Source organism: Sinocyclocheilus grahami, unplaced genomic scaffold (assembly GCF_001515645.1).
Source record: "Sinocyclocheilus grahami isolate Dianchi unplaced genomic scaffold, SAMN03320097.WGS_v1.1 scaffold1455.1, whole genome shotgun sequence".
Lineage (NCBI taxonomy): Eukaryota > Metazoa > Chordata > Actinopteri > Cypriniformes > Cyprinidae > Sinocyclocheilus > Sinocyclocheilus grahami.
In genome coordinates, this window is record NW_015506634.1 from 103,943 (window position 1) to 176,031 (window position 72,089).

The 72,089-nt window shown below is 41.0% G+C and overlaps 1 protein-coding gene and 1 pseudogene across 1 annotated transcript; both read right to left on the minus strand.

Moving 5' to 3' along the window:
- Nucleotides 1-1,231: 1,231 nt before the first annotated feature.
- LOC107570418 (protein NLRC3-like) lies at nt 1,232-45,045 on the minus strand. The gene is made up of 6 exons (XM_016256648.1): nt 44,999-45,045; nt 43,520-44,404; nt 11,426-11,517; nt 11,281-11,368; nt 1,840-1,886; nt 1,232-1,755 (listed from the first exon to the last, which is right to left on the minus strand). The coding sequence occupies exons 1-6, from the start codon at nt 45,043-45,045 to the stop codon at nt 1,232-1,234; spliced, it is 1,683 nt and encodes a 560-aa protein (XP_016112134.1).
- A 26,743-nt stretch (nt 45,046-71,788) lies between these two features.
- Nucleotides 71,789-72,089, minus strand: part of LOC107570419 (dual specificity phosphatase DUPD1-like) — a 656-nt pseudogene continuing 355 nt past the window's right edge.

Below are 72,089 nucleotides of genomic sequence, written 5' to 3' on the forward strand. Positions count from 1 at the left end.
CCATTTCTGAAAATGTTTAGGGCCACAAACTATACAAGTGTACCAAGTTTCATGCTTTTATGAAAAAGTGAACATTATTTTCACATATCACCTGAACTATAAGTAAAATGTATTGTTGAGAAAGGGACAAAATATCTTTCTGAAAATCTACGTTTTATAATTACTATGTAATGAAAATGTATATACTCTACTTTGAATTTGTCCATGACAGGGTGGACATATTTTGTGGTTTACTCAAATTGTCTGCTTGCAGTTATTTTATATAAAAAAAGTGCTGGAGCGTGACCAATATGCATTTCTAACAGCCTACAGTCTCCTTAATACAACAAATAAGAAGTTTATAGAAAATCTCATATTTTTATTTGGGAAATGGTGAAGTCTCAAAGGCACTTTATAGTGATATTGACCCATTACACCTTCTAATAAGTCGTGCATGATGTCAAGTGGCAGTCCTTTAGTTCATCAAAGTAACTTGGTTCATCAAATGGACAGATTCTCTCAACACCACATACTGCCAAAAGAGGTTGCCATGCAGTGCAGATTCATTCAGAGTTAAAGGACATGCTAAATCCACCAATCTTGTGTGTGCAGACAAACTGTCCCTAGAGACAGAAGCCAGAGCAGCACACACATTGAAGATCTTATTTCTGAACATCAGAGGAAAGCCATCAGTTGACAGTCATTTTAAATCATCCAACAAATGTTTTAGAATAATGTCCATGTGCTGCTTAAACAAAAAAAGGCTTTAGCTGAGACCTATACTTTAGATCTAGCATTATGTCTATATAGAATCCCATACATCCTCATGGCTACAGTACATTTTGAGTACATCATCAATGGGAACGTAGTTAATATTTCCAATCTTATGACCTACGATCTTATGCGGCACACACTCTAAGAAGAAAAGGTTAAAAAATAAACCTTCTGAGGTTCCTGGAGATTGCAACTGGTTCATTTTTTAACCTTCTAATTGGAACCTTCCCTTAAAGGCGCATTAATGACCCACATGGGTTCCTATAACTATTTTTTATGTTTATTTCACACACACACTGCTCTTACTGTCTATATGAGGATTTATGACACATTTATTCTGACATTATTTCACAGAACAGAAGTTCAGCTGCAGTATTAATGTCATGAAGAGAAGAGACTATAACATCTTATTGTTACTGATTTATCATGCAGCTCAAAGCATAATGGGAAGAATCTCTCATCAGTGTGTTCTGATTCATCAACACAGTTTCACTGATGATTTATTATCAATAGTAAATCCAGGATAGAGCGGCTGAGTGAATGTGGTCTGGACTGTGTGGATGAGGCTCATTGTGTCAGAAACGCTGTAGAAGGACAGAGTTCCTGCATTGTGATCCACATACACTCCTATTCTCCTGCTGATGGGCTTCACAGGGAGACGAGTCTCTATGTCGTTGTGATAGAATGAATAACTGTCAGGAGAGCAGTACAAACTCCAGGACTGATCATTAAATCCAAACCAACACTCTTTACCCCATCCCTTCCTGCTGATGCTCTTATATGACACTGATATATACACACCATCACTTCCACTCCACTTAGTTTCCCAGTAACAGCGTCCACACACACTCTCTCTACACAACACCTGAAGATGCACATCGAATCTGTCTCGATGTTCAAGATACGGCTGATATTGTTCCACATTTGTCACTTTTCTGTTCTGCTCAGACAGAATGAGACGAGTGTTTGCTGTGTTTGGATCCAGTGAGAGAAAACACAACCCTGAACACAGAAACAGAGATATTTATAACACAACAACAATCATTACAGGAGAGAGAGAGAGAGAGTGTGTGTTTGTAGACGTACATTTCTTTAGTCCTGTTTTAATCCTGCACTCTTCTCCATAATCCACACTAGAAAACACACAGTCACATTTAATCAGTAAACGAACACAAAATCAAATTACATTTTCAATTATGATTTTGACTTTCAATGATTTTGAAAACAAGATAATCAAGATAAAACAACATGTTACACATGCTTTAAACATACCAGCAATCATGGGTGACATTTAACTGTTGAATCGGTGGGGAAGAAAATTTTTTTAAAAAATTCTCAAATTGTAAAAAAAAAAAAATGCACAAAAAAGACTCGTTTCCACCAAATGCAACACATGTGCAAAAAAATAAAAAAATTAAATAAATCAGTTGTGGGATTATATTCAAGCCATTCATAAATCGCGTACCATTCTTTCCTGATATTTCTACCCTTCATAACTGGAAATTAAATTACTGGATGATATGCCCAATCTCAATAAAGATTGCACATTTTTTGATCTGTTAACTGGATCTTGCTCAGGACACGTGCCATTTGCAGAGTTGCCAACTTTTAAGTTCAGTTTGAAGTGAGATTTTTTTTGGGGGGGGGGGGTTCAATATCGATTCATATGTATTTACTGTACATAAAAGGGGATAAAAATCTTTTGTTGAATGGAGTTGGATGTCTTTTTTGAGCACCATTTTAAACTTGGGGTTAAATTCAGTATTTGCTTGCTTTCATTATGTATACTTATATAAGTATCATTAAAAAAAAGAATGTAAGTATTAACTTTTCAAATTTCACATTTAAAAATCCAGTGTTTAATCATGTCTAAATATTTCTTAAAATGAAAAACGTAAAAATAAGTACGCAGGTATAACCTGCAATATTCTAGATACAATTTAGTAAAGAGCCATACAGGTACCTATAGTGGGTTAACCATGGCATTACAAATGAAAAAAAAATATTCTGACCACAAAATGACTTTAAAACCCTTTCTCTATTTTTACCTTAAATACTACACTAATTGTAATATAAGTAATAGCAATACTAGAAAAAAAATATTTAAGTCATTAATGGACTATAATTATTGCACAAATAGTATTTAGTACCAAAAGATCTCCATAAATTTTAAATAAATATAATTGAACTAAAATATAGAACATTTATTTAACTGAAAAAGAGTTAAGCTGTATGGTCACATTATAAGTAAGCAATACCTGAGGGTTAAATGTATTAATGCTGTCTCTCCATCACTCTCCAGAATAAAATGATACTGTAAATGTCATCGACATAATAATCAATGTATAATATGCTGTAATGTTTACCAAACAATTCTGCAAATACCTGTTTAGTGAATCTGTCGTCTATTCTACTTAAACCCATTCAAATGAATTGTCAACGCTGGTTTGTTTGGAGAGCTCCGTGAACCACGTGACTGCGTGGCGACGCTGGCAAGATCAAAGCTTGTCGCAACTCTGTTTTTCAATGGCTCTGGCTTTAACTGAAGCACTACATTTTACGATTTACACCACATTAAGTGCGGCAAAACTGTATTTATTGTTTAAATTTCGTATTAAAATGTACAAAATATGAAAGCTGACACTGTTTCATATGGCAAGCAGGGTTGACTATTTGGCGTGAGATTTACATGGGCAGCGTGAGAGCGTGAGACAGATCCTGGAAGCGTGTGTCTCTCGCCAAATGCGTGAGAGTTGGCAACCCTGCATTTTGTGAAGGCTTGGCCAAGCCTGGTTCCAGATGTACCATCTATTGCTATGGTTATCACTATGTCAATCACTGCTATTTAGAGGGTGAATCCAGCATAAAGCTGAAATATAAATATTATATTATCCAGCATAAAGCTGAAATATAAATATAATTTTAAACTTATGTGTGAAAGGGTTAATTTTTTGGGCATGGTAGCCAAGGCTCACATAGTCATAGGCCACTAGCATTAAGCCGGTCGGCGTGGTAGCCCAGGCACACATAGATAGTAATACATGTGGTTCACATGGCTTTTTGGAGAAGCAGCAGTAGATCTGCAGCAGCAGCATAGCAGATCTATTCCACCTGGACCACTCGGGCTGAAACGCAGGGCTCTAAAGCGCAGCTTGTTGCATTTAAGCAGCAAAAATACACACAAAATGACACCAAAAGGGCCATCCTGGCCACACAGTTAAATAAATGATAATATTCAGTGATGTGATATGTGAAATGTGGAGTAACGTCTGGCGCAGTTGCAGCTTGTACTTATTACTAAAACAAGAAAGCAAACGAGTAGCATTAATAGTCATTCATTTTAGTTAACATATGCTATGATAATTTGAAAATATTTTTATTCTTATTGTAAAATAATGGAACATTTAGGTCATGAATATTGTCTCATAAGTCATGGAAAAGTCATGGAAATATATTGGTAAAAATGTGTACGAACCCTGATTAGAAATTCACAGGTAGGTGAGATTGATCAGGGTTGGAGCTAAACTCTGCAGCGCATTGGCCCTCCAGGGAAAGATTTGAGGAACCCTGCCATAGATGGTTCCTCGCCGGTCTATGGTCACACCCCCCCCAACTTTTTTTAATATATTTAAATTATAAGACATATATAAAATATAAATAAATACATAAAACATATATAAACTTCATAGAATATTTATTTATTTCTTCTTTTTCATGTGTCAAAGTCACTTAAGCAACTAATTCTTTGACGGACTAGGGTAATTTGTTTTCCAAACGGTGGTAAATTAACTTAATAGAATATTAATTTAGGACATTTTTTCTTTTATTTAGAATTTTTTTTTTCTTGTTCACGTGTCACAATTTCAGTCCAGTCACTTAGGCAACTTCTTCATGGTACTTGATAAAGCAGTTGCATTCAGCATTGAGGCACAGGTGGACCTTACAGACCCTGCAGAACACCTTTGACCTCAAAATGTTCCCCTTTCCTGCTGCATTACTTAAAGGTCTGGCGGTTGGTGTAGACAGGGGCATGGAACAGGGACATGTTAAACCGCTCAGAAGCATCTGGGTGTGGCTACGTTGTCCCCGGACACTTCTCAGCCATTATGTCGACGGCCATAACCCCCGCCAAAGGGAATGAGTCGAAAGATCAGGGAGGCTGCATCCCGCCCGTGTCCATCCTCATGTGGAGTATAGACATATGTAACTGCATATGTAACTCTGATATCTTCGATTTAGACCAGTGCTTCTCAAACTTTTTACACCAAGTACCACCTCAGAAAATATTTGGCTCTCCAAGTACCACCATAATGACCAACATTAAAATACAGCAGCGTAGTAGGCCTAATTATTCAGCTACAGCTATGCACAGTTCAAAAATGAGGCAGTTTTATTCCTAATAAGAATAGTTATTATTGTCTGCCACTTTAAACATTGTAAATACAATTTGAACATTAACACTGCACTGTGCTTACATACAGGTAAATAAAAAAACTTAAATTATTAAATTAAAATGTACTGTACCTATAAGTTAAATAAAAACTGCACTGTACTTAAAAAGTAAAAAAAACTGTACTGTACTCAAATGTAAAGTAAAAAATGTACAGTACTTCATAAAAACAAATTAACACAGGCATCATTTAGCTACCTTGCAAACCTTTTAAGTGTTTAACAGTGTTTCCCAACCTTTTTTCTGCCACGGCATAGTTTTGATATGTAAAAAATCCCACGGCACACCAATAGCTTACCAAAAAACAAAAAAGATAGAGAGAGGAAACGTATATTTCTATATATACTGTATATGATCAGGCACTTGCACTTACTTTCTGGAAATCATACTCAAATGGAGTTAATGAGGTTTTTGATGAGCGAGTGACAGAGATCTGTGTTTAGTCCATCATTAGAATGGCCGCATCTGAGGTAGTAATTTAATAGCATTACGTTTTCACTAGTTTGCAAGTTATAAAGTTTATTGTAGCTATGGGCGCTCAGTTTCTCTTGTTGTTAATACATTTGGCCAAAATCTCACGATATAAAAGACGAACTGCTATGATATTTAAAATGTACAAAAGTGTATTGGCTACAACTAGACAGCAAATGCTAAGACTCTTCTCTGCTCTTTATACACACAAAAACATTAGCCTTTTTTAGACAGCATTTCTTGAGTAAAGAAAACACTGTACTTATTCAAACATCAGTTCTTTATTTACCCTTGCATTGCGAAGAAGTAGACGTCTGTCTTCAAACTGCGCGTTGTAGCGCTTCATTCTGAATGGAGGTGGGGTGGAGTTATGAGGTTTGACTGAAAATTTGAGGATCCAATGGCGTGTTTAGTCACAAGCTCTTTAGAATGCTTTTCATTGGTTAAATATTTGTAAAACCCACAAACCGAAAACAATGACCAATAACACTGATTTAAAATAATAACGAAATAAGAGATAAGGAAGTTTTTGATAACTGTCCACGGCACGCCCGACAGCAGTGGTTGGGAAACACTGTTTTAACATTAATTAATATTAAGTCTGTGATTCCTCTGCGTACCTCTAGAGGGAGCCCACATACCACACTTTGAGAATCAGTGATTTAGACATTGACGACGAAGAGGAGGAAGACAACTCCCTCTTCCCCGCCCAACAGTCTAGGCCTCCTAGCACCATCGACTCGGCTTCGCAACTTGACAGTAACTTGCACGAGGCATGCAAGCGAGCCGCGGCGAAATTGGGCCTAGCTTGGCCCGTGGCCAAAGATGCCAAAGGAGCGGAGAGGGACCTTTATGATGGGAAAAGGTTGCCTCCCACTCAGCCTGCAGCGAGACAACTCCTGCCTGCCATGCCTGCTTGCATGAAGGAAATGTCCCGTTACTGGTCTAGCCCTTTTAAGAGCAAGCTCCCTATTAAGGGCCATTCCATGTTGGAGATTCAGGAAATGGGAGAACTGGGGTTGGCCGGACCCCCAGCGGTAGAGTCTTTAGTGGCTTATCATCTCCATCCGAATCAGCACTCTATTTCTGCCTCCTCTCAGATTTCGCTGCCAAGTAAACCACGTCGATATATCAGAAGATGTATAAATACGCGGGGCAATCCATGTGCTCGCTGAACGCAGTGACTTTACTGTCTGTGTATCAAGCGGAGATTTTGGAGGAGATGGGTTGGCAGCTGGACTCAGGAGTGCCAAACCCAGCACTCAGGGACGAAATTTAATTGTTATGGAGGTTAGCAGTGGTATGGGTGCAATCCGGGAGTGGTCTATATCTCCCATAGTGAAACACTGAGCGAAGTTAGAAAAAGAACGATGGTTACTAAACGTAAACCCGGGTTCTTTGATAACAGAGTGAGGTGTTTCACCAGCACTTCCCTCCTTGCACGGGTACAGGAAGAAATCTCTCTATAATGATTTTGGCAGGGGTCGACCTGACTGATATAGGTGGGGCGGAACCTGGTCACAGGTTGACCTGTTTGTCAGACGTGGTGTCATAGGAGCTTCCTCAGTTGGTCACGCCCAAAGCGATTCCCAAAGTGAAACACCTCACTCTGTTATCAAAGAACCCGGGTTTACGTTAAGTAACTCATCGTTTTTAACCAGGTGATAGTGTTCTTGTTCTCTTACCTGATCCAGGTGCTGTGTTTCGAGCTAAATTTTCAGGTCCATATGAAGTTAAAGAACAGCTCAGTGTCATATGTCATTCACAATCCTGATCGACGTCGTAAGACTCGTATATGTCACATGAACATGTTGAAACAATTTATTGTGCGTGCTGAGAAGCCTACTTCCTCCTCTGTTTCACCTGTTCCTGTGGCTACTGTTAGTGAAATGCCAGAATATGAGCCAGTTGAAAAAGTTGCACAAGTTGCAGCTAAACAGCTTCAGAACTCTGCCATATTGAGTGACCTACAGAATGTAACACTTGTTCTAATGTTAGTACAGTATTTTACTGTAGCACAAGGTTAATCATTTGCATAAAACATGCCCAGACCATCTACATATTAGGGCTTTCCGCACAACCTTTCCTTTACTGCCTTTCCGTTATACTCCACGCAACCCCATATGACGCTGTCTACAGACGCGCTCTCGCCAGATCTTTGAGCAATGATAAGTGCTCAGTCCTCAAAACCAGTTCATACACAATAAAACACCTTTTATACAGACCCAGTTTACAGAGCTCTTGTTAGCTGGCTGTAGAAGTGCTGGTATTCAGAGAAATCTTGCAGCTTGAGCTATAGTCTGATATAGCTTTTCTTACTCATTCACTGTATAAATAATATAACTATTATACTAAGATGAAACATACATTTTGTCTTAACTATAAAGAGAGAGAGAGAGACATTGTATAGATTATTATAGACCGGCCAGAGTGTGGTTTTTGCGTACGTGTGCTTTCATGTGTATTTTTTCTTAAATTTAGAATACATTTTAGTATGAAAGTTTTAGTGAATCATGATTTGTTTGTGAAAACGTTTGTACGCTGGTTTCACACACAAATTTGTGCGTACACATGCTTAGTGAATGAGATCCATTGTCATTGTTCCTCTAGTTGATGGAATTAGATTTGTGCAAAATGTTTTGAATTTATCTTTTGAATAAACTAATTTTAAAAAATGCAAAATAAATTGACTTAATTTTCAAGTACACTGCATCTTTTGCTAACTATTGTCTCTTATTCCTTCTGCTGATTTCATTTTCATTTTCTTCGAACGGCAGTTTATCTGGCTGTTTATTTCTTTTTGTGCTCCGGATTCATCATGTTTGGCAACCCATGTCAAGGGAATTATTTCCCTTCTCAATGAACGCGACTGAAGAGCCAGTTGCATGACTACTTTTCATCTCCAGATGTTCAGGTTACCTGGATTGAAAATCCTTTTGCAAACTTGTGTGAGGGAGCCGTCACAAGTTTAAGTGCAAAAGAGCATGACAGCCTCATTGATCTTGTGACAGTGATTAAAATTAAAGTTTTCTCAAAAATCTTAGACAGATTTTTGGATTCATACTCTCTCCGAGTATCCCAATCTTTCTGACAAAGCTCTGAGGTTTTTGATGCCATTTCTGACAACATACTTATGCAAAGCTGGATTTTCTGCATTGGTGGCACTCAAGACAAAATACCAGAATAAGCATAACATCAAGGCTGATCTCCGCTTGCAACTTTCTTTACTTCAGCCTGACATACAGAGCTTAGTAAATGCTAAAAAAACACCAACCTTCGCATTAAGTGAGTGACAAAGATTGTTGTTTATGATGTCTAATTGTCATGTGAATAAGTCGATAATTTTTTTTATTATTGTTTTATTTTTGCACGTTAGCCGTTTAGCTAAATTTGTTTCGTGGTTGTTGTTTTAAAATTATCAACATATTGGAATTAAAAATGGTCAGGAAGCGAGTTTGATCGCCGTCTTCTCATTTCTGTGTTTCCCTCGTGTCTTTGTTTTTCCCTTCAACGTGCCAGCTGCACACAGTGCAGAGGTTTATTGGCTTCTCGCCTGTTTTCTTTCTTTATTTTTCACTTTATATCTGCTCTCGATTTGCGCTTGTCACTCGAGCCTGACTTATAATCTTGCTTTGTCCAATGCTCCAGTTCTCTGCCGGTTTTCACTGCTCGTCTCAACCCTGCTCTGCCTGTTCTAAATTTAAAACGCATTTTTGCCCCGTTTGCATTTGTGTTGTTTTACTACTTACACAATTATTTAAAGTATAAAACATTATTATTTACAATAAACAACGTGGTTTTTAATCATATTCTGTTCCCCCTGACCCCACTGGGATCTCCGCCTATGACTACTAGTAAAAGCGCTGCTACTAATAACAATATGAAACATGCTAAGGTCTGATGAACTGCTGGATTAATGACATAACACAGGGACTGTAATAGGTGAGCACTATCCAGTGTTCCACCCACTACCGATGAAACCGGCTCATGTTTGTTCTTAAAGACTAAATAATTCCAAAGTATGTAATTCCTATATGTAAATTGATCCAAATGTAATTCTGACAGGAAAATACAACAAAAAAATTGTATTTACATGTAGCATGTCGATTCTGTGTGGTGTGTAAGACTCTCTTGCTCTCTCTCTTTGTGTGTGTGAGAAACACAGTGCGCTCTCAGCTAAGTGATAGTGAGTCAGGTGCCTTAAAGGCACAGTGTGTAATTTTCACTGCTATAGGGCGCATATTCAAAACAAACAAGAAACAAAGACGTAGTGTGATGACGCTGTGATTACCATGAATAGTGTGGAATTATGGGAGTTGTTGTCTTAATCTCCACAGTTAACGCAATCTGACGGGACTTGCTCAGAAATTATGTTCATGGATGCGCTAACATATTAAAGATTTATTAACATCACTGTAGTATAAAGCAGGGTGGGGCTGAAAGCCGTGGAAGCGGAATGAGGCCGCTGGTGCGATTGATAATGAGAGACGAGCGCGACAATAAAAGCAGCGGAGCTTTTATTATGCCACTGTCGACTGCTTCCACTCCTTCCAGTTATGCGTGTAACGAAGTCCCACTGAAGGGGAGCATGATGGAGAACACTGAAGCAGAAAAGTGAGCAGAAACATACTGAACAAGACTTGGCTTGGCAAAACATGAACAAACTCACCAAACAGTGGATTACACGAAAAAGCTAGACAATGGACAATGAAACAGGAGGACAATATCAAACGAATGGGTCACATGACACAATCCAACCAATGAGAACAAGACATATGAACTAGAAAGCCAATAGCAGGATCACATGAGGGCAAGGGAAACACATGACAGGGACCATGACTATGAATAAAACAAAATAAAAAACATGAAAACAGTGAACATGAAACAAAACCCGAAACCCAGGTTACAGTATGTGGGGTAAAGCAGTACTATTTTATCATACTAGATATATTTAAGTGTGTTGGAAGTTCTATTACGATGCTACTCTGTGTGTTCATCACCTGTCTAATAAAAAGCATAACATATTAAAGAGTCTTTGTTTCCATGTTTTCTAAAAAAATAAAACTGGAAATCAATGGTGTTTGATGTCATTGGCAAGCGACGTAATGACACGGTTCGTTACACTAGTTAAAATTGCTTATTTCTCTTGTTGGAAACATTTGGGATAATGTAAGTACACAAGTCAACTAACTATATAACACTGTTCTAGTGGTTTTTGGATATTTTAATTTAAAAAACGTATATATTGTGCCTTTAACACTAGAGTTTATGGTAACTTTGTAACTTCAGGATACTGATGTCAATATTTGGTATTCTTCATGCTGCTCTGCTGCACTTCATTACGCACATATTGGGTATTTGTTTGGATAACAAAAACATTTAAAACATTCCTTTTTTAAGCTGGTCTGCCTGAGCTTTCTAACAGTGATTGTCAAGGTCAAAATGATTGAGATGGCCAGTCCAATAAAAGCGCAAATGTTTGATGCATGTTGCATATTCAAATGCAGAGATACACTGAAAACACTGGATCATGAACTGCTCACATGTAAATTGATATAGTGCTGTGCTGAATTATTATATGAAATTACATTGCAAGCTTTACAAACCTCAGAATCTCCAGCTGACAGTTTGTACTCTTAAGTCCATCAGAAAGAAGCTTCACTCCTGAATCCTTCAGGTCATTGTTACTCAGGTCTAGCTCTCTCAGGACAGAGTTAGAGGATTGTAGAGCTGAAGACAGGTCATTGTTACTCAGGTCTAGCTCTCTCAGGACAGAGTTAGAGGATTGTAGAGCTGAAGACAAACTTTCACAAGACTGAGCAGTGAGATCACATCCACATAACCTGTGTAAAGAACAAAACAAACAGCTACATTAAAAACAAAAGGAAATGGTCTTCCTTTAGATTTTAAATGTGTTTCAGTAATTCAAATCTTCACATAACACCTGCTACAGCAAGGCAGGGAAGGAAGAGTGGATCCAGTTGAACAAGTTTGTATTTATTTAAATTAACAAAGACAAATGTCCGAAAGGTTCCTAAAACGAAGGAAAATAAAAACACATCAAATCAGCTGGCAAACATTCACCATAACCTGAAGAAACCAAAGAATATAAATAAATAAAACTAGACACAGGTGACAAACTAATCAGTAGCTATGGAAAAAAAAAGGGAACCTTCTTTAGGAACCAAGGAAATAAAGGAGACAGGAAATAAACACAGGAAACTAGAACTCAGATACAAAAGAATGAAAAGAACATCAAAATAAGAGTCGCAGAACAGAAACAGAACGTCAACCTGACAACACCACACCTGGATAGTTTTCCCAATATTTAGGGGTCCAAGCACTGAAGGTGCCAGAACCCTATTGTTTTTGTACTGATTTTCTTCTTATTATTATTATCCTTTTTCTGCCCTAAAAGTGTCTGGCCAGCCAAAACTGTAAGTCGTAGTAGAAACACCAAGATGAGAGATGAAAGACGTAATACTAATGTTGTCACAAGACAACAAATTCTTTTAGATCACGTAGTTTAAAATATGTGTAAATATCCTAAATTCAGAAAACATTTGTCAAGTTGTCAGACATGACTGCATTGTGGTCCAGTTAGAATGAAGAGACAATATTATTTGTCTGTTGTGATATGGTACATAAAATAAAACTTCCATAGAAAGACACTTAAAATAGACCTACTCGTATTATGCTTGAAAAGAGACATGGCCATTGTAACATAATTGTATCCTCTACACGAGGCGTTTCCCAGCGGGCACCTTGATATCCATTTGACGTCAAATAATAGTCATTGATGACGATGCTGTAACATCATTTTAAAATCAGTTTGGACAGCAGTTTCTTCCAGTGGTAATTGGGTGAAAATAGGAAGTTAATCCCACACTGAAATTGGTTTATTGTAGCATAAATGTAGGGCCATTATGTTTGGCGTTCAATTTACATCAAATCAATGTCATTTCAAGTTTTTGATATCAGTTGGATTTACATGTTTGACCTGTTTTTTTATGTCAATTCTGGTGTCAAATTGATGTCTTTTCAACATCAATTGCCCAATCGGTCATGCTTGGACCCAGATGATTGCCGCTTGCATATATATTTTATGTACTGATCATGTACTTTTCTTAACCTATGATACAATTTAGAAAAATGAAATGGGTAAAATTTGAGTACAACAAAGTAAAGGTCCTGGTGTTAAATTACCACTGCTCAGAGTACATATTGTCTCAATCTGCAGATCCCGGTTGTTCAAAAAGTTTAATGTGGATCAGAATGATTCAGTGATTTATAACTCCAATGCAATTAATGAATCAGATTATTAAGATACATAAAGAACAAATGGTGTTTTCCCATGACTTAAGTGTTTTCATTTGAAGAGACAGAAAACGTAACCTTGGTACCCGAGACACTGCATCTTGGATTGATGCAATGGGGAACGTCATCAGCATGACTGGTGTCTGAAGCATGTGTGCAAACACAACAATTCTATTGGCTGATGAAAGGGGTGGGCACTTCCAATCCCGGAGGGCCACTGTCCTGCAGAGTTTAGCTTCATCATAATCAAACACAGCTGATAAATCTAACCACAGTCTTCAGGATTGCTTGAAAATTGTGGGCAGCTGTGTTTGATTAGAGATGGAGTTAAACTGTGCAGGACAGTGGCCCTCCAGGACGGGAAGTGCCCATCCCTGGTCTATGACGCCATTATCGGAGCTGTGTATAAGAGGGCACCTTCAATGTACGTCATCAGCTTTTTTGTCTTCAGGAGCTGCTTGTTTGTACATGTGTGTAAAAAACCCTGAATGAGCTCATTGCATTGCATTTGTGGTAAGCTCTGTTCTTGCTTTATTCTCTCCAGAGGGATGACATAATTACAATAATAATAATAATAATAACAACAACAACATTAAGGTGTCGAAGTAATTAAGAAATGTATAATAGCAATATGCAAGGATGCCCCAGTTGAAGAGCTGGCTAAGAGCTCTCTCTCTCTCCTGGTGTTGCATCCTCTGTGAAGGCTCCCACCTTGCCAGTAGAGTGAGTGATTTTGGCTGAATGCTAGGGCTGCCCCTGACTAAAGATTTTCCTAGACGACCAGTTCATTAAAGCCATTAGTTGACTAATCGCCCATTTATTATATTAATTTAATCACTTAAGCAAATATGGGGTAAAATGGTTTGATTTTAAGGGCTGAGAAAGAATGTTATTTGTAACATTGTTCTACATTTTAGAGAAATACTAAACCATAATAATAATAATAATAATAAGCATTAAAAATAGGAATTAAGAACTTAAGCACACGCATAAAACGACACTGGCAAAAGTTATGATTATTAATGTGTCGGGGGGAAAAAAGGGCAAGGAGGTTTACTGAATATTCATAATTGATTAATAAAAGTATAACATACACACACACACACACATCACAAATTATGAACTTGCTAATAATAATTAAATACACCATTTGGTAAAGTAACAAACTCAAATGAATAAATATATCGCAAAGTGCAACACTTATATTAATAGTAGGCCTATATCATGAATACAAAAATTAAACAGGCCTATAGGCAAGTCACATGAAAATGTCCCTAAGTTACGTATGTAACTATGGTTCCTCGAAGGGAACGAGATGCTGCAACGAAAACACTTTGGGAACACCTCTGTGTGACCGCGTCCTAAAGCACATGTGAAATCGGTCCAATAGAATGGCGAGACGTCACGGATGGGGTGACGTGGAGACCAGGATGCTTTGGAGTAAACAGCGGCAGCTTCCGATAAGTCGAAGCAAGCGCTTACAGGGTTGCAGGAAGTATGGCAGGCGATGCAGCGTCTCGTTCCCTTCGGAGAACCATGGTTACATACGTAACCTAGGGAAGTTCCCCTTCAGGAACTCAAGCTGCATCAAAAATGCTTTGGGAACGAGAATACCAACTCCACCATACTGAAGAATGCCCGTCCAGTGTGAAGACTACGCGCACATCTAAGACAGAAGCACTCGGAGTAGTTCCCAAATCTAGGTTATAAAACTTGACAAAGGTGAGCAGGGTAGACCAATCCGCAGCCTCACAAACATTGTGTAGAGACACGCCAGATGAGAAGGCCTTCGAGGCCGCCATGCTCCTATTAGAGTAGGCCCTGACCCCCAAATATAGCGGGAGGTCAGATGACTCATAAGCCAGGGAGATAGCCTCAACTATCCACCTGCTTAATGTCTGTTTGGCCGCAGGGATAACCCTCTTTGGCAGACCAAAGCAAACAAAAAGTTGCTCAGATTTTCTCCACAGTGTGGACGTAGGTGTCCAGTGCTCGCACTGGACACACTAAATTAAGCTTCTCCTGTGAGGGAGGAGAACAGAATGCCTGAAGCACTTCCAGCCGTGGAATCTGAGTGGGCACATTAGGCACATAACCAGGCCTTGGGTGCAAGAATGCTTTGACTCTCCCAGGTGCAAACTCTAGACATGATGGGGCCACTGAAAGGGCCTGAAGATCACCAACCCTCTTGAGAGAGGGACTGGCAAGAAGAAACACTGTCTCAAGTGTTAAAAACTTCTCAGAAACCTCCTGTAGAGGTTAAATGGGAGCCTTACTAAGCCCTTCCAGAACCACGGTCAGATCCCATGCCAGGACTTTAGTGCGTAGAGCAGGACTCAGCCTCAAAGCACCACTGAGGAAAGTTGTCAGCAACAGATTTCTTCCTAATGATAGACCATCCAAAAGGGTGTGGTAAGCAGCTATGGCTGCCACGTACACCTTTAGAGTGGAAAGAGTCAACCCTGCAGAGACTCGTTCTTGCAGCAATTCCAGCACTGAACCAACCGGGCAATTAACTGGGTCCAGTTTCCACTTCAAGGAGTACAGTTTCCAAAAAAATAAGATTTATGAAGCAACGGTTCTACAAAGCAGGTCCAAAAACAACCAAATTGCTGGCCTGGAGGTTACGTAGGCAGCAGGCAGAAAGGGCAATATATAAAATTAGAGACCCTACGTCATACACGGTAACCACGAACATGGAGGGAATTCAGAAGTCATTTGAAACATACTATAAATTATTATATACCCAACCTGAGAGAGCAAGTGGACAACAAATTGAACAGTTCTTAAATTCATTTAGTGATCTCAAATGAGGAAATAGATGAGGCAATTACTTTTCTCAAAACTGGTAAATCGCCAGGTACAGATGGATTCCCTCCAGAATGGTATAAGTCATTGAGGGAGCAATTACTTCCGTTGCTTGTATCTAGTTTTAATCATATTATGGAAGGAGGGTCCCTCCCTCCATCCTGGGGGGAAGCCTATATCTCTGTAATATTAAAGGAGGGTAAGTACAAGCTTGACTGCAAATCATATAGCCTAATAAGTGTACTGAATACAGATTATAAATTGTTCACATCAATCTTGGCGAAAAGGATGGAAAAGTTGATGACTTTCCTGATAGACCCAGACCAAACAGAGTTTTTCAGGGATAGGCAAACGCATGATAATATCCGGAGATCCCTGCACATTATTGACTATATCAACAAAAGAAAAAGTAATGCGATCCTTCTCAGCTTAGACATTGAGTAGGCTTTTGATTCTGTTGGTTGGGAATTTCTTTTTCAAGTTATGCATAGATTTGGGTTCAGTAAAAGAATTATACAATGTATAAAGACACTATACTTACCACCACCAGCTAGAATAAAAATTAATGGCAGCCAGTCTAATTCAATAGTTTTACAAAGAGGATGTAGACAGGGTTGCCCCATTAGCCCTTCTCTTTTTAACCTCTTTATTGAACCTTTGGCTCAAATGATAAGACGGGATGGTGGTTTAGATGGGATAGTAATAGGAGTAGTAGAATACAAAATGAGATGATGAACGCAGATGATGTACTGGTGACACTACAAAACCCAGGTTTAGGAGTGCCTTTGTTGATGGACGTCTTAAAAGTTATATGGGAGCTATTCTGGATATACACTCAACATTCATAAGACTAAATTTTGCTCCCACACAAGAATTAATAAATAAGTATAATTTTAACTGGAATTTACCACATATTCAGTATCTGGGCATATATTTACCAAAGGACTTGTCCTCTTTGTGCATCCTAAATTATAACATATTAAACCAGAAAATGTATAGAGATTTGGACAGATGGGCTTTGCTTCCTCTAGACATGGGCAGCAGGGTAAGAGCTATCAAGATGAATATATTACCCAAATTATTATATCTATTAACTGCACTGCCAGTTGCGATCTCTCGTAAACAGCTTAGAGAATGGGACAAACATATCTCTAGATTTATATGGAACAAGAGGAGACCCTGAGTAAGATACGCAACCCGGCAATTACCAAGGGAGAGGGGTGGCATGGCATTACTGTGCCTGGGGGATTATCAGCTGGCGGCACAGTTAAGACTACTAGTATTGTGGTGTTGTCCTAACTATACAGCAAAATGGAAGGATATAGAATTGTCTTTGATGGACACTCCTATACAATCTGTTCTAGGATGCATAGAGTAATAAATGATATACATCTAATACAGAATCAATGTGTGGGCCACTCTGTCAAGCTGTGGATGGAGGTGGTTAAACGTTTTAAGCTTCAAAGGGAGGTAAAAGTATTGGGCTGGCCGGCCAATGATCCACACTTTACTCCAGCTTTACATGACCACAGATATAAGACTTGGGCATCTCATGGTATTACTGCCCTTTGTAAAATTATATAATACGGGTATTTGGATAACTTTCAGAAGCTATGTCAGACTTTTGATCTCAACAGACAGGATTTTTGTCGGTATCTACAGATACGGCACTTTTTCTGGACAGATCTCAGAAGCCCCAATGAGGATATTTTTTCTAAATTGATCCAGACTTTTATAGATGCATATAAGGGTTAAAATATCAAAGGGATTATAGGCAAACTGTATAGTGCTGTCTCTTCAATGAATAAAACGTCACCCGAATCCGCAGCTTCAAATAAATTATCCACCCGCCAACCGCCCGCAACTTTATTTTTGTCTGATTTAGATAACCGCACCCGATCATCACATTAGGGTTTGTATGGTCATGAAAAACCTGGAAAAGTCATTGAACAGCGATTTCCAGGCCTAGAAAGTTTTGTAAAAATAAATAAACTCAAAGTTTTTGAAAAGTCATGAAAATCTATTTCACAATTCTCTGTATAATAGAATTATGTTTAATCAGATCCTGAATTTCGTTACGGGATTGCGCATACATCGCATTACTCATTCCCGCAGCTTTCGACTTTAAAATGAGGGAAATTACTGCAAAACCTTTATTCAATATAGCGTGTAGGTTAGATGAGTAAATAAATCCACACAAACCATCAGATGAAAACAGCGTGAGTGATTCAGCTGTACCGTGTCTTCTCTCTTTGACTTTCGCTTCACATCGACGCATCTAGAGCTGCTGCACGCTGCGATAGAAGACTTTAGCTCGCGTTTCAGGACAATTGACAGAATTGTCAATTGCCTGATCGGTCATTGTTGCATCGCCACAAAAATTTATTATTTTCACGTCTTTTTAAGCCATTCGGTACTAAATAATGTTTTGTTGAATAACTTTTAATGTTAATTTACAGTTGATTCAATTTCTGTAGCCTATTTAAAACACGTTCATAATTTAGAAAATTTAGTTAATACTTGCATCATTAATGATTTATTTTATCCACCCGCGACCCACCCGCAAATAATCAGAATGCATTTTTTTTATTACCCGACCCACCCGATCCGCGGATTATCCGCAGCACCCGCGGATAAAACCGCCATCCGCGCATCACTACTGCACAGACCTAGAATCAGATGCAACTCCCCCATCCTTACATGGAATTATGAAGTACCGGATATAGAACCCGGACACCCTCTTGAGAGGAGGAACGTGTACTGTGGCCTCCTTGCTCACAAGAGTAACTACTTCCTGTTCCACTACCAGAGACTCCTTGGTACACACCATCTGGTCGACCCATTGAGACACATTTGGCAGAAGTTTCTACGCTGTCAAGAGGTCTACTAAGGGAACCAGTCGCTCTCCGTTTTTATTATTTTTCATAAATCATGTTTTTTTTAATTGTGCATTCCAAGTAATATCAATCAAACTGCAGTTGGGTTGTTTTGATTTAGTAATAATAGCTAAAAAAAATACAGGTAACAAAATGAGATAAATGCCATTCCTCTTACGATATAACGAGTACATCGGATGTCATGGGAAGTGTTCCCGGGTTCCGGTTGACCTAATTAATGCAGCCTAACAATCCTTTAACGGATCTGAATTATAGAACTGCCGCACGCAGTTGATTTTGATATTCTAGGTATTTTCAAATATGACCGACCTGACGGCTCTATTGCCCTCATCTGAGGGGACAAGCATTCCCGTGCCGTACCCTAGCCGGGCAGCATCTTGGAACTTCGCTCGATGGAGCCCACTGAGCCCTGAAGCATCTGTGGTGGCAGGAGTATCAGCAGGGCTGAGGACACCAGCCCCTCGGGACTGGCATCCATTGTAGCTAGAGTTTAATTCGGTGTCCTGAAGCGGATGACCGGCAGGGAGCAACAAATTTACCCACTCTAACGACCTCACTTGAGGGGACGAGCATTGAGCAGACTGAAGATGGTTACCCTATGATCTTCACACATCGGTGTGGAGATCAGAGAAACCCGATAGGTCCCGACGTGGAGGTTGTAATTTAGCACACAGGAAGTGTTATCCAATTTACTCTTAGGACAAAACATCCTGCTTCTCGGCTGGCCAGTCAATGTTTAACCTGGCTACAGCACAAGTTACAATCTCCACCAACTCCTCATAAGCAAGAATGCTAAATATTATAAACATCAAAACTTCTCAAAGCCAGATGACTAATTCACCATTTAATTCCTTAGAATTAAATGTAGCCATAAATTCACCAGACAAGTGAACACAGTCTGGATGACATGCTGAATATACTATATTAATATAGTAAAGTATGCAATTAAATGAATCATGAGTAATAGCCTGCAAACACATTAAATAGTTTGCACGTGCTGAAGGAAGAGAAACAAAGGGGATCTCCCGTCTGCTCAAAATCCCCCCCCCCCGCAGACTGGTATTGCACGCATTGCCTCGGCAACACGAGATCCAAGCCACTCAATTCTATATTGCATAAGGTTTTCTTTCCTCAAAAAGAAACGACAACGAGAGCGGAGTTAAACATTAAAGATAGTGCACACTTGTACTCATCGAGCCATGTAGTGTACTAAAACTATAGGAAAAAATAAATAAAATAATATATTACACACACACACACAAATTCAGCAGCTTTTAGATCTTGTTGGTCTGATTTTGTCGAGACAGAATCAGCTGCTGGCGGCTCTCCTCTTTCTCTCTTTTTCTCCTCAATAATAGCTAATAGTGATTATGTTTCTCCTGTTGAGTTTTTATTGAGTAGGCCATCCAATAACAGAAATTAGTGATTTACACCAATACGTGATGCTGCTGCTGGGCAATCAACCCTGGTTGTGGAGTAAATATATAAAACAAAAAAATAAATATATTATGATAATATAAATGACCCATTCAAAGGTCAGTGAATAGGGATGGGAAGATTCCCCGATTCGCTCGGTGCATCGGCATAAAAAGTTAACGATGCGATGCATCAGTTTAAAAAGTGTGCATCGGCTACAAGTTGTCATTTATATCGCGCTGCATTGTTTCTAACATATTTGTATCGGTAAAAAACGATTTATTTATACGTATATAATTACTAGTGGATGCGCTATACTTTTATTATTTAGAAAGTGACCAATAATCTGTGACCAATATTTTATATGTAGATTGATTTCTCTTCTCTAAACTGTTTGTCAAGCGTGCTCTCTCTCATCACCGCTGCTGCTGCGTGAATATGACGCCTCACAACACCACGGAGACCCGAGGAAAAACTGGGATTAAAGTCCAAAACCTGACTTGAAATAACCCAACAAATCAATCGGGGGTAAAGCGGTTCCATTAACGACAAATTAAATTCACACAATCTAACTAATTAGTGCACGCTTATTCTTAAGCAGACCTTAATGTCGATCATGGATCAGATCGATCCACCATGGCAAACAGTGAATATATCTGTGCTGTTTAATGCATTTGAGACGTTGTGTTTCCCTCAGTGCATAACTGACATTTCACAGGTATATTTTTCATTTTACTGTCAGGAGTGGGCGAAGCATGCGAGAGCAACGAGCGCGCTAAACAGACAGAGCGCAATCGAATAGGAGCGCAATAATTAGTAAAATATACATTTAGCTAAAACATTTGTTTTTGAACATTAAATGTGTCATTTGTAGAATTTTAAACCTACATATAAAGTGTATTTTTATGATAGCAGTAACTGTGGAGTGGACTATTGTAATAGGTAAATCAAATGTAAGCTAGTACAGTACTAATTACTAAGCTCAAATGAGTTAATGTATGTTTCTTATAGCAGTTAAAATTTTGTCATTTTCTTTATTATTTATTTTCATTTTTAATTCAGTGATTTTAACTTTTAATTTAGTTATTTTAATGCTTTAAAGAGCAATTTTAGATTGTAATGTCCTGCTATCTGTTCTACAAACTATAAAAGGTACAGCTGTAATAAAAAGAGAGACAGGCTGCATGGCTAGAAACTGTAAAAAAAAAAGAAAAGTCAAATATTAATAATAATAATAATGTGCGAGAGCGGTAATATCATTATGTTCCTATTGGTCAGTAGGCTAGAGCAGTGTTTCCCAACCGGGGTGCCGTCTGTCGAGAGCAGGGGTGCCGTGTAAAAAAAATATTTTTAATATTTTTAAATTGCTAAAATGTTCAAAAAAGCATATATTATATAATATCCATTTCTGATGTCGCCAATAATTAGAGATGCACCAAAATTTCGGCTGCCGAAAATTTGTTCACTGCTCAGGTTTCACTGTCACGTGGTGTGACGCTCTGTGTATTATCTGCTCTATGCGTGTGCGCTCCGCTCAGTCGCTCCACTCATATACCGTTCATGCTCATCGGAACAGCAAATTCCACTCAAACATTGAGCCGACAGGAAACATTTATGTAGTACAGTATTGTTTCTGTCTGCAATAGCCCTACTGTGTTGTAACATGGTGTGGTATATGAGCAACTCTGGTAATGCTGCCCTCTCATTCATTGATCTGCTAACCGCTATGTTATGCTTGCGTGTTCTGATAATAATAGCTTTCTAGAACTAAACATTATTTGGATAATTGGTCAAAAAAAAGTGAAATATCTTAACCCTACTGTTAGACTGTCACAGTACAGAAGGAGACCAAGGACGGAGAGGTAAAGTAAACAGGGATCTTTCTCCCAGCACCTGTTAAATAGAGAGAGATGGAGAGCAAATGGGTTAGAGCAACAGTCTATGGAATGGAAGGGATCTAGCTCACGTGATGATGGGTTCCTTCTAGGATCGGGCTGAAGAGGATGGCACAGAGACAGGTAGGTTTCAGGATGGAGTCCGGGTAAGTGAGTAAGGTAAGGAGTAGCGTAGTGAACTCACGACCAGACAAAGTGTGACTGCAGTGACTGAGTATCTGAGCAAGTGTTGATGAGGTGGTGACAAGTGCGGCTGATTGGACTATCCCTGACAGTACAACAAACCCCCCCCCCCACCACGGGCGGCACCCAATGCTCGCTGCCGATGTCAAGGACGGCCGCGGGACGATCATGGAAGTCTCTGAGGAGTAAGGGATCTAGCACATCATCTCTATGCACCCATGATCTCTCCTCGGGGCCAAATCCCTCCCAGTCCACGAGATACTCTAGGCGGCGGTGAACATTGGCCTGAGCTTGGTGTCTCCGAACTGCCTGCTCGAGATGGACATGCGCTGAGTCCCAGACCCTCTCGCTCTCTCTGAACCAGTGATCCACCGCTGGAACGTCTGAGGGTTCTCCTGTCCACGGGAATAGGGGAGGTTGGTAACCGAGTATGCACTGAAACGGGGTGAGGCCGGTGGTTTGCTGTCGAAGGGAGTTTTGTGCGTACTCGACCCAGGGAAGGTAGAGGCTCCAGCGGTTCTGGTTGTGGTGGCAATAGCTACGGAGATATCTCCCGATCTCTTGGATCTTGCTCTCAGTCTGGCCGTTGGACTGTGGGTGACATCCGGAGGTGAGGCTTACTGATACGCCGAGGAGATGGAAGAAGGCCCTCCAGACCAGGGAGATGAACTGGGGCCCACGATCGGAGACGATATCCTCCGGGATGACGAAATTGTGAAAGACTTCGTGGAATAACTGTGTTGCGGTTTCCATGGCCGTGGGTAATTTTCTGAGGGGGAGACGTTTACATCCTTTTGAGAATCGGTCGACAACTATGAGGATACAGGTGTGTGATTCGGACTCGGGGAGATCGGTGACGAAGTCGACTCCGATGTGGGACTAGGGTCGGTGAGGTATGGGAAGTGGTACCAGCTTGCCTTGTGGCAGGTGACTGGGGGACTTGGTGATGGCACAGACTGAGCATCCTTGGACAAAGCGCCTGACTTCTTGCGCCATAGCGGGCCACCAGTAGCGAGTTTCGAGGAGCGAGAGGATTTGCTGGCTGCCTGGATGTCCAGAGCCCGGAGAAGAGTGTAGCGAGTTCAGAAGGGTAGTGCGGAGAGTGGATGGAACATAGACCTTCCTTTCTGGACCTCCGCCAGAACTCAGCTGGTTCGGAGTGGGTGGCTTGACGGATCTCTTCGTTGAGCGTCCATTGGATGAGACCCACAATGAGGGCTGGAGGGAGAATGGTCTCAGGGGTTGTCAATCGTTCCGTGGCCTGAGGAAGGCGCGACCGAGCATCTGCTCTGGTTTTCTTGGGTCCGGCCTGGTAGGTAACTGAGAACTGAAAACGGGTGAAGAACAGCGCCCACCGTGCCTGACGTGGGTTTAGGCGTTTGGCCTCCCGAAGATATTCCAAGTTCTGATGGTCAGTGATGACCTGGAAGGGATGAAGAGCTCCCTCCAGCCAATGTCTCCACTCCTCCAGAGCGAGTTTGATGGCGAGAAGCTCGCGGTTCCCGATGTCATAATTTTGCTCCGCCGGGGAAAGCTTGCGGGAGAAGTATGCACAGGGATGGAGGATAGGAGGCTCTCCAGAATGCTGGGAGAGCACCGCTCCCACCCCTACTGTGGACACATCTACTTCCACGACAAACGGTCTCTGAGGATGGGGAAGCGCAAGGGTAGGAGCGGTGCAGAAGGCTTCCTACAGTCCTTCAAAACTTTGGATGGCTGTGGGCGTCCAGGACAGAGACTTGGGCTTATTACGGAGCGTAGACGTGAGGGCGGATGTGTGCTGACTGAAGTGGTGGATGAAACGACGGTAGAAATTTGAGAATCCTAGAAAGCGTTGGAGTTCCTTAACGGTCTTGGGTTGTGGCCAGTTGTGAATGGCTTGGACCTTCTTGTCATCCATCTGGATACCCTGAGGACTGATGACATATCTGAGGAACTTGATGGTGGTAAGGTGGAACTCGCACTTCTCCAGCTTGAGATAGAGGTGGTACTTTCTCAGCTGTTGTAGGACCTGCTCCACGTGGTGGCGATGTTCGGCCAGGTTCCAGGAGTAAATCAGAATGTCGTCGATGTAAACGATCACAGAATGATGGAGGAACTCCCGGAACACCTCGTTCATGAATCCTTGGAATACGGAAGGTGAGTTGGATAGGCCATACGGCATAACGCAGTATTCATAGTGTCCGGTGGGCATGATGAAGGCGGTCTTCCACTCGTCACCATGGCGGATATGAATAAGGTTATAGGCGCTTCGCAGATCCAGCTTGGAGAAGATACGAGCTCCACGAAGTTACTCTAGGGCGGCCGGCACCAGTGGAAGGGAATACGGATATTTCACGGTTTGTGAGTTGAGAGTTCGGTAATCAATACAAGGCCCACAAAGAAGAAACTGGATGCGGCCGGTGAGGTGGAGGGCCGGATGAAGCCTTGCTGTAGAGCCTCCTTAATGTACTCCTCAATCGCTCCTTGCTCCGGGATGGACAACGGGTACACCCTACCCTTAGGTAGTTGAGCTCCAGGCAGCAAATCTATTGCACAGTCCCATGGCCGATGAGGTGGTAGTTTCGTTGCGGCCCGCTTACTGAACACATCCTGAAACGCCCGGTATTCGGGGCTCTCGATGGAGGTGGCACAGACCGGGAGGGAACCAGGTGACAGAGGGAGAACTTTGGAGTGAGTACTGACAGTAGCACTGTATGTCCCATGTATAACTTTGTTGGTGGTCCAGTTAATGATGGGTGCGTGTTGGGGTTAACCAGGGGCATCCCAGGGTGAGCTCCGCTGTGGAATCCTCCAGCACCAGAAAGGAGATGAGTTCCTCATGAAGGCACCCAATGTCACAGTCTTCAGCTGGTGTGCCCAGGAGGGCCACCAGATGACTGTGTTCTGGGAGCACATGGCTTGTGTTGTGTTTGTCTGTTGCCATGTGCTCTCTCCTGTCTATTGTCTGGCCCCTCCCATCTTATTACCTCGTTATTGTTTTAGTTGCTCCACCTGTGTCTCCCTCGTTAGCCTCCTCGTTTGGTTCCTATTTATTCTCCTTGTGTCTGCCGTCCTGTGCTGATCCGTCATTTCTCATTGTGTGTGTTTCGTGTCTGCATGTGTGCAGCTTTAGCTCTGCCTGTCTGTTTTTCCCCCTCGGGGTGGTTTGAGTTTGTTTTTGTTTCATTTGTTACTAAAATAAATACCATTTCTCCAGCGATTGAGTCCTCGCTTCATCTCCCCGCACGCACCGTGACACCCAATGCGGAGCGTGATGGTGGGGGAGCATAGCTGGATCTTCCCACGACCCAACGGCTTTCCTTGGATGATTGTGAACGGGTGTGTGAGGTGATTGGGCCTGATGAGGCTGGACTATCCCTGACATAGACCTACCTGAAAAACTAAAAAGCAATTTATTTAATTCGGAGGCCTGTCATTATTTTTTTATTTGTGCTATCATTATTAATTTCTTTATTTGTTCTTATTTTATTACTGACTGCTTACTTGTCATTTTTTATTCAATTCAAAGTTTGAAATCAAGCTATCTTGTGCTACTGCACCAAAATTACCCCACTGTAAAATAAAAAAAACACTGAGTGAGCAAAAATGTGTGAGATAGCTAGTTATAATGGTAATTAAATAATGATTACATACAGTATGTATAATAGCCTACATTAAAATCTGTCATATACATAGCCTACTGATTGCCACCATTGATGGACAAAATGTTTTAATAATATTACAAATATCTGTATGACATTATATTCTGCAGTTCTTCCCTGTTGTACCGAATATCTATACTTTTCAAATTATCATATCGAAGTTAGAAATTCAAATATTGTGACAAAATTAATTTTGTAGGGTGCCACAAGTTTGTTAAAATTTCCAAAGTGTGCCGCGGCAAAAAAAAAGTTGGGAAACACTGGGCTAGAGGAGCTTAGCTTAGCCTGACAGTTAAACTGCTTTAGACCAGGTTAGTTTCCCAGCATAAGTTGCCACAGTGACTAAGCTTGATCTAGGCCTATGTTAAATTTGCTTTATGGAACCAAATCATTTGACAATGAGTCAGACTAACTGAAATAAGCCTGGCTTATTTGGTTAACTTGTTTTATGAAAAAGGCCTTGAGGCATTAAAAGCGATCATATTTTCTCCATTGCATATCGCATCGAATTGCATTGTGTTGAATCGAATCGAATCGATTCATAATAGGGCTGAATCGCATCGCATTCTTCATATGCTTCATATGTATCTTTAATGTATCGTATCATTGGCTATGCATCGAGATGCGTATCGTATCGGCCTGAGTCATGAGATGCACATCCCTATCAGTGAAAGTATACTGCCAGTTAGTGATATAGGCTATGTTTGGGCATGAGGTTGTGGGTTCGCACACTCATTTCAAAATTATATAAATATCCACAGGGTTGATTTAGTTTGCAATTTGGATTATTTATTTAAGATCCTATGAGTCCTGATAAATGCAATTTCAACTATTTCTGAAGTGCATCTTGTTGGAAAGCACTCTACCACAACGTTTTTCTGTGTGACTTGTGTAGGTCCAAGGTGTTATTTTATTTTTTTTCTGTTCTGTTAAAAGCTGTCAAATTATTAAGCAGTGTCTCGTGTAGTTTTTTATCCTTTTATTTTATGTGGTGACCACTGGGAGGTGCTCTGGACATATATTTTTCTTTCTTGGTTTTCTTCCCTGACGTGATGTATGTTGCAAAGCGAAAGTCTTAAGCAGCCTCAATAAGGTATAGTTCGGGGAACACGCCTAGAAATGGTACTGTCAGGATTATGAACTCATTGTGTTGTGTTTTCCCTCCACATGTGTTCCGTGTCCCCGTTAATTAGTTATTCCATGCACCTGTGTTTCCCCAACTATCCTGCGTTTATAAGCCATAGTCCATTCAGTTCATGTTTGTCAGAGATTATACATCAAACCTGGTGTTTCCTGTTCTGCTGTCTGCCCCGTGTATTTCCTTGGATGTTTGTATTAAACGACTATTGTTTTGTGTATCCCTGGTCTCCTCGGTCCTCGCTCCTCGCCTTAAGGGAAGTGTGACAGAATCTCCGACCAAAATACAGTTACCTCCGTGTCTCAACTTTGTCTTAAACTTTTGTTTCCGTGTTTTTTCTCTCAGTGTTTTTGTTTCCGTTGTGTGCCCGTATGGATCTCCTCCTTCGCCCCGAATTCATCCTCCTCCTGCTAGAGCAGGGGTAAAATTTGCTCAAGGGTCATACCAGACTGTTTCTGGCCATTGCCCATCTCACCACCTACACGGACGACACACTCTGCGCGTTCTATGACGCCAGCCTCAACACCGCGTGCAGAGCGCCGTCGTCCGAAGATGGCCCTCGAGCTGAATTCGCCACCTTTGTGGAGTGGACACTGGCGAGAAATGGATTTCCATGGAGAAAGCCACGGACGGTGTGAGTGTGGAGAGGAGCTCCGCCCCCTGCACTGCGGCTGAGGGTGAACTGAGTGTGGTGGGTGCCAAAATGAAGAGGAGAGGGCTCCGGCCCCTGAATCCAGCTCTGAGCGCCCTCCAGTGCCCGCTCCTAGAAAGCACCCTCCAGTGTCTGCTCCTAGAAAGCGCCCTCCTGTGGCCGCTCCTCGAAAATAACCGCCCTCCCACCCGCTCCAGCCTCCTCCACCGCTGTCGTCTGGCAGCCCCCCTGGCAGCCTCCCTGCTCGCCCTCAGCCCACCATCATTGCGGTGCGAGCCGTCCTGCCATCCTCTAGCGTCGCCGGGGCTGGAGTCTCCCTTGACTCCACCTCCAGCCTCCGAGGCCTGGACTCCACCTCGGCCCATTGGCTCCACCATGGCTCCTAGCTCCCTCCTCTCCGTCGTGGCCCGGCAGTCCACAAGCTCCGCCAGGCTCCCTCGTCCCTCCGCCTCCGCCTTGGTCTGGTGTCGACCATCCTGCGCCTCGGGACTCTACTCCTCTGGCTTCGCCTCGTCCCTCCGGCTCCTTCATCCCCTCGGCTCCACCTCAGTCCTCTGTCACTCCAGCTCCACTGCTGCCTCCCAGATCCACATCTCCGCATCGGTCGCCGGCGCCATCAGCTACACCTAGGACCTCCGGATACTACCCATCGCCCTAGCTCATCATCTCTGCGTCTCCTCCTCGGGCTCCTCCACCACCTGCTCTGCCGCCGTTGGTCGTTAGATGTTTGGATTAAAGGCAAGGCAAGTTTATTTATATAGCACATTTCATACACAATGGTAATTCAAAGTGCTTTACATAAAAAAAAGAAAAAATAATAATCACAACAATAAAACAAGGAATTTAAAAACTTTGAAAATGATAAAAAAAAATTATTTAAGAGGTTTAAAATGAATTTAAAATGGTTAAGAATAGAAAACGATTATACATAAAATATAGTGCAATCAGTAGTTTTTTCCTTGCTTAACTGAAGAAAGTTCTCGCACATCCAACTGTTAATTTCATCAATGCATTGGCAGAGGGAGTCAATGGGGCTGTAGTCATTTGGAGATAAGGCTAGGTAAATCTGGGTATCATCAGCATAGCTGTGATAGGCAATTTGGTTCTTTCTCATTATTTGACTTAGTGGGAGTATATACAGGCTAAACACGTCGGCTAAAAAGACTATTGTTTCGTGTATCCCTGGTCTCCTCGCTCCTCGCCTTAAGGGAAGTGTGACAGGTACACCTTTAGTTAAGGCATACCTGTAGAGTCTTCGTAGTGCGCTAAGAGATAGCATTATCGGGAAACGCAGCCCTGGTCTCCACCTCACCCCGCCTGTGACATCTCGCCATCCTATTGGACTGATTTCACATGTGCTTCAGGACGCGGTCACGCAGAGGCATTCCCAAAGTGTTTGCGATGCAGCTTGAGGTCCTGAAGGGGAACTTTTTTTTGTGCAAACACAACAAAATAAAGTCAAAAACAGCAATTCCTTAATAAATATTTTTTAAATGTAAGACAAATACAGTGGTGTGAAAAAGTGTTGGCCCCCTTCCTGTTTCTTAATTTTTTTGCATATTTGTCACACTTAAAAGATTCAGATCATCAAACTAATTTTAATTTTACATAAAGATAATGCAAGTAAATACAAAATGCAGTTTTTAAATGATTATTTATTTTATTAAGGGAAAAAAGCTGTCCAAACCTGCCTGGCCCTATGTGAAAAAGTAATTGCTCCCTAAATCTAATAACTGGTTGTGCCACACTTTGCAGCAACAACTGCAATCAAGTGTTTGCGATAACTGGCAATGAGTCTTTCACATCGCTGTGGAGGAATTTTGGCCCACTATTCTTTGCAGAATTGTTTTAATTCAGCCACATTGGAGGGTTTTCGAGCATGAATGGACTGTTTAAGCATCTCAATTGGATTTAAGTCCGGACTTTGATTTGGCCACTCCAAAACCTTAATTTAGTTTTTCTTGAGCCATTCAGAGGTGGACTTGCTGGTGTGTTTGGGATCATTGTCCTGCTACATAACCCAAGTGCGCTTGAGCTTGAGGTCACAAACTGATGGCCGGACATTCTCCTTCAGGATTTTCTGATAGAGTGCAGAATTCATGGTTCCGTCAATTATGGCAAGTCATCCAGGTCCTGAAGCTGCAAAGCAGCCCCAGAAGAAATCAGGAAGGGGGCCAACACTTTTTCACACCACTGTATATAAATAAACAAAATGTAAAAACAAAATAAAAATAGACAGCAAACTGAAAAAGTTTATGGGAAATAACACTGCAAACAGCAAACACAATCAGCCAAAAGGACAAGCCTCGAATGAAACATCGAATGAAAAAAAAATCGTTTTCAGTCAGAGGTTTCCAAATTAAATATAGCATACAGCCATAATATATAAAAAGGAACAAACAATATACTGTATATAGGCTAACAGCAAACTGAAACACTACAACAATTATGGACAATTATAACTGTCACAATCATGCACGAGCCTTCTAATGAAACATCAAAACATAGTTTTAGTCTGAGGTTCCAAAACAAAATAAATAATATAGCCTATGCATTAAATAAAATTAATAAATTTAATATATAGGCGAACAGCACACTGAAACACCAAAAAAATATGGGCAATTATAACTGACTTACTAGTCAGTTTTGTTTTTTTTCCCTCTGATCACATTTTTTTCATTATATGAGAAAGGAACACAAGTTCGTCCACGTTGTTGGTAAGAAGTGAGCTCCGCGTCTTACTCACAATGAACCCGGCATTCGAGAAAATGCACTCCGATGGAGTAGATGTGGAAGTGATGGAATGCAAGCGCTTAGCAATTCTAGCAAGCTTGGTATACCTTTCCTCATTTTTTTGCCACCATGTCAGTGGCCCCGAAGCAACCTTTGTTTTGTCCTCCAAGTACATGTTCATTTCATTCTTCTCTCCTTCTTCATGCTGCTCTTCATCAATGTACATCAGCATGGATATCTTGGCCTGCTTTTCCATTTTTTTCTTTGGTGTGGGCTCACTTTGCTCTGTAGGTCTACTGCTGGCAGGATCACTTTCTGGAACAGCGTCTGCAGATAAACTTTCAGCCAGATTCAAAACCATGGAGTATGCCTCTTCCAGTTTCTCTGCATCAAGGAATGAGAAGCTCTTAAAACGTGGATCTAAAACAGCAGCTTGGGTATATATGCTGGTCGCAAAATTTCCCATCAGTTCACATATCTTGTTTCTTCTGTTAGGTTTTTTATGTAGTGTTTTAGAGGTTGGGCTGTTGTCATTGTGCAGTAACAAGTGGTGTCTCTTCAAATTTATTAACATAGGCAGAGATGCATTTTCTTCCTGCCAGAGCAGTTCCGTGAGAGTGATCATAGGTTTCAGCACTGACACAATGTCCTCTGCTGTCCACCAATGTGCAGTTGTGAGATCTAGATCACGCTCAGACCGTTTGGTTGTATCTGAAAGCATAGCTTTAACAGGCAATCTGTTCCAGGAGGCGCTCCAGCATCAAGTACGTGGAGATCCATCGTGCGATACATCTTGGATGAGTTTGTGTTCAGCCACATTCTGTTGCTTCTGTTTTTCTGTCAGAGCTGTTGTAGCCTCGGCACTTTTCTTAAAATGTCCCACAAGGTGTCTACTGGCAGCAATGGTTTGACAGATCGGATCAGTTTTTAGAGCCGCATTTATGCACAACTGCAACGTTTCCCACACAACAAACACCCTTGACATTACCCTAGCATGGATTATCATAAAGTAGTTCTGCGCACAGCACCATATTAGTGGCATTGTCGTGTACGACTGCTACCCACTTTTCTCTTGGTATCTAGTATTGCTCCATCACTTCACTGAGTTGCTCTGATATGTTGACTGCTGTGTGGCTCACCTCCAACACTTTTGTTTCCAACACAAATGAATTTAGTCGCCAGTCTTTAGAAATAAAGTGTACAGTGATGGTCATGTAAGCTTCCATCTGGCTAGAGTTCCATATGTCAGTTGTGAAGCTGAGTGGTGTACAGCTTTTAATTTTCTCAAAGACGAATTCTTTAGTTGTGTTGAACTTGCTTGTTATGACGTGCATGACTGTCACATTTGGGAATTCTGTAGCCTGGCTCAAGGAATTAAATCATTTGTTTGAAACCCTCACTGCTGACGATGTTGATTGTTGACTGATGTCTCATGTCATGAGCAATGAAGTCAGCTATTTTGTCCGTAATGTCTCGGTAAGATGAGGTATATAGAAGATATTTCTCGGTAAGATGGGGTTTCATGTCAAGAGTTTGCTGAGTCAGTGTCAGCCGTGAAGTTGAAGCTGATGACTCGTCATCTTCGCAGTAGTCTCAGCCTCAGACGTCACGCCCACGGACTGTTGGCTAAACGTCTGATGCATATGGCTCACAAAAGTGGAAACTCTTCAGGAATTTCGAAGTAGTCATCGGATTGGTTGAATTATACAGGATTTCCGGGAGACGTGTGTGTCGCGTTCTTTAATGTTCCGCCTGGAAACAAAGATGTCATGACGCCAAACCCCCTCATGAAAGAAGAAAGCCATTGTGCTTACAACTGTGATGACGAGCGCTTATCAGGATCAACTAAACGCTGGATTTTCAAAAGTATGTGAAATATTTAAAGTTCGCGGCATAGAATCTTTAAAATACGTCAGAGAGTTTTACACACCGGTCGGTTATTGTGGTGACTTTTCTGTGATGGATTCCAGACCTTCAGCCATCAGTCTGAACGTCTGGCTACGCGAGACTATCTTCGCAGTAGTCTAATGGATGAGCCTAGAGAAATGCTCGTTAATTTCAACATGTCAGTATGATTTAACTTCCACACACTGCACGAATACTTGGATAAGCGCCTAATATATTGGCACACATTAACATTAAAATTAGCAGGTATGTTAAGTGTCTAACGTTAGCCTACTAGTCTACTTAGATTTTTTTCACGAGTTCACATTTACATATAATAAACAGAGTAAAGGTTATGCATATTTGGCGTGCTTTCCGAGGGGAGGGCTCCGAGCTCTGAATTTTGGCCCGAACCCAGAGTACACCCAACAGGTTAGGACAGGAAATACTGCAGTACATTGACTTAGAATGCCCTATTTTACTGTCAGTAAAATTAATATTGTCAAAAAATACCACACAAATAGTGACTAAACACGACCCCTTTTAATACATGTTAACCAGGAGTCACTCTCATTTATAATCACGGCTTTGTCTGATAAAATCCACATGCATCTACACTAAAAAGCGGCTATGCGGTTGTTTTGGCTATATTACTTTTTTGTCAAATAAAAAAAAAAAACGTTTTGTCTCATGCAGCGGACTGCCTGCGTCTGAGTAACAAACTAAAAAAAAAGTGCATGTGATATTAACAGACAAACTACGCTCATATTTCTAATTCCAAACAATCAGTAAGCGACAGGTGCTAGGAAATGCTGTTTTGTACTCATTTATTGACGAGTCGGCTGCAGTCAACTGAATGCGCTGCTTCTCTGCTGCTCACTGCACAGAACAGATGCCGAGAGAGGTGACACTTCTCTGGGAAAGTCAGACCTCGCGTTCGCAGGACAGCACTGGAGAAATCTTCCAACTGAACCATAGTGTCACGAATCCGGTCCATGCACTTCCGTTCGCTCACCACCAGAGACCACCCGCTCACTACTATGGACTCTTGCACCACACTACTGTTGCACTTCACCCAGACTACAGTTCCCATCATCTATTGCACTGATTACACACACACAGCTGAATGCACTGATTACACAACACACACAGCTGAATCCAATCAGACATGCTACATAAGCCATGAACTTCCTCTCTCTCAGGGCCGAGTATTGTTCAGCGTGTATCACTGCTATAGCTGATAACTACCTTATGGTGCCTGCTTAGTTTTCCTAGCCTCATCTTAGTCTTGCCTTGTCTGTTTTCTCGTGTTCTGATCTTTGCCTTGTACCTGGATTATTCCTCTAGTCTCACCCCTGTTGGATTACGTTCACCGTCGACTGACCCTCGCTTGTTTACTGGACTGCTCTTGTTTTGTCTTCTATATACCTGTTTGCCATTGCCTGACCCTCGCCTGTTTTGACCACGCCCTTAATAAAGCTTGCAAATGGATCTGTACGTCTCACGTCTTGTTTGCCCCGTAACAGTATACTCGGCCATTCAAGGATCCAGCGGCTTTACCGAAGGACATTGGCCAGGTATGAACACAGCGATTCTAATACTAGCTCTCAAGCAGGGCACACGATCACTTGAGGGTTACATTGAGGAATATTTGGCTTTGACTAATGGCTCAGAATTACCGGACTGCATGTTAATTGACTTTTTCTGTGATGGCCTTAACCAGCCTTTAAAATCAAGAGTGATTCATGAGGGTCCTCTTTTGTCACTAAGTAGTTTTTTGGATCATGTTTTGTGGACTGTTGGTTCAGCGTTCACGGTGGGTGTCGTGGAGGAACGCGACACCGCACTCATTACTGTAATGGCAGCCGCACTGGAGCACGCTCACAAAATGACACAGCTGATCTTCATGAATCAAGTCAAGTCACAGCTAATCTTCATGAGCCATGTCAAGTCATAGCTGATCTTCGTGAGCCATGTCAAGTCACAGCTGATCTTCGTGAGCCATGTCAAGTCACAGCTGATCTTCGTGAGCCATGTCAAGTCACAGCTGATCTTCGTGAGCCATGTCAAGTCACAGCTGATCTTCGTGAGCCATGTCAAGTCACAGCTGATCTTCGTGAGCCATGTCAAGTCACAGCTGATCTTCGTGAGCCAAGTCAAGGCACAGCTGATCTTCGTGAGCCAAGTCACAGCTGATCTTCGTGAGCCAAGTCAAATCACAGTTGATCGTCATGAATCAAGTCAAGTTATAGTCACAGCTGATCTTCACGTCCAGTAACGTCTCAACTGACCATCTAGAGTCACGTCACATCACAGCTGGTCATGAAGAATTACGTCACAGCTGGTCATCCAGAGTCACGTCACATCACAGCTGGCCATCCAGAGTCACGTCACAGCTGATCTTCCAAAGTCACGTTACAGCTGATCTTCCAAAGTCACGTCACATCACAACTGATCATCCTGAGTCTCGTCACAACACAGCTGATCGTCAGGAGTCTGGTCATGTCCTGTCTGTTGCACCCATATCTTCAAGGTCAGTCTTTCGGTATCCCAGTCTGGTATCTAGTGTGAGGGATGCACCGCTGGTGTCTGCACGCACAGCTGGTATCCCCAAACCCACTCACTCTAACCCTTCTGTTCCTGAACTAATTCCCCTGTCTGAAGCACTTCCCATGATGGGGATCACTTTATGTTGTGTTTGGGCTGCATACACCACCACAGACCTTCCAGAGGTGGCGATGTCCACTGTGATGTTTCGAGAGGTGGTGGCTGATGCTGCAGAACCTCTTGGGGTAGTGACGCTTGCTGCTGTGTTCTCCGAGGCGATGGCGCCTGCCGCAGCTTCACCACAGGTGGCAGCACATGCTGCAGAACTTTCTGAGGCGGAGGCGGAGGCGGAGCCGTTCGCTTCAGCTCCTTGCACGATGGTGGCGCCCAGCAACGCACTTTCAGCCTGTCATGTCACGGTCGAAGAGACCATTGCTGAACTTTGTACCTGTCCTGTTAAGAATAATGCTAATGAATTCTCCCTGTATCCTGATGGTACTACTGTAGAACCTCTAGAGGTGGCAGCAGCCGCTGCAGACCCTCTGGCGGTGTTAGTGGTACTCACTTATGAACTCTCGTCCTGTTCTGTTTCAGCCAAGGAGGCCATTAATGGAATTTCATCTGCTCATGTCACGGCCTATGAACTATTGTCCTGTCCTGCACTGGTCAAGGAGACCATTTCTGAATTCCCAGTCATGCCTGTCATGGTTACTGAACTCTCGTCCTTTGTCAACCCGGCCGCAGAGGCCGTTGATGAAGAACTCTCTTCTTGTACTGAACCGGCCACGAAGGCCATCTGTGAACAATTGTCCTGTCTCAACCTAGCCGCAGAGGCTGTCTGTGAACTTTCATCCAGCCCTGAATCGGCCACGGAGGCCGCTTATGAACTTTTCTCCTGTCCCAATCCAGCTGAGGAGGCTACCTATTAACTCTCAGTCCTGTATGTCACAACCAAGAATGCAGTCTTCGAATTTCATGCCTGTCCTGTCACGGCCATGGAGGCCGTCTGTGAACTCCCTTCCTGTCCTGTAACAGCTACGGAGGCCATTAGTGAATTCCCTGCCTGCCCTGTTAGGGCTATGGAGGCCAATTATAGACTTTTGTCCTGTCCCTATCCGGCCAGGGAAGCTGTCTCTGAACTGTCAGCCTTGTCTGTCACACCCGAAGACGCTGTCTGTAAACCTCCTGACTGCTCTGTAGCGGCCATAAGGGCAGTTCGGGAACTCTGTCGCAGCTTTCTGTTTGTGCTGTTAACCCTGTCTTTGTCAGAGAGACCACAAGTGAACTATCTGTTTGTCAAGTGTCAATTAATGAGTCTGAGTGTGAGGTGTCAGCCTGTCCAGATCCTATCAAGGAATCTGTTATCTGCCCCATTAGTCCAATCATGAGCCCAGAAAATATAATTGCACTCCAGGTCTGTCCCGTTAACCCTGACATTGCCATAGAGACCATTTATGTACTGTCTGCCCATTTAGTTATCACTGGGGAAACCTTTGATAAATTTGTGTTCCCTGCCTCGGTCATTGAGGCCGTATCTGCGTTGTCTGTCTCTGCCATGGGTTCCTGATCTGTCTGCTCCGCCCTGGTGGGCTTCTGTTCTGTCTGCTCCGGCCTGGTGGTCTTCTGCTCTGCCCTGGTTGGCTCCAGTCCCGTCTGCTCCACCCTGGTGAGAACGCTTCAGCAACTCCAGGCTCTAGACTCGACCCTCTCAGTGGATTCATACTCAGATTGAGAAAGTCTAGGTTAGGGATGTTATACAGGATCTTGCTTATCTACAGAGAGGAGAGAAAAAGAGAGAAAAGAATGAAAAACTGACCGAACCCAAGCAGTTTGTCTTGTCAAGCCTGTGTCAGGTAGCAGACCTCGATTTCACTGTATTTTTAAATGTTACAGTCTAACATAAGCGTAAAAATAACACTTTAGTAAAGTTTTTTTTTAAAAAATAAAATAAAGGTATATTTATAAATTAGTTACATGAACAAAAATGCATAAAATTAGCCAAATATTGCTGGGAAAAAAGCTCGCCCAGACATTAAATTAAACAGCATTCTGTTTATCAACAACAAATTTGTGTGAAAAGAGATGAGCCACATGCAAAATCTGTCTCTTATTCAAAATTCCATATCACACGGATTCCTATGGAAATGACCGGATTTCGTCTGTGAAATTTTGTCAAAAAATGGTACCCAAAAATGAAAATTAGCTGAAAATGTACTTACCTTCAGGCCATCTGATGTATATGAGCTTATTTCTTTATCAGAACAGATTTTGAGAAATTTATTGATGGACATTAATTGATTTTCTGAAGTCATGTGGATTACTTGTGGATTATTGTGATGTTTTTATCAGCTGTGTGGACATTCATTTTGACTGCACACGTTCACTGTAGTAGAGGATCCAATGGTAAGTAAGTGATGTAATGCTACATTTGTAATTTAAATTTGTTCCGACGAAGAAACGAACTCATCTACATCTTGGATGACCTGAGGGTGAATACATTTTCATTTTTGGGTGAACTATTCCTTTAAGACTTATTTTCTAACAACATCAGAGTAGTGAAATCTGATAAAACTTAATACGGCTCTATATATTAACCATGATTTAATGCAGTAATACTTTTACAGCATTTTATAATACCTTTATATTATGTTTATAATACCTAATGCATTAATCACTGATAATAAACTGAATTTTATTGAATTGTACAGTAAGTGTTACTGACATTCTTTGTGCTACGTACACAAATGTACATACAGTGAGACAAAACCTGTGACTCAAACACATTTTTCTCACCTCTCCCCAGTCTTTTAACTGGTTGTGAGAGAGGTCTAGCTCAACCACGTGAGCACAGAAAGTGGCCACCTCCTCCTCATCTCCGGCCTCCGTGATTCCACAACCATCCAGAACCAGAATGCTGGGCAGATTCAGACGATCTTATACACACAGTGGGAGACATAAACTGCCTTTAATTAATGTATAGATGAAAATTCATTAGAATTTGAAGTTGTTACAACCACCCAGGTACAGGTTTTTTTTTTTTACGTTATTTATTTACAGCATTTCACTTAATATCTTCGGGAAATCCTTAGATTTTAGCCCTAGAATATATTACTATTATGATAACATTGTGCTTGTCACGAATCTGGTCCATAAACTTCCGTCTGCTCGCCACCAGAGGTCACCCTTCCACTACTATGGACTCTTGCACCACACTACTGTTGCACTTCACCCAGACTACAGTTCCCATCATCTATTGCACTGATTACACACACACAGCTGAATGCACTGATTACACAACACACACAGCTGAATCCAATCAGACATGCTACATAAGCCATGAACTTCCTCTCTCTCAGGGCCGAGTATTGTTCAGCGTGTATCACTGCTATAGCTGATAACTACCTTATGGTGCCTGCTTAGTTTTCCTAGCCTCATCTTAGTCTTGCCTTGTCTGTTTTCTCGTGTTCTGATCTTTGCCTTGTACCTGGATTATTCCTCTAGTCTCACCCCTGTTGGATTACGTTCACCGTCGACTGACCCTCGCTTGTTTACTGGACTGCTCTTGTTTTGTCTTCTATATACCTGTTTGCCATTGCCTGACCCTCGCCTGTTTTGACCACGCCCTTAATAAAGCTTGCAAATGGATCTGTACGTCTCACGTCTTGTTTGCCCCGTAACAGTATACTCGGCCATTCAAGGATCCAGCGGCTTTACCGAAGGACATTGGCCAGGTATGAACACAGCGATTCTAATACTAGCTCTCAAGCAGGGCACACGATCACTTGAGGGTTACATTGAGGAATATTTGGCTTTGACTAATGGCTCAGAATTACCGGACTGCATGTTAATTGACTTTTTCTGTGATGGCCTTAACCAGCCTTTAAAATCAAGAGTGATTCATGAGGGTCCTCGTTTGTCACTAAGTAGTTTTTTGGATCATGTTTTGTGGACTGTTGATTCAGCGTTCACGGTGGGTGTCGTGGAGGAACGCGACACCGCACTCATTACTGTAATGGCAGCCGCACTGGAGCACGCTCACAAAATGACACAGCTGATCTTCATGAATCAAGTCAAGTCACAGCTAATCTTCATGAGCCATGTCAAGTCATAGCTGATCTTCGTGAGCCATGTCAAGTCACAGCTGATCTTCGTGAGCCATGTCAAGTCACAGCTGATCTTCGTGAGCCAAGTCAAGGCACAGCTGATCTTCGTGAGCCAAGTCACAGCTGATCTTCGTGAGCCAAGTCAAATCACAGTTGATCGTCATGAATCAAGTCAAGTTATAGTCACAGCTGATCTTCACGTCCAGTAACGTCTCAACTGACCATCTAGAGTCACGTCACATCACAGCTGGTCATGAAGAATTACGTCACAGCTGGTCATCCAGAGTCACGTCACATCACAGCTGGCCATCCAGAGTCACGTCACAGCTGATCTTCCAAAGTCACGTTACAGCTGATCTTCCAAAGTCACGTCACATCACAACTGATCATCCTGAGTCTCGTCACAACACAGCTGATCGTCAGGAGTCTGGTCATGTCCTGTCTGTTGCACCCATATCTTCAAGGTCAGTCTTTCGGTATCCCAGTCTGGTATCTAGTGTGAGGGATGCACCGCTGGTGTCTGCACGCACAGCTGGTATCCCCAAACCCACTCACTCTAACCCTTCTGTTCCTGAACTAATTCCCCTGTCTGAAGCACTTCCCATGATGGGGATCACTTTATGTTGTGTTTGGGCTGCATACACCACCACAGACCTTCCAGAGGTGGCGATGTCCACTGTGATGTTTCGAGAGGTGGTGGCTGATGCTGCAGAACCTCTTGGGGTAGTGACGCTTGCTGCTGTGTTCTCCGAGGCGATGGCGCCTGCCGCAGCTTCACCACAGGTGGCAGCACATGCTGCAGAACTTTCTGAGGCGGAGGCGGAGGCGGAGCCGTTCGCTTCAGCTCCTTGCACGATGGTGGCGCCCAGCAACGCACTTTCAGCCTGTCATGTCACGGTCGAAGAGACCATTGCTGAACTTTGTACCTGTCCTGTTAAGAATAATGCTAATGAATTCTCCCTGTATCCTGATGGTACTACTGTAGAACCTCTAGAGGTGGCAGCAGCCGCTGCAGACCCTCTGGCGGTGTTAGTGGTACTCACTTATGAACTCTCGTCCTGTTCTGTTTCAGCCAAGGAGGCCATTAATGGAATTTCATCTGCTCATGTCACGGCCTATGAACTATTGTCCTGTCCTGCACTGGTCAAGGAGACCATTTCTGAATTCCCAGTCATGCCTGTCATGGTTACTGAACTCTCGTCCTTTGTCAACCCGGCCGCAGAGGCCGTTGATGAAGAACTCTCTTCTTGTACTGAACCGGCCACGAAGGCCATCTGTGAACAATTGTCCTGTCTCAACCTAGCCGCAGAGGCTGTCTGTGAACTTTCATCCAGCCCTGAATCGGCCACGGAGGCCGCTTATGAACTTTTCTCCTGTCCCAATCCAGCTGAGGAGGCTACCTATTAACTCTCAGTCCTGTATGTCACAACCAAGAATGCAGTCTTCGAATTTCATGCCTGTCCTGTCACGGCCATGGAGGCCGTCTGTGAACTCCCTTCCTGTCCTGTAACAGCTACGGAGGCCATTAGTGAATTCCCTGCCTGCCCTGTTAGGGCTATGGAGGCCAATTATAGACTTTTGTCCTGTCCCTATCCGGCCAGGGAAGCTGTCTCTGAACTGTCAGCCTTGTCTGTCACACCCGAAGACGCTGTCTGTAAACCTCCTGACTGCTCTGTAGCGGCCATAAGGGCAGTTCGGGAACTCTGTCGCAGCTTTCTGTTTGTGCTGTTAACCCTGTCTTTGTCAGAGAGACCACAAGTGAACTATCTGTTTGTCAAGTGTCAATTAATGAGTCTGAGTGTGAGGTGTCAGCCTGTCCAGATCCTATCAAGGAATCTGTTATCTGCCCCATTAGTCCAATCATGAGCCCAGAAAATATAATTGCACTCCAGGTCTGTCCCGTTAACCCTGACATTGCCATAGAGACCATTTATGTACTGTCTACCCATTCAGTTATCACCGGGGAAACCTTTGATAAATGTATGTTCCCTGCCTCGGTCATTGAGCATATCTGCATTGTCTGTATCTCGTGTCTCAGTTTTCCCCAGGTCCCGGTCTCTGCCATGGGTTCCTGATCTGTCTGCTCCGCCCTGGTGGGCTTCTGTTCTGTCTGCTCCGGCCTGGTGGTCTTCTGCTCTGCCCTGGTTGGCTCCAGTCCCGTCTGCTCCACCCTGGTGGGCTTCAGTTCCATCTGCTTCGTCCTGGTGGGCTCCAGTTCCGTCTGCTCCGCCCTAGTGGGCTCCAGTTCCATCTGCTCCATTCTGGTGGACTCCTGCTCTGTCAGCTCCGCCCTGGTGGGTTTCTGCTCTGCCTAGTCCCTGGCCTCTCCACTTCCATGTGAACCTGGCCCTCCGTCCCTCCCTCTGTTCCGCCTCCGCACCACCACCCTCCTGGATTGTATGGTGATAGGAGTGTCTGGAAGCCGCACTGCACAGAACAGATGCCGAGAGAGGTGACACTTCCCCCGGGAAAATCAGACCTCGCGTTTGCAGGACGGCACTGGCAATATCTTCCAACTGAACCATAGTGTCACGAATCTGGTCCATGCACTTCCGTTCGCTCACCACCAGAGATCACCCGCTCACTACTATGGACTCTTGCACCACACTACTGTTGCACTTCACCCAGACTACAGTTCCCATCATTCATTGCACTGATTACACACACACACACAGCTGAATCCAATCAGACATGCTACATAAGCCATGGACTTCCTCTCTCTCAGGGCAGAGTATTGTTTGGCGTGTATCACTGCTATAGCCTTACGGAGCCTGCTTAGTTTTCCTAACCTTATCTTAGTCTTGCCTTGTCTGTTTTCTCGTGTTCTGATCTTTGCCTTGTACATGGATTATCCCTCTAGTCTCGCCCCTGTTGGATTATGTTCGCCGTCGACTGACCCTCTCTTTATTTACTGGACTGCTCTTGTTTTGTCTTCTATATACCTGTTTGCCATTGCCTGATCCTCGCCTGTTTTGACCACGCCCTTAATAAAGCTTGCAAATGGATCCGTACGTCTCACGTCTTGTTTGCCCCGTAACACATAGCTAAGGTTTATCCAAAAAAGTCGCTAGGTTTGTCAGTATGAATATTCTATAGAAAAAAGACGCTAAAAGGGTCTGAAAGTTGCTAAATCTAGTGCTAAAGCCATGCTCGTGTGTGTGAGATGCGGTAGCTGATGGCAGGGGGCGGTGGATATTTGTGGCGGTCAATGTGGATGAGTTCTTCTGTCATCATGTTCTATTAGTTCTACAGCTTCAGTTTCGGAACTTTCACGCTTAGTAACACATACAGCAGTGCAACAGTGAAAAGGGACCCCTCTCAAACAGTGTCGCGTTCCGAACGTTGTTTAAGCGACATACACCTGTATTGCGGTATTTTAAAAATTCATATCATAAAAAAATAAACACTGGTATTCGGTATGAACCGGTATAACGCCCAGCACTATGACCAATGTAAAGTTCATTCACCAAGCATGTTCTCGTCGACTATCGATTAGTCAACTATTAGGGGGCAGCCCTACTGAATGCACTGTTAGGAGCTGCTGTGAGGCATTTCCCCCTCGTCATTCAGGTCCTGTGTCTGCTGAAATAACAAACGGCAGCTTCCATCCTGGGCTTCTAGGTGGACAGAGTAGAGGCAGATATCATCAAGTAAGTCTGCCTCCTCTGCTGACCTCCTTGTGACTTTTGACAAGGCATGTACAAAGGCAAGAGAGGCTTGGGAGGCCCTGCACACCATGGAATCTGCCCAGACTCTGCTCAGCAGTGCTGCTAGAGGATGGTGTTCTCACCTCTCTGAAGAGGGTGTTAAGAAATTGGTGTTCCAAGGGCTCCTTTTGTCACTTGTTTCAGACAATATGCTACGTAGTGCTTGATTACTTTCACATGCTGGTGTGTTTTTGGAAAAATCCTTTCACCTTCCCCCTAAGGTAAGAGTGGCAGTGGTCAGTGGCTGCACAGGACATGTCTCTTGCTCCACTCTGATATCCTAAAAGTATCTTTTTCCGAGTTGAGCTATCTTAGGGTCTAAAGTAGAATTATTCTCCCCTGTAAATTGGTTGCTTAGTAGGCCATTCTAGTATGACTTGGTGCTGCAATAAAAAGGAAAAAAAACTCAAAAACTCACCAAAATTAAAGGTGTTTGTGGGGTGAAAAGAGACTGTACCAAGTGCTTACATCAGGCTCTAAGGCTGGACTGATGATGTGACTGGCATGTTTTACTTATATTTACGGACCACCTTCTGACATGTCCGGCATGGGGCTTGTGGGCAGAGCTGCTGAATTCTGTGTACTAGAAAATTTTGCAAATGCAATTCAAACAGACAGTAAAATATACATATCAACATCATTAGAGGACAAATCTGTTTGCTGTCAGTTTTGACCTCCGTCACATTCAATCCTTCAGCTTCACCTTTCACACTGACCTCTACAATCATCCAGCTTTCACACAGACCACACAAAAATCTTCTCAGCTGGTTTAGTAAGTGTGTCTCACCTCTCCTGCTCACTGCCAGAAATGTGATTCTAGAGATTTTCCTATTTTGTTAATTTGGTTAAAAACAGCACATCTTAAAATTATAAATGTGATCATGGTTTGAAAGTGGAGTGACTATTTTCAGTGTTACTTACCGAACTGATCCGGATTCTTTAACCACAGGTAACAGATTCTGAAGAACTTCGTCTGCTGTATGTTGTTTTCCAACAAACAGTTTTAGATCAAACACATCCATCTTCTCTTCTGACGTCAGCAACACAAAAACCAGAGCTGACCACTGTGAAGAGGAGAGTTTGGTTTCTCTTATTTCTCCAGATTTCAGATAATCCTGGATCTGCTTCATCAGTGAATCATCACCCAGTTCATTCAGACAGTGAAACAGATTGATGGATTTCTCTGGAGAGCGATTTTCTCTGATCTTCTGTTTGATGTACTGCACTGTTTCCTCTTTGTTGTAGGTGCAGCTTCCTGTCTGTGTCAGTAGTTTTCGTAAGAGAGTCTGATTGGACTCCACTGAGAGACCCAGAAGAAAACGCAGGAAAAGGTCCAGATTTCCATTCTTACTCTGTAAAGCCTCATTCACAGCTCTCTGATGCAGTTCAGATAATGAATTATATTTCTTCTGCTTAAAAATCTTGAGCAACAGACTTTGTTTTGTTTGATCAAACACACTGATGTTGTTGATTGTAAAGGAGAAGTGCACATATAGAGCTGCTAGATGTTCCTGGATGCTCAGATGAACAAAGCAGAAGACTTTCCCCTGATACAAGCCCAACTCCTCTCTGAAGATCTGAGTGCACAATCCTGAGTACACTGCTGCTTCTCTCACATCAATGCCACACTCTCTCAGGTCTTCCTCATAGAAGATCAGGTTGCTTTTCACAAGCTGCTGGAAAGCCAGTTTCCCCAGTTTGAGAATCATGTCTTCATCTTTCCCCTTCTTCTCATAGTCCTTCTCATGTTTGATGTTGGTCTGAAGGATCAGGAAGTGTGTGTACATTTGAGTGAGAGTCTTGGTACTTTATTTTCCTCAATGGATATTTCCATTTCTTTTGTTTTGGAAAAAAAGGAATTAAGAAGATCTGAAAGACTGAGTTTTTTGTCCTTCATCAAATTGAGCTCTCTGAAAGGAAGTGGAAATATGAGCTGGACGTCCTGATTCTCTTTCCCTTCAGCCCAGTCCAGGATGAACTTCTGCACAGAGACTGTTTTTCCAATGCCAGCGACTCCCTTTGTCAGCACAGTTCTGATGGCTTTGTCTTGTCCAGGTAAAGCTCTAAAGATGTCATTGCATTTGATGGCTGTGTCCTCTGTTGCTGCTCTCCTGGATTGTGTCTCAATCTGTCTCACCTCATGTTCATTACTGATCTCTCCACTCTCACTCTCTGTGATGTAGAGCTCTGTGTAGATCTCATTCAGCAGTGATGGGTTTCTCTGCATCGCTGTTCCCTCACACAGACACTCAAACTTCTTTATCAGATTTGATTTAAATGTGTTGAGAACTTCATGGCTGTAAAATAAAAAAATAATATTATTACATGAGTGCAATAATAAGCACAATGTCTTATATATTCTGTATCATATCCTTACAAACAAAAACAGACATGCTATACCTGAGACCAGGCCGTGCATCTCCACTCAGACTTATTGATTGATCCATAGATGTGTGTCTTTTCATAGACACACTGCTGGACTCTGGTTCTGATCTCTTTTGCTGCACTGAGCTAAAACAGAGAGAAAATAAAGTTATTTCTTTAAATTACTACACCCAACAAATCAGCTATTGGGGAAAAAAGTAGCACTTTACAGAGCACTTAAAAAACATTTCCTTTATGCCAGGGGTGTCAAACTCACTTTAGGTTGAGGGTCGGATCGAAGAAAATGTCCCCTTATGCAGCCTGAATTACCTTTTGTTAAACCTCAGTTTACAATTAAATTAATATTAATCATACTAACTACAGTATAATTTACAAGAAAACCAGGATTTTTTACATTATTTTTTTAGATGATGTTAGCTAAATTTATGTTTAAAGTGTGCGATTCCAAAATAATTAAATAAATAAAAGATCTCTCTGTATTTTTAGGTAATTTGTTGATAACAATTAGACAGTATTTTACAGTGTGTTTTTGAGCTAGTACCGTGGTTGGTTTAGGCCTGTCATAACCCCCAGGCAGTGGTCTTAATGAGTGATTCATTGACTCACATTAAAAAAGATTAATTCATAAGAGTTTATTCATTTGGAAACAAAACAACTGTCTTTATGATTGGTCCATTTGTTCAAAAACAGATGAATTCTGCAACAAAACACTACAGTGTTGCTCAGAGATGTTCTGGCTTTGTTTAAAACTATTTTTGCTGACAAAACAGAAAAAAACAAAAATATTGGCTCTAAAATATAACTCATTTAATACTGACATCTTGTTTGCTGAACTGTTGTATAAAATCAATTAATTTGCGAGTGCACTGATATTCTGGAAAATGGCACTCTTACAGGACATTTTTGCCTCCATATCATATGTTGAATTATTACAGGTTTCATCCTGCAGTGAAGGCTTTTTTGGGGCTTTTTTTGGTCATTAAAACAACAATCATGATATTATAGCAGACAATAAATATTGCACACCCCTAGCTTGTCCAAAGCTGTCTGGTGTATCTCTTAAGTCTGGTGCATCTCAAATAAATGAGCAATTTGTTCCACTTTAAATTAAAAATAAAATATTGTAGCGAATAAACATTTCATTTTCAAAATAATGTTTTATTTATTTTATATTATTGTTCGAATAATCCATCGGGCTGGATTGGAAAATGTTGTGGACTGTATTCAGCCCACAGGTTTTATGTTTGACACCCCTATGTTTACACAAAAACTGTGTGTGTGTTACATTATCAGATACAGATACAAAAAAAAATACCCACACAAGAAGCACAAAATACATGATCAAATATATACCAAATTACATAGCCGCGGGAACATCTTTTATCTGGGGGGCGGGGCTTGATGTTGCAAGGTGGGGCCATGGTGGGGGATTTTTGACAAAATCCTAATATTAAAGGGGTCTAAATGTCTAAATGATGTTGCTAAAAAGAACATTATTTTGTGTATTTGGTGTAATGAAATGTGTTTATGCGGTTTAAGGTTCAAAAATAATTATTTTCCACATACTGTACATTATTGTTTCTCCTCTATGCCCCGCCTTTCTGAAACGTGTCGATTTTTACAAAGCTCATCGGTCTGAAAAGCGAGGTGTGCTGTGATTGGCCAGCTATCCAGTGCGTTGTGATTGGCCGAATACCTCAAGCGTGTGACGGAAATGTTACGCCCCTCACCATACTGTGATGCCGTGTCCCGGAGCGCTGAGACAAAAACATTAAAACCCATTATAAACGAGGCATTTGTTGCATCCAGGATCAGGAAACAGTAAAATGCACTGCACACATCTGAATATTTGGGTTGAAGTGTTCTGGAACAGTGTTGTAAATATAACTTTACCACTGATTTCTAGTCGTGTCCTCTTTTGGAAGACCAAACAAAGTAGTTTCGCTTTCACAACGAAACACACAACGGGCTAGAGTGAGCGGCAGTCTTGAGAACGGCGTGGCCGGCGGGCTTGCGGCAACCACATGTGACGACACCGGGATGGACTCCGCGTCGTTCACGGTGAAAGCCGATCCAGTGCACTTTGGCAAATTCTCTCATCAGAAACAACAAAGTGCAGATGTACATGCGATGTAAATAACAGATTAATTCATCATACACTGCAGATAACATCACTGATTATAGCTTAGCTTTTTTTAAGAGTGCTTACACTCACGCTAGACTGAATTTAGTGATATTCTTTGATAATGTAAATGTTCTTTGCTCGCTGTATAATTTGTTCATTGTTTGAATAATCGTGGTATTTTTATTAAATGTGATCAGGTTAAACACAAATTCAGTCTTATTAAAATATTTTGTCATAAAAAGGAACTTGCCTAAGACGTTATGATGTGCGTAGTTAATAGATTACATTAGGCTTCAGTGGTTTGAGTGCGTTTGACCAGAGACTAGAGCGCAATTAAAGAGCTGTGCTTATGTGCTTGACGGTGGCCATCTTGAGAAGCGAGAAAGCTTTGAAAAATGGCTCATAAAAAGGATGAGGACGTGAATGGTTTTTACAAGTCAGAATGTAAAATTACGATAATATCGTATGAACATTTCACATGAAATTCTGTCAGTGTGAGGGGGAGATGTAGGGATATGCGCCGTGAGGTGCGCAAGAAAAATACAACCGTACTAGGCTATGTATTTCTGGTCAGTTTAATACATAATTAATCACAAAACTATCACAAAAAAATAAGTATCTTGGTGATGATCGAGGGGCACGAGGAAAATCTCAGACCCGGCCCTGCGGCGGGGGGTGCTTCAGCACCCCTAGTTCCCGCGGCCATGCCATATTATAATAATATTTTTATACAAGTTATATATAACTCAGTTATACCTGAGACCAGGCCGTGTATGTCCACTCTTAAACGTTACTGGCTGAACCATAGACATGTCACTCTTCATAGACACATGGCTGGGCTCTGGATCTGATTTCTTCTGATGAACTGAGCTAAAACATGGAGAGATTAAAGTTATTTCGGTCACACTTTATATTAGGTGGCCTTAACTACTATGTACTTACATTAAAAAAAGTACAATGTACTTATTGTGGTCATATTGTATTGCAAAACAAGTTTGTTGCTATTGAGGTGGTGTCACGAATCCTGTCCATGGTCTTCCAGCCGCTTGCCACCAGAGATCGCTCTTCCGTTACATTGAATGTCACTCTACACAGACTGATACATGTCACTCTGGACTACAGTTCCCTTCATCCATTGCACTGATTACACACACACAGCTGCATCCAATTAGACACGCTTTATAAACCTTGGACTTCCTCTTTCGGATTGCCTAGTATTGTCTTTGTTTATCCCTCAGTCAGTGATAGCAACACTACGGAGCCATTCCGTGTTTTCCCAAGTTCATAGTTTAGCCTTGTTCTTTGCCTGGATTTCTCGTGTTTCTATTATTGCCTGTTTTCCTCATCTCGTCTGATCTCTGCCTGCCCTGGACTCTGTTGTTTGTTTATTTGGATATCCCCTTGCCTTACCCATGCCTGTTATGACCACGTCTCTGTCTAATAAAAGCCTGCAGATGGATCCGCATGTCTCTCGTCTCGTCGGCTCTGTTACAGGTGGGATACGGGTAAGGTTAGGGACAGGTTTGGTGGTATGGGTAGGTTTAAGGGTGGGTTAAGGTGTAAGGGATGGGTCAACAGTATAATTATAAATGTAATTACAGAAATTAATTACAGATGTAACTACTTATAGGTATTTTAAAAAATATAAGTACAATGTAAAAACATGTATGTACACAATAACTGCACTGTATCAAATTATTAATTTAAATGTAAGTACATAGTAGTTAAGGCCACCTGATATAAAGTGGGACCATTCATTCTTTAAATTACTGTATTCAACAAATCAGATAATCATTTATCATTATCAAATTCACTTTAAAGAGCAGTTTATAATAATTTCCTTCATACTGTTTATATAAAAAACTGTCACATTATCAGATACAGATAAAAAACAAAGCACAAGAAAAATTTCCTGTTGAAAATACACAATCAAATAAATACCATATTATAATAATATTTTAATACAAGTTATACATAACTCCGTTGTACCTGAGACCAGGCCATGTATGTCCACTCTTAAACTTTACTGGCTGAACCATAGACGCGTCACTCTTCATCGACACATGGTTGGGCTCTGCTTCTGATCTCCTCTGCTGAACTGAACTAAAACACAACAGATTTAATACTTTATGATGAGAATCATTTTAATATAAGATCTTCATAAAGTATTTTTAAGAAAAGCTCTCGAAGAGGCTTTATGGTCTTGTTTTTAATAAATATTTAACTGGTTATTTAGGGTGTTTACACTTGAAGTTCGGTTCTCCGCGTTCACACATATGCAAATGAACCGCACTAACACAGCAATCACACCAAGATTATTTGTTAAAAGGAATGCCTACAAATGTCTCCTGGATTTCCGATTAGAAGGTGCTGTAACGAAAGTCAACCTAAGGCAAGTTTTGTGTGGAGGTATGCAGGGACCTTTATTTTGAAAGGGTTTTTAAAAAAAAAAAAAAAAAAAAAGAAGAGAACGGAGAGTTCCGGAAAAAAAGAAGGAAGTGAGCGAGACGAGTGCGAGAAAAACGAGAAAAAAGTTAGTTTTTTGTGACGACTTTGATTATATGTGAACAGCATTAGACAAGCATCGAGGTGAGCGGCCGAGAAGCTGGACCAAGCTTCTGCTGTCGTGAGTTTTGACTGAGCCTGATCGCCAAGAAACTGAACTGCGTGTCTGTGATATACCAGGAGGGGCATTGCTCATCGTGCTAGCTGAGACGGTGTGTTGGCCCGAGTGTTTGTCTTCTACGGAAGGGAGCGGAGATACTGTGAGTTTTCTTCACTGCTGTTTAACCACAGTTGATATTCTGAAGAAATACAGACATATGAAAATACGGACGTTTTTTGTTTTTGAAGAAAAGCAGCTTGAATCGAGTGATTGCTACTGTTCGAGGCAAAATCCTCATGTTTCGTTTTTGATACAATAGGGCCGCCGTGTGGATACAACCGGCATTGCGAACTCATTGACACTCTTCTTTTGACTACATTTTTCTTCTATTTTTCATAGTTTATTTTTGGACAACTTGCAGTATTTTTATTTAGAGACTTTGAAATTCTTTTTGGATGGACTTGAGAACTGATAACTGAGCTTGCTTGAGTGAATGAATCCGAATGACGGTGTTTTTTTTTAAAGGGACTGTCTCGTCTACCGAAAACGTTCGTAGAAATATTTTTTTCCTTATTATTTACTCCTGAACATTATTTTTCCTGTGTTTAAAGAAAGGGAAGATACTTTCTGTTTTTGAACAGGTGGCTATGTGTTTGATCTAATTACCCTGCCATATCTGGACACTCCAACACCAGCCCAGTTCTACTGTGAGGTAAAACTTTAACTCTGGGATTGTGAATCTCACTCAGGGATGTGAACTGACATGAAAAATATCTGATGTGGAATGAAACATTTGAGTGAACTGAGTACCATTTGAGCGTTCCATCAGAACTGTTGTTGTTTTTTTTGTTTGAGTATTGTTGAAAGAAAAGAAACTGAACAAAAGTTTGAATCTGAACAAAACTTTATTTATTTTTTTACATTTCTTGGTGAAATCATAAGAGAAGTGAAACAAAGAGTTTATTTCATGACTATTGTTTTCTTTATTTGTTTATTCTAAATGTTTATTCTTTACTAAGCATTTAGGAAATAAGTGTAAAACTTCTGTTATCTTGGAGTAGGGGCATTCCTACTGTCATGTGTGCTGATAGAGGGGAAGAGGGGTTAATCAATGCTATTATACTCTTGGTAGCTACCATGTTATTAGGTTCCAGAGCCTCAATCCTCATCAGTTGCTGCTACTAAAGACAAACGCATAATTAACAAGGCAGATAAAAACATACTTAAAAAAGTACAGGAATTAATTGTACTAGGGCGTGAGGACCTAGATCTTGTTAATCCCTAGTCGTCCAAGATATATTGCAGCAGAAGTTAAACTCACCCCTACATAGAAGTGAAATGCCCCGCTACACTAATTTGGCATCACGGACAGGATCATACTTAGCCTGATCTTTGCTTTTTGTAGTATTCTGTCCCAGGTCTGTGAGCAAGAAGAAGAATGGCAGAACTGGAAGAACTGAGGAAGGAGTTCGCTGAAATCCAGAGGAGGTTAGCAGAGCAAGCCGGTGCATTGGATCATGCTAGAATGGAACAGCGAGAAGCTCTTTCATTGGCAAGGGCAGTAATGGAGCAGCAAGCATCCACTCGTGCACCCCCAGCAACAATCTATATCCAAAGAGATCACAAACTCAGTGACTTCACTGGTACCACCAAGCCTGGAGAAGGAAGCGTGGAAGAGTGGATAGTTTCTATGAAATCAGCGTTTCAGGTCATGAAGGTGCCAGAGGAAGATCAAGTAGAGCTGATAAAGCAGCACCTAAAGGGGGAGGCTAAAGATACTGTGAAGTTCATGCTGGAAGAAGGGGATAACAGTCTGGAGTCCATCTTCAAACTGCTCCAGGAAACCTATGGGGACAAGGTACCCATTGGCACAAGGTTAAAAGACTTTTATGATCAAAAACAAGCACCCGGTGAGACCATACGTGCCTATGCTTATGACTTACAAGAGACTGTACAAGGTAAAACACAGAGAGCCAAGCAGAGTATCAGATGAAGAAAGTGTTCTGAAAGAGCAGTTAGTCCTTGGACTAAGGGATGATTTTCTAAGAAGAGAGATGAAATGGAGGATCAAGGAAGAGCGAAGCTTGACTTTTGCACAGATGATGCAGGATGCCATCAGATGGTCTGAGGAAGAGGATGCACAGTCTGACGGTAACTTGAAGACCCCTGTGCGTGCGAGAGCTGCAGTTCACACTACAGTTGCGACTGGTGACAGTTCATCCTCACTAACGTTAGAAAAGTTGCACGAAGCAATAGAGAAGATAACTGCGTGTCAGGAAGAATTGTACAGAATAGTCCATAGTCAAGGGAGAGTTAACCCCAGTCTGCTGGTACGAGAAGGCAGCCACTAAAAAACAGTGAAGGGAAATATATCTGTTACACATGTGGTGAACCAGGTCACACCAGTTGACATTGCGGACAGCATAAGGAGCTGAGTAACAGGGGTGTTGCATCATCACAAATGGTGGAAGTGACTGAGGTGGTTAGAGGAGCTTCATCGGGTGACTTGGCAAGCACCAATGGGCCTTCAGTAATCCGGAGCCATAAAGCTGACTGGAAGGTTGATGTACAGTCAGGAACTCTTAAGGAGAGTGCTTTTGGAGACTGTCTGACAGTGGATGTAAAAATAGCAGGGGTGCCCACTAAATGCCTGCTGGACACAGGTTCAGAGGTCACCACCATCTCAGAGTCTCACTTTAAACAGCATTTCGGAAAGCAAGAGATACAGCTGTTGTCCGCTAACTGGATACGCCTCACTGCTGCAAACGGACTAGACATTCCTGTTCTTGGATGTCTACAGGCAGATATAGAGTGCATGGGAAGTCTGCTTCCAGGGAAATGTGTTTTCGTGCTCACAGAGTCCAACCCAGATGCGCAGGAGATGAAACGATTGGATGGAATCGTGGGAATTAATGTCTGTAGTGAATTGAAGAACCTTGTACTGTCTAGAAAGGAGTTGAGCGAGGAAAGTAAAGTCACCTGAGGCACAGATGCTAATGTAAGGAGAGTGATAGCAAGAGTGAATAAAGATGAGGGACTCTTGGGCCCAGAGGGAAGGATAGGACTTGTTAAAGTGTCTGGGAAGCAAGTTGTGACAATCCCGCCCTTAAGTGAGAAGATTGTGGAAGGCCATTGCAGTATACCTCAGCAAGTGAAGCATCAAGTACTGGTGGAGTGAATGGATTCGGTTACCCTTCCAAAAGGACTGTTAGTAGCCAATGTGCTTGCGAGCCCAGAAAAAGGAATCCCAGTGCGAGTGTTAAATCTCTGTCAGGAGACTATCAGGTTGATGCCGATATCAAGGATTGCAGTTGTGTCCAAGTTTCAGAAAGTAGTCCCAATGTAAATGGTGGAATTTGAAGAGGATGAGAGCAAGTTGCGCGTTAAGCGACATATGCAGAGCAGTGTTAAGGTGGAGAATCAGCCCAAGCAACTGTCAATTCCAGTGTAAGTGAATCAGGATGGACTGTCTGAGGTGCAACGTGAGGAATTAAATGCCCTGCTGGCATGTTACAGTGATGTTTTTTCCAAGAGCGACACAGATTTTGGATATACGACGACAGTGACACATAGCATTCCTACAGGAGATGCACAGCCCATAAAGCAACGCCACCGACGAGTCCCACCTCCCGTTTTCCAAGAGTTTAAGAGACATGTGCAGGATCTTGTCAGTCAAGGTATACTGAAGGAGAGTCGCAGTCCATGGGCCTAACCTGCAGTCATTGTGATAAAAAAGATGGAGGTGTTAGTTTCTGCTGTGACTACAGGAGACTCAATCAAGTCACATTCATGGATGCCTACCCCCTTCCCCGTGTGGAAGAATCCTTCGATGCTTTGGGGAATGCACAGTTGTTTTCCACTCTGGATCTCACAGCAGGTTACTTCTAAGTGGCGGTAAATGAATCAGATCGGGAGAAGACTGCTGTCACAACACCATTCGGGTTGTATGAGTGGACACGGATGCCGTTTGGTTTATGCAATGCTCCGGCCACCTTTCAGCGATTGATGGGTGCAGCATTAGGTGATCTGGCCTATGATATTCTCTTGATCTATCGCGACGATATTATTGTGTTTTCGGTGGATTTCAAGAGTCATTGTGAGAAGTTGGAGCTTGTTTTCTCCAGGTTGCGTCAGCACGGACTGAAGTTGAAACCGAGTAAATGTTTCCTCCTGAGGGAGTTCAGGTCGACAAGGACAAGGTTCAGTGCGTGGATGCATGGCCTTCACCGTCAAATGTGAGGGAGGTTAGACAGCTGTTGGGATTTATGAGTTACTATTGCCGGTTTGTTCCAAGATTCGCACAGCTGGCCAAGCCCCTACATGCCCTAGTGGGGAAAGGTAACAAAGGCAAGTCATCAGAACCATTCGCCTGGAGAGAGGAGTGTCAGACTGCATTCAACAAACTAAAGAGTTGTCTCATGTCACCTCTGATTCTTGCTTACCCGGACTTCCAGTGTCCGTTCATACTTACGACGGATGGGAGTCTTAATGGACTTGGAGCAATACTCAGTCAAAAGCAGGGGGGCGTAGAGCATGTCATTGCCAATGCGAGCCGAGGCTTGAAGGGTTCCGAAAGAAATGACAGGTATTACAGCGCCTTCAAGTTGGAGTTACTAGCCCTTAATCTGTGATAGAGTATGCAAACACTGTGAGAACGTCACTACTGGGAGCAGAAATTGTCTGACTTGACGGCTTCGCTTTTAGTTCCGCCCCGACTGCAAGCGGCTACTCTTGCCAGCCGGTGGCAGGCTAGTGTAGTTAATCTCGAACAAGCCTAATGAAAACCAAGACACATGACTAAAACAACCAATCACAATATGACACACAGACAAGAGTAGCACATGACATGATCACATAAGGGGCAAGGAACACATGACAGAATACATGACTGTAGCAAAACTACAAAATAAAAGACATGAAAATCTAAACCAGAAACAAAACCCAAACCCCATGTTACAGGTGAACACGGTATGTTTATATATTTTTTGGATTGCATCTGTTAATTTGCAAAGTTAATGTACTATGTGTATTGATATTGGTTCAGAAAGAAACAGACTTGGTTAAACTGTGGTAAGAACAGAAACACTCACACATTATGTATCTGAATGTCATTTTATTTGTTTCAGTTTTTCACCGTGTCAAGACGTAAAGATGTCAAGATGTTGAATCCAAAGGGTGTCACAATGATCAAGTGGTGTTGAAATACGATCAAGATGTCGTGGTGATGACGATCAGTGTTGCGCAGTAGTGTTGCTACAAGTTGTGACGCTACTAGTTTAACTACATTTCTCAATAGTGTGGTGGTAGTGTCGCTGTTTTTTTAATCAAATAGCTTTTCAGTAGCGAAGCTCTTTTGTTGATGAAGTAGTGCGGTAGCGTCCACACAAGCTACATTTTCCCATGCATTTCTGAAGCTCAAGCTTAAATTGGAAATACAGCTGCTAAGAATTGCTGATCCTGAATCAGTAAGTGATGCCACCACCATTCCCGGACCTGTGTAGCCGACAGAAGTACTTCTATGTCAGTCTATTTGACTAGCTTCAGTGTAGTGAAGCTTTATTTAATGTAGAGTAATTGCAAGCTTAGCTCACTACATTTTCCAAGTAGCTTGCCCAACACTGATGACCATGATGCTTACTCTTTGCAAGCAAGATATTAAATGCCAAGACATCAGTTGAACTGTGATTCTTTTAATCAGAAGAAAACCTTCAGGAGCTATTACAAACAGACTCATTGAGTAGGTCAAGTTAACCCATATCACCCTACGGTTTCAAGAGATGCTGTGATGAAGTTCTTGAACTACCAAAATAAGGAGAAGGCTTTGAGAGCAGCTAGAAAAATAAAGGAGTGATATGAAGATATGAAGGACAATGGATCATCGCAATCCAAACGAGAGGGGAAAAATTAACAGTCATTTTCATACTCATATAAAGCAAAGGTCTACGAGTTATTCAAATTACCTAACATATGTGAAATAATGATGTATTATATTGTCCTTTTCATTATATGCATATATGCATGTAAAAAAGTTAATGAATAACTGGGCATGGGTCAATTTAAATTACACTTTTGTCATGTTCATGATCTAGTATTTTTCACTGTTGTGTAGCGAGCCCAGTGGGGAGAATAATGATTGATGGCTTGCAAAGTTTTGCACCATATAATATGGATCAAAAGTTCTTAATAACTAAAGTTTGTGCCTGGGGGTATTTTTATGCTTTCCTTTTTGGGGGAATGCATGGGGTTCACTTTGTTTGCACGTGTGTGTGTGTGTGTGTGTGTGTGTGTGTGTGTGCGTGCGTTTTCTCTCCCTTTCTCCTTACTGTACATTCAGACACAGTACAGAGCAAAACACTACGGTAAATGGTCAGTCACTTTGAGAGAAGTATTTGCAGCTGGAATATAAGAGGACTGAATAAATGGGTAAAGCTTAACCAAGTATTATGATTACTGAAATGAATAAATAAATAAAGGCAACAAACAATATAATGTATGTGGAGAATAGAGCATCAGGAGAGGTTTTTAACATAGTCCTAGAGAGGTGCCCATTTCGGTCAAAAATCATTAGGATTTTTGATGTAGACTATATTGGCAAAATAATTGGGACATCCCCTTCTAATGAACAGGTTTGACTACTTTAGTTATTTCCATGAGTACAAATCTTAATGTTTAAGCATATAATGATATTCTAGGAAATTGTGAGCTTCTAATTTTACAGCAACAGTTTGGACAGGACCCTTTTCTATTCTAACATGACAATGCCTCTGTGAATAAGGCAAGGTTCAAAATGAAATGATTGACTCAGTCAGTGTGGAAGAACTTGACTGGTCTTCATAAAGCCAAGTCCTAATCCCAGCTGAACACCTCTGGTGTGACTTTAAATGCAGACCTTGAACCAAAAACTCATCACCAAACACCCATACCTCTACGCAATTGATTTAATATCTTTAGATATAAATTTAGGAGAGTCCTCAATTGGAGCAGGAACATGAAGTACAGTAATAGGTTGCTCATATACTGTTCCAGTAACTAAAACATACCTTACATCTGGGTCATTAATTTGATGTTCTAAAATAAAAGGTAAATGTGAACTAATTAAGATAACTGTGTTCCTCTTCCTTGTGTTAGATTTACAAGAAGAATAAAATATTTGCCCAACCCAGTCTCTCTTCAATTTTAAATGTTTGGTATCTGATAAGTGCACCTCCTGAAGTATGGTGATAGTAGTCTATTTTTTAGTAGATATTTTTTTCTCTTAATCACATGTCCTATCCCTTTAATATTCCAAGTAATGAATCTTTCCGAATTATACATCGTCATTAGACACAGAAAAACTAAACTAAAGGAACTGCAAGTGTAGAAATGAAGCATATCCATGACAAGGACAAAACTAATGAGGAAGATTTTCACATTTTATTAAACTGAACGAAACACAACTGTAGACCCATCCCAATCCCCCCAGCCTCATACCCAAATAACAAGATATACCTAGAAAACCAAACCTAGGTCACCGTACCCATCTGGCATTGAGTATGAAAACAATCTTACACAAAATCTAACAAAGATTTATTTGCATCTAATGAAGACAATCTTTCCTTTTACCAGAATTTCTTTCTTAGGATATCATCATACACCGAACATTCTTCAATATTTTAATTGTGTGCTAAATCTAGTGTTTGATCATTCTTCAGGAATTGAGAATACCTATCAATGTCTAAAAAGATTATCAGAAACTCCTTGACTGATCTGAATTTAATTGAAATATGGAGGTACCATAACCCAAGCAAAAAAAAACCTTTAGAACATTTTTAAGGATAGATTATTTTTTAATATTTAATAGTATCAAAAGTTGGTAAATGTTGGTGCAACAGTATCTTACTGTATGATCATGCTCAATCACATTTACAATCCAAATAAACCACCTCGCGTTTTGCCCTTCCAGATTTCGATTTCAAGCCAGGTGAATTACGGATCCTGATTTTGTAAATTTTTTTAATAATGTTTCAGTAGATTCGGAAGCCTTCAAACATATATGTGACCCTGCAGCACAAAAGCAGTCTTAAGTCGCTGGGGTATATTTGTAGCAATAGCCAACAATACATTGTATGGGTCAAAATGATAGATTTTTCTTTTATGCCAAAAATCATTAGGATATTGAGTAAAGATCATGTTCCGTTAAGATATTTAGTAAATTTCCTACTTTAAATATATTAAAACGTAATTTTTGATTAGTAATATGCATTGCTAAGAACTTCATTTGAACAACTTTAAAGGTGATTTTCTCAATATTTAGATTTTTTTGCACCCTCAGATTCCAGATTTTCAAATAGTTGTATCTCGGCCAAATATTGTCCTATCCTAACAAACCATACATCAATGGAAAGATTAATTATTCAGCTTTCATATTATGTATAAATATTAAAACCCTTATGACTGGTTTTGTGGTCCAGGGTCACATATTATATGGGATATATTAAGCTATACAATATATAAATCAAAAACAAAATGTCATAAATAAAACAAAATGTCAAGTACCAAGCACTTACTCTTATCTGATTGGTTCAATTGTTATATTTTATCTGTTATATAACATGAATAATACGCTGAGACGAGTGCTGTGTCAACTCACTTCTAATTTACTGAGAACTCTGAAGTCTTTTTCTTCATTGATAACATAACATACACACGGTAGTGATCTTCAGCGCCTCCTAGTGCGCTGAAACATTAAGCGCATACATCACATTTCCCTCCCCACTTAGTGTTGTTGTAACCATTTCAGTAACAATGTTACATACACTTAACATAGACTAAGAAGGATCTCTTACTTTTCCTTTTATATGTCTACATATACATAGATATAGGTGCACATAGATTTGCCTGTATAATGTAACACTTATGGTAATACCAAAATATAGAACAACTATGATAAAACACTAGAATCTTAAACAGTAAAATCATTCAATGAACTGTGTTGTGCTTATTCTTTAAATTAAACTCAGCACCATGACTATTAACATACAACCAATGGAATTGGTTTATACCATCAAGGTAAGCCTTATGGGCTAAATGGTACTGGAGGCTTGATGGTACATTCAGGATGGCGCTTAGCCTCTTTGTGTGGAGTGTGTAACACCACCTCAAGACTAGGACGAGATGTCTCTCCTGAGATCGAATGTTCACACAAATCTGTCAGATTCTCCTCAGGGACTTTAATGGTCTCTGGACCAATCTCATCTTCATTGTCGCAATCATCCTGATATGCCAAAATCTGATCAACATGACGCCTCCAATAAACTGAAAGTCCTACATCGACAGTGTATGATACTGGGCCTGTCTTTGCTGACACCACAACAGGCATCTACTTCTTTCCTCGCCGATAATCACGAACTAATACCTTGTCACCCACGGCAAATGTTCTTTCTTTCGCATGAACTTGATGTCGTTGGCACAGTTTGCCTTGAGCTTTTTTGACCACAGAGGCAACATTTGGCTTCAGCAGATCAAAGCGAGATCGCAATCTACGATGTAGAAACAACATAGCAGGTGACTCCTTTGTGGTGGCGTGCGGGGTGTTACGGTATGCCAGTAGAAAGGTGTCCAACCTTTGTTGAATGGAAGTTGATCCTTTGGAACAACGTAAACACCGCTATCGCAATCTACGATGTAGAAACAACATAGCAGGTGACTCCTTTGTGGTGGCGTGCGGGGTGTTACGGTATGCCAGTAGAAAGGTGTCCAACCTTTGTTGAATGGAAGTTGATCCTTTGGAACAACGTAAAGCCCGCTTTACTGTCTGAACCATGCGTTCCGCCAAGCCATTAGTAGCTGGGTGAAAAGGTGCCGAACGTGTGTGTGTCACTCCATTGGCCTTGAGAAATGTCTGGAACTCCTCGGAGGTGAACTGAGGTCTGTTATCACTAACCAGCACTTCTGGGAGTCCATAATGACTGAACAGTGTCCTCATCACCTGAATGGTCTTAGTAGATGTAGTTAAATCCATCACACACACCTCGGGCCACTTGGAGTGAGCATCTACTACTACCAGATACATGTGTCCTCCAAATGGAACTGCAAAGTCCACATGTATGCGTTGCCACGGTGACTCTGGCCATTTCCACGGGTGTAAGGGTGAGGGTCCAGGAGCTTTTTGTGTCTGCTGGCATGTCTGACAGGCTTTCACCAACTGTTCAACTTGAATGTCAATTCCGGGCCACCTGACATAACTACGTGCAACTGCCTTCATCCTTACGACACCTGGATGTCCAGTATGTAGTTCTGCCAGTACCCTGGATCTCAGCTTAGGAGGAATGACCACCCTCCAATCCCACATGAGGCAACCTTGCTGCGTAGTCAGTTGATCCTTCCTGTACACATATGTGGCAAGCAGATTATTTGCATCTGTGACATTTGGAAAATGCCCAGTTGCCACCATCTCCATTACTTGTGACAGAATGGGATCAGCCCTTGTCTCTTTACAGACGTCTGCACACAGTACTGGTAGAGCATCCAGCTATTTTACTTGAAGTAACTCCACCATGTCTAACTTAACTTGAGGTGGGGTTCCATCTCTGTACTGGATATCGCAATCATAGGCTGCCAACAACAAAGCCCAGCATTGCAACCGAGCTGCAGCCATGGATGGAATGGCTTTTGTTGGACTGAAGATGGTTGTTAACGGACGGTGATCTGTAAACAAAGTAAACTTCCGCCCATACAGATATTGGTAAAATTTCCATCCTACAAAAATAATACCAAGTGCCTCTCTTTCAATTTGAGCATAATTTTGCTCTGCTTTACTCAATGTTCTTGAGGCAAAGGCAATTGGTTTTTCCTGTCCGTCCGGAAGGATGTGCGAGATGACAGCGCCAACACCATATGGTGATGCGTCACAGGCCAGTCTGATTGGTAACTGTGGGTTGTAGTGTGTCAACAAACTCTGTGACAGTAACAAGCTTTTCGCCTTATCGAATGCATCCTCACACTCCTGAGATCACAGCCACTGTTTTCCTTTGCACAGAAGAGCATTGAGAGGGACTAACACTGACGCCAGATTAGGTATAAATCAACTGTAATAATTTAAAAGTCCCAGAAATGAACGAAGTTGTTTGACGTTCTTTGGTGCAGGTGCATCCATGATTGCCCTGACCTTTTCAAGTGACTTATGAAGACCCTGAGCATCAATGATATGCCCGAAGTACTCCAGCGAAGAACTCACACTTCTCACGCTGGACACATAGCCCAAATTCATCCAGACGACTGAGGACTGCGTCCACATTTTTGAGATGTTGCTCATCATCTGATCCAGTCACTAATATATCGTCTAGGTAGCAGTGCACGTTAAGGAGGCCTTGTAAAATCCGATCCATTGCCCTTTGGAAAATTGCAGGTGCCGATGCAATCGCAAAAGGTAACATTGTTACAGAACAGGCCCTTTGATGTGGTGATTGTGAGGCACTTACGTGAGCTTTCAGTCACGGGCACTTGTTGGTATGCATTTGAAAGATCTAATTTAGTGAAGCGCTGGCCCCCTGCTAATGATGCGAATAAATCCTCTATTCGTGGAATTGGGTAACGGTCAACACAAAGGGCAGGATTCCCTGTTACCTTAAAATCTCCACAAATCCTCACATCCCTGTTCCTTTTTACAGCTGGCACAATCAGTGTGGCCCAATCGCTGCATGTCACAGGGGAGATGACCCCCAGCTCCAATAGTCATACTATTGTATACTTTGTAAGTTGTGTACCATTAGGCTAGACTCCCATGTGTTCATACTGAATTGCGAGCTGATGTTAACATTATTGGATTGGTTTGGCTTTACATTGAAATTTCATATATCATATAATCGGCATACACCATTGAGCGGATGTTAAACATTACAGTCAAAATGATGTTATATGACAATGCTCAGCACTATAGTATCAGAGTGCTATACTTTGTAAAACCTTTTTACTATAACCAATAAGCTACATAAATTCTGATTTGTCCGTTTTTCAGGCCATGTCTCTGTTTACGGTATTTAACACTCAATTGTCTTTCTCTTCATCAAACAGCCAGATTAATGAATGGCTTGACACAAACCATACCGAGGCAGTGGCACACTGCCTGATCTATTATAGCTAACGATCAAAATCTGTCTGGCAAAGCTGCGCAACACACTGCAGCGCAGGGAGAATGTATTGTAGTGAAGCACAGACCACTATCAATTTATGTGAACATACAGTCAAAACTTTTGTGTTAGACAATATGCTGCGTTTTAGACAAAGGAGGAACTTAATATGACAGATATTAAAAGAAATGACTGTGTAATTTACCTTTACAGCACATCTAATTTTTTATTTTTTATTTGTTTTATTCATAGAGCACTTTCTAGAAATTTAGGAAATCATATGTTGTTATCCCACTGGCATGGGACTATTTGTTCGTCAGAGTGCTTGTTTCAGTGATTGACTTTAGTGAAATGTGAATTTGACGTCATGATTTACTCGTTTTAGTTATCAAGAACATATCCAAACCCTGAAATAACATTTCGACCAATAAGCCAGTGCCATCAGTGTCAGAAATTAACTTTCCCATAAGGGGCAACTTATTTTCAGTTTATTTATTTTTATTTTTATTATTTTATTTAATTTTTTTACCTTTTGTATGTCATCTTTAATGTTAAATTCTTACATCAAATAAATTAGAATAACATGACAATAGGCTGCTACCAATTAAATCACTATTCAGTGATATAGAACCTGCGTCTGAAGATGCTTTTAGATGTATTTACAGTTTAATGCTGATCAGACGGCTGTACGTGCATTTGCACAGCAATTACAAATGTATAATGAAATGAGATTAATGTTTTATACAACATTTTTAATACAGAAATATGAATAAAATGAAATGATACTTGTATTATGAAAGTAATATCGCCTCTAGGTGGCGGTAAGTCATTGTGTTAATAAAGGAGCCTTTTATTCAATCAATTCGTTCAAAATGCTTAATTCATTCATTCAGGAATAAAATCAAGTGGCTGTCTATAATAATTGGTCATTGAATAATAATGGGTTTTAAAAGCCTCTGATTCATTCAGGAATGATACACCACTCTATGCGCCTGCTGCGAGTCAGTCACACAACAGTTCTGTGACTTTGGTTTAGTTGGCAGAGAAAATAACAATTTTGTATTCCATCAGTTAGCTAGCCAATACTCAATATTAATTAAATAAACTCAGTTTATTGTTTAAAACTACCTGTGTTCACATAAATTAATAGTGGTCTGTGCTTGTCTACAATACATAATAATAAATAATTTAGTAATATTTGGTAAAATCCCCTTAAATTACAACATGTTAAAGTAAAAAAAAAAATAATAAAAAATATTACTGTTGGTTCAATTATTGAACCTAATTTTAGTTTGAAAAAAATGGAATTGTCCCTGATCTGTAGACAGGTGAAATTATACATGTATTAAACTAGTGCAGATACTAGGCCATCTTTAAGTATCATCAAAATTACAGTATTACAATAAACTAATACATCATATATAGCCTGTTGAGGAAGAAAAGGATATTACACTGCTCGAAATTCAGTATGAACACATAGCCTAATGGTACACTTTATGAACTTATAAAGTATCATGTTTTAATTAAGTTATTTATTTATTTATTTTTAATGTATGTGTACGTTAAAAGTACCATTCTGGCAGCGAGAACGATCCTGAACTAAATGAAGATGAATGTTTTGGCATGTGATGTGTTTATTGAACCAATCGGATAAGAGTAAATGGAGAGTCAGCAAGAGCCTCATTTGATTGGCTACAAGAAGGTGGTGGACCTGCCATCCCCCTCACGCTTGCAAAACTCAGTGAGTGAGAGAATCGTGCCAAAACTAAGAGCAGAGAAAAGAAAGACGGAGCTGTACATATCGGTTTATTTCGGGAACATTTTGCCCCACATACACAACAAGTCATTAAGACGTTTGCAACAGTTAGTTTTTTTACACATACAGATTGGTTCTATGCAGTCAATCCGTTTAGCAGTTCTTTAAACTGTTGTTGAAAACAACGTGCCAAAAGTGTAAGCGTGGAAAAATGGAAGTCAGAAGAATGCAGATCATATTTATTGAAGCTGCAGTTTCACAATACATGAATTACACTTACGACAGTGGTGTAGTGGTGCCTGGAGAAGTGGGTATACTCTTAATTTATTTCCCCATTTTTTCAAGCGGCCCAGCAAAGGATGAACGGCCTGTGTTATAAACAGTGATGTAAGACTAGTCTTGCATATTTAGTTCACCCCAAAATGGGCCCGTAGTATTTGCACATTTTCACTTACTGTAACTTCTGCTACTTGACTTCACGGAGTAAGGATCATTATGAAATTAATATTAGCCACAAAAGAGGTGCAGATTTCGCAATAAATAATTAAAATGTAAAAATGACAGACTGCAACGATTAACATTTTGTCAGAACCTCTAGTAGACAAGCTATTTTGTTTAGTTGTCTGTAGGAGGATCATGATCTCTATTTGATACCAAAAAAATAAAAATAAAAATAAATTATGATCAATTTATCCAGAATTGTGCAGCTCTACTCCTATGTTTGACTGACTGTTTCTCCCATGGCATACAGTGACGTGGGCAAATAGTAACCCCCTACTTCCCCCATATCTTTTTACAATTAATCTATATAGCCTACTATATAGTGCAAAAAAATTATAAAAGAAAATAAAATAAAAAAATAAATAGTTTTTAATACAATTAAGCTCTAGTCAGGCTGCAATATCAAACAGGACCACAAGGAGACGCCAAAAGATCACTAAACCTACTGCCTTGACCTGACTGTACAGGCTTCTATACGGATCCATTCAGAATCTAAAAACACTTTCAGGCTTCAGAAGCGTCCATTATAAAACACTCCTGCTTTTAAGCCAAATACACCCTGAAAATAATGCTGAGGTGACTCTAAGCCATCTCTAATGAAATCGGTCGGGTTTTCTCTGTAGCATGCTTTGAACTTAGGCTACTGTTTGAAGGCATTAGTTTACTGGATCCTTGAACTGAAAAGTTTACCGGTAAGGTATTGTTTTCATTATAATGTACAGATTCAAATTTGGAGTCAATAATTAAATATTATTTTATCACTCTGCGCGCCTCCCTGACATGCACTCACGCCCCAGACCGACTCCGCTTGCATTCACTTGATTTGTTGAGATGAGAGGCGGGCGCGGGCGCAATCATCAATCAAATTCAAAGGGAAGCCGGCGCATTCTGACCACATCACTGTCTTTACTGGGTATGTTTAGGGAATATTTGCATTTATTCACATGCGATTTGATTAGCTAGTCATGGTGGACTGTCCTGATTTTGGTTAATGCAGGACACTACTGAATGATGCACATCAGAGGGGATTTAGAAATGGGTATACGCAAAGCCGACTGATAAAGAAGTACACCACTGACTTACGAGTAACAGTAAAATGCTGCAGATCATTTTTTTCTTACGCTTGAAACGTCATTTACACCTTCACAAAGCTTCTCTTGTGCATGCAAATTTAATTTACGCTTGTACACTTCCACAACTCTTACCCTGCATTTGCAAATCTTTTAAGCATCATTTTACCTTCATAATTATGGTCTCTGGTCAGTTTTGACCACAAACAACATGAGTATGACTCCCAAATGAACAAAACCAGAGGTTTAATGTGTTACTCAAAGTACCTGCATCCTGGAAACAAATCTTCATCTCCAGATGTTTGTGTTTTATCCATGATGATCTGAACAGTTTGATCTCCTCCACTGACTCTAGATGGAAGTGACAGACAAACAAGTAATTAGTAACCTTATTAATAAGTAATTAAGCAATCTTATATTGTCATAAGTCATTTTATTTAATATTTAAAGTAACTCTGTAATATAAACAAGATTCTGTCTGTTTAAAATGGTGAAATATCAACTCATTTACATTCACTTTTATTTGTGACGAGAGCAGTATGTTACTCAACTCGATCTGAAGCCAGATACACATAGCGGTGCAATAATGTTGGTTTCCAGTAAGTGCTCTGGTTGCTATTATTAGCAGATCAAGTAAATTATATGTTGTACAAATGGGGGATATGTTACACTATGATTGTTTATACCGGGGTGTACAAACTTAGTAATACCATGTAATGTCATATAATATATAAGTAAATAATAGCATTTAATCATAATTACTGCCCCTATCTACCTTATTTTTCAACGCGGAAGTAAGCCATTTTTTGTGATTGTGCGAGACATCCGGCTTATTAGCCGCTGTAGAGAAATAACGAGAAGAATAACAATGTGCAGTAAACGGTAAACACTACAAACCAGTGTGTTCATAATTCAGATAATACAGATAATACATTAAAATAATATGGTAAGACACACCTATTTGCAATATCAAGCAGCAGAACGAACTGTTTTGTACAGCTAAAAATAGCTGGAAGCGGATGACACCGGAAGCCAGACTCATTAAATTGACAAATTTGCCCACTCTTACGGGAAAAATAAGGTGGATAGGACCGCCGCAGCATGACCAGAGTCTGAAGCATGTGTGCTGCACACCAAATCTGACTGCAGGTGTTCAACTAATAAAGATCTATCGATGCCAAACAACAGGATGCATTTGCAGATTTGGTTTCAACTAACTGTAGGTTCTTGGCCACTTCTTCCAATTCTCTCCAAGTTCTTTGTGTTTTTAAATATTCCGTTAGAAGGTTCCAGAAGATTCAGTGCATGCAGGGAACTGAACGCGTCAATCAAATTGATTCGTGAACCCATTCAGGCCATTTTTCTCTTACATCAGACAACCTGAAGCTGATGATGTATTGTTTTGGTGCCCTTTTGTAGAACATGCTGGCGTGCGAATGACTTTATCAGACTGCTGCATCTGATCTGATTTAGTGTGCAGCACACATGCTTCAGACTCTGGTCATGCTGTGGCATTCCTAGCCACCTTATTTTTTAGACTAGGTATCAGAATTATGATTACTGCAAACTACTAAATCACTGAACACTACGAAATTTTAAATAGATGATCCAGAACACTCACATTATAAGATTACAGCGCTGCCATTCATAATCTCTCAGGAAATGCAACAGGATGAGAGTGATAATCAAGAAACTCTGAATATCACGACTCCTCCCCTGTGCTCTTAACCCTATTGCTATGTGGTAAGGAGGATACCACAGACCCCGCCTAGTGATTCCCCACATCAGGAAGAAATCCTTACCCTTGAATGCCACAACTAAACTCAGATATTATTCCTTTTTAAAGGGGTCATATGATGCTGCTAAAAATAACATTATTTTGTGTATTTGGTGTAATGAAATGTGTTTATGTGGTTTAAAGTAAAGAAAACACATTATTTTCCACATACTGTACATTATTGTTTGTCCTCTATCCCCCGCCTTTCTGAAACACGTCGATTTTTACAAAGCTCATCGTTCTGAAAAGCGAGGTGTGCTGTGATTGGCCGAATACCTCAAGCGTGTGACGGAAATGTTACGCCCCTCACCATACTGTGATGCTGTGTCCGGCCGGAGAGACGAGACAAAAACATTAAAACCCATTATAAACGAGGCATTTGTTGCATCCAGTGGGGACATAATTACTGATTATAATGACTTATACTGTCTTTTTACGCATTGCATTGCATCGCGCCGCATAAACATAAAACTCTGTCTGCATTTGTGATCGGAGAAATGACAAACAACAAGCCCTACTCTACACTGCCCAAAACTCGCATTTGAATCATCAGTGGCAAATCCTTTAAATGAAAACGTACTTACGTGAGTCAGAACTGCCGGCATTTTAGTCTAACGTTACTCTCCCAGGATCAGGAAACAGTCCTCCATAAAATGCGCTGCACACATCTGAATATTTGGGTTGAACTGTTCTGGAACAGTGTTGTAAATTACAACTTAACCACTGATTTGTAGTCGTGTCCTCTTTTGTAAGACCAAACATAGTAGTTTCGCTTTCACAACGAATCACAGCGTCTTCACTACATGGCTGCAGCGTCAACAATACTACAGCGAGAATAAAAGTTACGCCTTCTTTCTTTGCGTGAACATTTGGGCGGCGTTATGCAAATCTTCCCACATAGTGAGGTAGACATGTGGGGGCGTGTTCGAACGAGCCGTTTTAGGTAGGCGTGGCTGACTCTTAACTTTTATAAAGAATATCTCTTTGGATTTGAGACTTTAGTCTTTGCAACTTTACAGATCTTCTTTATGCACCAAAAGGAAAAATTTAAATCGCATCATATGACCCCTTTAAGAATGTTTCATGAATCTGGCCTCACTCCTCTCACTCCTGATATCACTGTTAATTTATGTAGGAGATTACCATGATTTTCCTTCAGTAACACTGAAGTATACTGACTGTATTTTCTACATCATGAGTAAAATACAGATTTTAAAATAAATGCAGTTTGAACTTAATTCTGCTATTTTTTGTCATTACAACTTGCTAACACTCAACAACTGTTGACTGATTTTTTTTTTTTAATTCTGTGTTATGTAAAGCTGATGTGAAACTAAGTGCTTACTACAGCTTACTCTGTTATTGAATACACTCATGATTAAACCAAATACTTTATTTAGTGTGCTGTATCCTATAGTTATGTTTCATATAACAAAGTTACATAAAAATTGTATGTTTTTAATTACCTGTAAAGTTTCCTACATGTCAAGGTTCCTCTTCATGAACGCAGCAGGAGATCTGTGTGTGTCTGTTGGGTGGAGTCACAGGTCAAAGATTTATTTTTCTTTTGTTTCCCTGTACTCAGATTCAGGTCATAGTACAAACTAACACAAGCTATTATAAAATAGAGACATGGAAATTCTATTCAAACACAGGTCAATATGAATTAAAAATGAAGTGAACTGTGAATTATAGCACTCAATATAGTACTCTGGCTTGTATATTGAGGTTTTATAATTTATTATTGTAAATAAATTCTTCTATTTTTCTTAAAACTTACTCCTCTTATCAATTATTTTCATTTTTACTAATTCTGCTACATTTTTTACCTTTACAGACTTTGTTTTTCTGCTTCAGTATCAAATTGCATGCCAGCAGTGGACAAACTCACTGCATGTTTTAGATCACTAAGCTATGGCTTAAAAATGAAGTGAACTGTGAATTATAGCACTCAATATAGTACTCTGGCTTGTATATTGAGGTTTTATAATTTATTATTGTAAATAAATTCTTCTATTTTTCTTAAAACTTACTCCTCTTATCAATTATTTTCATTTTTACTAATTCTGCTACATTTTTTACCTTTACAGACTTTGTTTTTCTGCTTCAGTATCAAATTGCATGCCAGCAGTGGACAAACTCACTGCATGTTTTAGATCACTAAGCTATGGCTATAAAAGTAATGAGTGATAAAGATTAAAGATTACACAAAAGGAATCCTTTTCACTCAACAAACCAACGATAAATAAGAAACAATGTGTGCTCTTTGCCCTAGTTTGCCAGAGGTGGACAACTTGGACTGTACTTGAGTGAAAGTACTGATAACTCACAGTCCACCACTGATTATTTTGAAAATGAAACTAACAACTGAATGAAGTTGACAAAAAAATAAATAAAAAAATTGAACACCTCTACTCACCCCCACAAAAGCAGCATGTTAGTGATCTCACACAGCTCTGGCAGTGTGCACACGTCTACCTGTAGCCATTCATCCACATTTGAACAGAGTAGACAGTAAAATTGCTGTAAATACAGACTTAAAAGAAAAAATAAATAAATCCAGTGTCACGAATCCTGTCCATGGACTTCCGTTTGATCGACACCAGAGGTCACCCTTCCGTTACATTGACTCTCACACTACACAAACTGTTGCATGTCATCCCGAACTACATATCCCATCATCCATTGCACTGATTGCACACAGCTGTAACCAATCACACATTCACTATATAACACCCACTCAGATCCTACTCAAGTTGCTGAGTATTGTTTAGCGCTTATCGCTTTCCCAGTGATAGCTACTTTACAGAGCCTGCTCTAGTTTTCGTAGTCTTGCCTGGTTCCCTGGTTCCTGATTCTTGCCACGCATCTTGGATTAACCCTTTGTCTTGCTGTTTCGGACTGTGTTTGCACCTCACCTGGACTATTGCTTGTGTTATTGGTTACCCCTCTTGTCAAGCCCTCTGGATACTGTTCGCCGATCGAAGGCCCACGCTAGCCCTAGAAATATTCTTTGTCTTGCCTGTGATATACCTGTGTTATCTGACCCTTGCCTGTTTATTGACCACGCCTTTGTAAATAAAGCCTTGCACTTGGATCTGCACGTCTCACGTCTCGTTCATCCCATAACACCCAGCAACGCAACTTTTAATTTAGTGTTTTAATGCTTTAAAGAGCAATTTTAGATTGTAATGTTTTAATGTTCTATTAATAACCATAAAAGGTACAGCTGTCATAAAACCAGAGAGAAAGGCTGCATGGCTAGAAACGGCCGATCAACTGAATGCACAAGTTGCAACTATGTTAAAATGTTTTCATATATCTTAAAACAATGTCATTAAATCTTGGGCAAAATACAATAAATTAAGCTTTAGCGTTAGTTCTGGCAGGTCACGTGAGTCAAGCTTGCATCAGCGGATTCTCAGCTGATCACATCTTCCTATAGGAATACGACACCTATCGCGGCATTCCTATATAAGCTGTATTCAGTATTATTCAGTAGCTTTTCAGCTTGCTTCGGAGCAAATTAAGCATGGTGAAGCCAATATTTTTATTTATTTGATTGCATTTTCTGTATACTTTTATTTTTGGACTGTTAATAAAGTCAAAAAACAGTATGTGAGAGAGTCAGTGGTAGTATCGATGCGTTCCTATTGGTTAGTGTTAGAGGAGCTCAGCTTAACCTGACAGTTAGCCTGCTCTGGACCAGGTTAGTTTCCCAGCATAAATTGCCAGAGTGACTGAGCTTGAGCTATGGTGAATTTGCTTTATGGAATCAAATCAACTGACAATAAGTCAGACTAAATGAAATAAGCCTGGCTTATTTGGTTGGTTTGTGTTTGAGTTTTGATTTAAACATTATTGTTTGTTCAGTAATTGTCAGTGCTTATATATTGTCAAATACAGCTCTAGATGTTGTATGTTTCATTATGGTTTGTAGGGACACTAACTCCCCGTAATCCTTTCAAATTAAAGTCAGTTTGTACAATTTGAGTCAGTTCATTTGGGAGGACATGTTTATCATCACTACAAATATATGCACTTATGTTTCTCATCTGAGCCTTCAATCCAAAACAGGGTTGTTTTAATCAATAACTCTGGTCTACTGAATCTGCTTCAGACATAGAATGTGCTATTTATTATGTATTTTTGATGTGACAATTCAAATATGACAATTAAAACAACTGATTGGCTACTGTTTCCAAGAGTTTGCATGTTCTCCCTGTATCAGCGTGGGTTTCCACAGACCCCACAGGTTAGGTCATTTAGAAAGTTCAAATTGTGTTAGTGTGTTTGTGAGTCCTGTGATGGACTGGCCATCTGCCCAGGGTGACTCTATCTGACTCTATCAGGGTGACTTACCCTAGAAGATCATATAAGGAGAGAGAGATACTGTGAAGATTGTACCTGTCACCTGTTTATGTAACACTTAAAAAAAATAATAAAAAAAATAGGTTATAAAAATATTATAATTTCTAGTTTAAATTGAGATCCCTTCTCTTTATAACTCATTTATCCTCTGCCATTCCCAAGTCAAGAGTCGTATATATACTGACCCAATAGCATATCTAGAAAACTAGAGTCAATCAACAAGTTTAAGCATCAGTGACCCAGCATTAGTACGGTTTGACTACATTTATTTCAGAAGCATTTTGTCTGTAGACCTGTGTAATCAATATCTAACATGATAAAATTTATAAATATAAATAATGTAATCCATGTTATATTTTATCTGCAACAACACTGCAAAGTTTTATAAAGATTGTTCATTATCTTTTGAATGCATCATTATGCAATCATATGAACAGATTTCTCCTGTGAGTGGCAGATTAATGTAGTGCTTTATCTGCAATACAGTAGGAAATTAAATAAAAACTGAATTATGCTGGATCATCAGATATGCCAGAAAAAGTGTGGGAGAGCATCAGCTGCCATCTGTGCAGTGCAGTAACACCTTATCTGAGGAAATACAAACAAAGACACTCACAACAAACTCACTCCTAGACAGTTTGTCACTACAGGACACGTTATGTGTGTGTGTCTCTCAGCTCTTACTCTCTGGGTTACTGAGGGCCTTGTGGATGAATTTGGCAGCTGGCAAGAAGTACTTGCTGATGTGAAACAAGTGGTCGTCCATTACAGGCACACCATAGTAAGTGATGTTC

Bases quoted from the DNA above. Each gene is read 5' to 3' on its own strand.
- LOC107570418 (XM_016256648.1), bottom strand. From the start codon at position 45,045: ATGGATCAATCAATAAGTCTGAGTGGAGATGCACGGCCTGGTCTCAG. The intron at 11,369-11,425 runs GTAACAATGACC...TGAGAGAGCTAG, and splicing joins CCTGAGAGAGCTAGACCTGA to ACCTGAGTAACAATGACCTG. The intron at 1,756-1,839 runs GTACGTCTACAA...TTCTGTGTTCAG, and splicing joins TAAAACAGGACTAAAGAAAT to GGTTGTGTTTTCTCTCACTG.